The sequence below is a fragment of the Leishmania infantum genome, chromosome 31, assembly GCF_000002875.2.
Source record: "Leishmania infantum JPCM5 genome chromosome 31".
In the NCBI taxonomy this organism is placed as follows: domain Eukaryota; phylum Euglenozoa; class Kinetoplastea; order Trypanosomatida; family Trypanosomatidae; genus Leishmania; species Leishmania infantum.
Window position 1 is genome coordinate 572,553 of NC_009415.2, and position 68,513 is coordinate 641,065.

At 58.5% G+C, this 68,513-nt stretch overlaps 10 protein-coding genes across 10 annotated transcripts in view; all 10 read right to left on the reverse strand.

Moving 5' to 3' along the window:
• Positions 1 to 315: 315 nt before the first annotated feature.
• LINJ_31_1360 (conserved hypothetical protein) lies at positions 316 to 1,923 on the reverse strand (the record flags this gene model as incomplete). Its single annotated transcript, XM_001467392.1, has 1 exon — positions 316 to 1,923. The coding sequence occupies one exon, from the start codon at positions 1,921 to 1,923 to the stop codon at positions 316 to 318; it is 1,608 nt and encodes a 535-aa protein (XP_001467429.1).
• A 5,453-nt stretch (positions 1,924 to 7,376) lies between these two features.
• LINJ_31_1370 (hypothetical protein, unknown function) lies at positions 7,377 to 8,930 on the reverse strand (the record flags this gene model as incomplete). Its single annotated transcript, XM_001467393.1, has 1 exon — positions 7,377 to 8,930. The coding sequence occupies one exon, from the start codon at positions 8,928 to 8,930 to the stop codon at positions 7,377 to 7,379; it is 1,554 nt and encodes a 517-aa protein (XP_001467430.1).
• Positions 8,931 to 15,903: 6,973 nt separating this feature from the next.
• Positions 15,904 to 16,920, reverse strand: LINJ_31_1380 (conserved hypothetical protein; the record flags this gene model as incomplete). Its single annotated transcript, XM_001467394.1, has 1 exon — positions 15,904 to 16,920. One exon carries the CDS (start codon positions 16,918 to 16,920, stop codon positions 15,904 to 15,906), a length of 1,017 nt encoding a protein of 338 aa, XP_001467431.1.
• Positions 16,921 to 17,943: 1,023 nt separating this feature from the next.
• On the reverse strand, positions 17,944 to 22,386 carry LINJ_31_1390 (conserved hypothetical protein; the record flags this gene model as incomplete). The annotated part of the gene is made up of 1 exon (XM_001467395.1): positions 17,944 to 22,386. The coding sequence occupies one exon, from the start codon at positions 22,384 to 22,386 to the stop codon at positions 17,944 to 17,946; it is 4,443 nt and encodes a 1,480-aa protein (XP_001467432.1).
• Positions 22,387 to 23,586: 1,200 nt separating this feature from the next.
• LINJ_31_1400 (hypothetical protein, unknown function) lies at positions 23,587 to 26,208 on the reverse strand (the record flags this gene model as incomplete). Its single annotated transcript, XM_001467396.1, has 1 exon — positions 23,587 to 26,208. The coding sequence occupies one exon, from the start codon at positions 26,206 to 26,208 to the stop codon at positions 23,587 to 23,589; it is 2,622 nt and encodes an 873-aa protein (XP_001467433.1).
• Positions 26,209 to 27,979: 1,771 nt separating this feature from the next.
• On the reverse strand, positions 27,980 to 30,301 carry LINJ_31_1410 (hypothetical protein, unknown function; the record flags this gene model as incomplete). The annotated part of the gene is made up of 1 exon (XM_001467397.1): positions 27,980 to 30,301. The coding sequence occupies one exon, from the start codon at positions 30,299 to 30,301 to the stop codon at positions 27,980 to 27,982; it is 2,322 nt and encodes a 773-aa protein (XP_001467434.1).
• A 5,797-nt stretch (positions 30,302 to 36,098) lies between these two features.
• LINJ_31_1420 (conserved hypothetical protein) lies at positions 36,099 to 36,479 on the reverse strand (the record flags this gene model as incomplete). The annotated part of the gene is made up of 1 exon (XM_001467398.1): positions 36,099 to 36,479. One exon carries the CDS (start codon positions 36,477 to 36,479, stop codon positions 36,099 to 36,101), a length of 381 nt encoding a protein of 126 aa, XP_001467435.1.
• Positions 36,480 to 39,613: 3,134 nt separating this feature from the next.
• On the reverse strand, positions 39,614 to 43,519 carry LINJ_31_1430 (conserved hypothetical protein; the record flags this gene model as incomplete). The annotated part of the gene is made up of 1 exon (XM_001467399.1): positions 39,614 to 43,519. One exon carries the CDS (start codon positions 43,517 to 43,519, stop codon positions 39,614 to 39,616), a length of 3,906 nt encoding a protein of 1,301 aa, XP_001467436.1.
• A 9,163-nt stretch (positions 43,520 to 52,682) lies between these two features.
• Positions 52,683 to 59,867, reverse strand: LINJ_31_1440 (conserved hypothetical protein; the record flags this gene model as incomplete). Its single annotated transcript, XM_001467400.1, has 1 exon — positions 52,683 to 59,867. The coding sequence occupies one exon, from the start codon at positions 59,865 to 59,867 to the stop codon at positions 52,683 to 52,685; it is 7,185 nt and encodes a 2,394-aa protein (XP_001467437.1).
• Positions 59,868 to 65,366: 5,499 nt separating this feature from the next.
• Positions 65,367 to 68,513, reverse strand: part of LINJ_31_1450 (conserved hypothetical protein) — a gene marked incomplete at both ends in the record, with an annotated part of 3,474 nt that continues 327 nt past the window's right edge. Inside the window, one exon of the mRNA XM_001467401.1 lies at positions 65,367 to 68,513. This exon is cut by the window's right edge and continues 327 nt beyond it. Coding sequence (XP_001467438.1) covers positions 65,367 to 68,513 — 3,147 coding nt within the window.

The window sequence follows — 68,513 nt, forward strand, 5'->3', positions numbered from 1 at the left end:
AACAATTCAATGCACATGCACACCCACACATGCACACACACACGCGTCGAGTATCCGAATTGAGCGGAAAATGCAAGCCGGTTTGCGCGAGAGAGCCACATTCGCGGAGGTGCGCTGTACTTCGCATGACAAAAACGACCATAGAGTCGAGGAGAAGAACTTTAGCTGGATAGCGCGCGAGTTATGTGAGATAAGCAAGTGAGTGCGAGCGTGAGGGACACAGCGTTCCGCACCAAGCACGTACTGTCAAATTCTTCTCCCGCTGCGCAACGTATGGTTCGCGAGGATAAGGCTCACAGACGCACACCGGACACTTCATTCGAAGCTGGCGTACATATCGTAGGCCAGCTCTATGAGCGGCTCGTCGTCCTTGTGATCACCATCGTCCTCGGAGGCGAAGTTGATGGCGCATCCCTCCAAGCGTCGCGCGTTCACGGAGCTGTCACCGGCACAGATAGAAGGCGGCGCCGCCTGCGACCAAGACGCCATGCTCTCTGTCTTTTGATTGGGCACTGCAGCTGCCGTTTGCTGTGTTGACGATGCCGACGACGCCATCTCTACATTGGGCGGCAGCACCTGCGGCAGTAACTCTACACTGACCGCCTGGAGCGTCTGCTGGCCGTCTTTGTAACCGATACGGAAGCGCACACGGCCGCCAACGGGCAGCGTGCGGAAGCCCTCCATCTGCATGGACGACTGGTGCACGAAAATGTCACCGAGGTGCACCGGCGTGCGGTGCTCCTTAGGGGTCTCCGCTTCTCTCGTTGTGGGGACCGCAGTGGTGGTGGCGTTCAGAGAGGCGATAGGCGTGCCTGTCACACTATCGCTGTTGGAGCCATCATTAGCCATTGTAACGTGAGCCGTCGCCGTCAGGAAGCCGAAACCGCGGTTGGGGTTGTAGCGCTTCACGAAGCCCTCATACAGCTCACCCAGCTGGTACTGCAAACCATTCAACGTCTTCGGCGGCCGTGGCGGCTGCGGCAGCGGCATAGCAGGCACCGAAAACGCTGTGGAGCCGGAGAGCGACTCGGAGAAGGCCTGCACCATGGCCCCGCCGAAGGGGGACACCTGCGGCGCCATCAGGTAAGTAGGAACTGAAGTGGCCGAGACCGAGGAGGACTGCGACGGCATCGGCGGCGGTGGCGGCATAGCGTACGAATGCGTGCTTGTACTCGCACTCGTATCGCTGATAGTCATCATATCCTCTTTCCGGATAGGCGTCAGGGCACCCGTAGTGTGGCTCAGCCAGAAGCATGTCTGCGGCTGCTGTGGCGGTGCAGCCACGGCGGTTATGGCGCTAGTTGGAAGCGACACAGACATCTGGAAGCCTGGCAACCCAGGTGAAGTGCTCGTGTGAGACATGGAGCCGTTCGTGGTGGCTGCCGTGCCGGTGGCAGCGCCGCTGCCCACAGTCGAGCTCGTGACGCTCGTGGTCGAAGCGCCAAAGGTGGTCGTACCCTCACTCGTCGAGCACAGGCCGCTGGTCAACCGCGACAGCGTGGGGGAGGGCTGGGCCACCATGGACGGGAGCTGCTGCTTGTCGGTCACAAACGCCGGAAGACCCATGGCCGGCTGAAGCAGTACAGGGGATCCGCCGGCGCCCCCATTCGCGCCGCTCGCACAAGAAGCAAAGCATACGGTGCTGTGGGTTTCCGCGGTGCGCTGGGCAGTGTTGTCGGCGGGAGCGGACGACCAGCGCTGCCCTAATGTGCGAAAGTATGAGACCTGCTGCAGGCTCGCTTCGTTCTTCGCCGGTACGCAGTATATCACCGTCCGCCCGTCATTCAACGAGAGAGGGCAGTCACGCATCATCTGGCTGCCTGAGCTGTGCAGCAGCTGTGGCGGCAGAGGCTGAGGGCCAGCAATCATGCGGTTCGAGGCCGGGACGCTTGTCACCGGGTTACTGTAGACGGCGTGAAACATGCTTGTGGTGCAGCTCGTTGCTATCCACGCTTTAACGTTGTAGTAGAGACTGAGTAGACGGCAGCGGTGTGCTGGAGGCAGCCGAGCTTAAGCAATGCAAGTCTGTTTTCGTAGTTGATGTTGCCATGAAGTACGCCGCGAAAAGATGGTAAGTCACAGAGGCGTGAGGCTGGATAGATAACGCCAAGGACGCTGGAGGTGCGTGAAATAGTAGATCGAAGCTTTCTGCGAGCCCATCAGTAGTGTGGCGGCGGGCGGCAGATGAGCGGGCGGGGGGGGGGGCGAGGACAGAAAAAAAAAGAGGATGCGCAAGTGGACAGAGGCAGAAAACGAGGCAACGAGGCAAAGAGGCAAGACGTGCAGCTTCCCGCTTCCACGCGCCCATTCTCTGCCATGGAGCATGAGACAGACGCCGCTATAGCTGCCCGGCCCCACAGGTCCAATCGCGTGGTGCATAGAGGTCGCAGGCGCATGCTACGGCAATGTGCCAGCTCCGTGATCGGTGCACGACCTCTGCCTCATATGCTCTGCCCACCCCTCACTTCGCAGGTCATCTCACAGCAACTCCCACGATGCCAGTCGCCACGTGGTGCGTCCCTCGGGGGTGGCTCAGGCTCCCCAGCAGTAGGCAGCGAAGGCCGGGGGTGGGGTACGCTCGAGTCAAGTCAACGCATTGCCCATCATGTCAACATTACGAGCGTGCTCGCTATCGCAGGTCTCTCTGACGCCATCCAGGATCCGATTGTCGGCATCAGTGGCGATGTATCGCTCTGAATTCGCCACGTCACAGGCACCTGGCCCTGCCACCACCAGAGGTGGCTCGGCATTTGGCAGGGGGGATGGAGAGGGCGCTGCTTGGCCTCCTCCCACACACAGAGTGGGGTGTGCACTGAACCCTGAGATACCGCGCACTACGAGGTGCGGCGTGCACCCACCCCTCCTCCTCTGTCGTCAGTGTGAAGACAGCGCATATAAAAGGAAAAACAAATCAAAGAAGTTAGCACATATTCTCGTCACCAGCGATAGACAGAAACCACGGCGGCACAAGAGGGAGAGCCAAGAGTTTGAGTGGTAATAAGAAAACAGTGAAAAAGACTCACCACACAGAATGCAAGTGCACGAGCGCCCGCAAACACAAAGAGGTGTAGACAGGCACGGCAATGCACAGCGAGGGCTCAAACATCAAGCGCGATCATGGAGGGACACAAAAAAAAAATAGAACTGGTGCAAGATATAAACAAAATAGGAAGTGAGAGGCTTTTAAACGGCAAATTCATGTCAGACTCATGGGCAACGAAGATAAAGGGGACAAGTGGAGAGGTGAGGATGGCGGGATCCCGTGCAACTAAAAGATGCTCGTCGAACACGATGGAGGGTTCGAAAAGTGCTCAAAGACGAAGAGTCGCTTGTGGCTGAAAGGCGAAAAAAAAAAATGGGCGTGTCCGCGTTCGCGCTCCTCCTCCTCCCCCCCCCCCAAAAAAAAAATTACACAATCATCTGCGATACGGTTGTCTTTTCTGTTTGCGGTGGTGGCGCCTTTCCTTCTCGTTGGCTGCGATGCTTGAGATAGAGCGCTGGGACGAGTGCGTGCGTTCGTGCGTGCCCTATCCCTTGCCGCAACGCTCTCCGATGCAGGAGCCGCTCCTCTCTTTCCATGTGCCTCGTGTCGCGCTTCGATCCAGTGAAGTATGGATGCCGGTCTCTCCGCATCTTTTGTTTTTTTATTATTTTCCCTTTTGCGTTTCTTTCCTTCCACAGCGACATCGTACACGGTTGTGTGGTGCCGGACAATTTACAGCCCCATTGCGATCATGGCAGTGAAAAGAAGAAACGAGACATAACAGAGGGGCGGCACACAGAGGAAATCAGAGAGGGAGCGAGAGCGATCGATCCGCGCTGGGCACGAGCAGGTGCAAAGGGCACGCGCCCATCATGAATCACGCATACAAAAAGCGCGCATTCCTATACCCAGATGTACACCGCCGAAAACAAAAAAAAAGCATGGGGAGAGGTAAGGGCAACACGGACAACAACAACAGCAACGCAAACAGGGAGAGCGAGAGAGGGACTGGAAGGACGTGTGCGGGTTGGCCGCGCTACCTCTTTTTTCCTTTATTTTTTTTTCGATGGCTGGTACCGCTCACCACATTCGTCCTCTCCTTTTCGTGACGAGGCCACACAAATTACAGCTACCCGCTGCACAGCAGAAAGAAAGAGAGAAAACGCGAGGGGAGGAAGCAAGCAATAAAGAGCTCGAAGAAAGTCCAGAGAGTAGCTTGTGCATGCACGAGGAGTGAGGAGGGTGGTGGGGCGGGGGCGGAGAGGCTCAGAAGCCACGCAGATGCCGTGATGGTGCATTTTCGTTCTCAGTATACGATGGAAAAAAAAAACGCGCCATCCGAAACAAGAAAAATCAGCAAAGTCCAGCGCAGGTTTGGCCTGAAGAGCCGCAGCGCAGGAGATAAGCATGGGCACAGAACAAAAAAAAAAGAGGAGAAAGAAAACATATAAATAACATAGCAACGATAATACAACGAAAAGCTGAAGCGCGCGCGAGAACGAGAGCGGATGGGTGGGCGCCCAGTGTATGACTGACTGGGTCCCACAAGAAGGGTAAAAGAAAGTAAAAGAGAGAAAAAAAATCGTCCGAGATGGCGACCAAACACGTATTCACGTAATGCTAACGAAGAAAGCATCGTACAAATATAAAAGAGCCTGAAAAATGCATGCGCATGCACACACACACACACGCACGCACGCCTGCATGCTCGCAAGACAGAAGGAAAAGACCTGAGGAAGAGGGGTGGAGTACTAAAATGAAGAATACAGCCACCAGAGGAGAGTGCACTCAGGACAGAAAGCGACAACTCTTAGAGAGCACGATGGAAAACGCGAGGCGATGGAGAAGAAGAGAGAGACACGTATAGAAGCACGTGCACGCGCATCCGAAAAGTTTGCGCACAAGACACGGTGCATGCGCTGGAAAATGAGGAAGGGGTCTACAAGCCCGCCTACACGTACATATACGCTGACACTGCGCCGCACAAAGAACGAAAGAGGAAGAGAGAAACCAGCACGCGCATGCACATCAGCATGTCTGTGGGCAGTTGGAGCGCGCGCGCTGGAGGTACACATCGTCGGCAAACGAGTGCGAGCAGAACAGAAGGAAGGGAAGGCCAGAAACAAAATGGAAGACGGGGTATAAGAGAGAGAGTGAAGAGCACGCGTTGTGGTGACAAGGAAGAAAGGGGGAAAAACATCGACAACAGTGAGCAAACAACAACGCGAGGGGGAGTGTGTGTGTGTGTGGAGGGAGGGAAGGAAGAAGAGCCGCCCTGAGAAGAAACACAAACACAAAACAGATGTAACGAAACGGGAAAAAATTATGTACTCGTTAGAAGCGTGTCGCACATTCTTGAGAGGTCTGGAGCCAAGCACGAAAAAAAAAATGGAGAGAGAGAGGGGATGGAAGGAAGGGAAAGCAACCCGAGATGATAAAAAAAAAGGAGGTGTGGGAAGAAAAACGAGAAAGAAATAAAACGCCTCGAAAAAAAAATTGAAAACATAAACGAAAACATCGAGCGAAACCCAAATTCGAGAAGAGATAGAGGGCGAGAGAGAAGGGGTCGGGGGTGGGTGGGCCACATACACAAATTCGAAGGAAGACATGTACATCAGCATACGTGCAGAATAAGAGCCGTAAGCCAAAGAAACATACCAAAAAAATACGAGAAAAAAAGAGCAACAGCATGACGTGTCAGTGGGAGACACGGTGGGTGGGTCGGGTGGGGGGGGGGGTAAAGAGCGCAACCCTAAGATAAGTGAAGAAAACAGAAGCGCCCGAGGAACGGCTACAGAGCCAAGAGAAAAGAAAATACGCACACACGCATACGTGCGCGACATAGAGGGATGGAGAGAGAAGTTATTCTTTATGCGGCAAAGGACGTCAGCAAGACGTCAGAAAACAAGGGAGGGGTGGGGGAATAAAACAAAAACAGCAACAACAACGACGCGGAGGACACTCATATGCGGGATGTTGTGAAAACATTCAGATGCCGAACCAAGAAACAAAGAAGACAACGGCAAATCCCAAGGGTTTCTACATCAAGTGACGACGGCAGTGAAGACGGCGGCACCTACTCTCACCTCTACCGTACAAGGAAGCTGCCCGGCAGGAGAGAGAGGGAAGCTGAGCGATCTGGAAATGGCAAATGGTCCGAGAGAGGCGGGAGAGAACAGAGGATTCCGGTGTCACCACGTCGTTCCTGCTGCCCCAACTTCGTCCGTTTGTCTTCATCCCCGACATTGCCTCCTCTGTTGCTCACGCACCTAATACACAAGCCAAGAAAAAGGAAAGAGAAGAGAATCAGAAAGGCGGAAGCACGCGCGTTTCATATGAGTGAGGGTGTGTCGGCACAGAGCCGCGAGGCGGGAAGTGGAAGGGAAGCAGAAGAAAGGCTACATGCAATTTGCAACAGAAACAGCAAAGACAACCAAAAAAAAAAAGAAAACGACGCAGCACACGAAAAGGCGGTGAAAACAAGGCGGAGTGCATGCATACATGCATCACACACACACGCGGGCATACATGCGTACATACAGCTCGTACAAGAGAGAGAGAAACGTAGACAGGAGAGAAGTGCCGGCAAAAAAAGGTGAAAATTTTCCTGCAGCTCAGCCTTAAAGCCACGAAAAGCACGATACTGCAACTGAATTTGTTTCTCGTTTTTTTTTTCATCTTCAGTAACACGCAGATAGGGAGTGGAGGATGAGGAGGGGAACTCTTTCTTATCGTTTTCGCGCACGCGTGTGCTTGTGTGTGTGTGTGTGTGCAACAGGGGTAGGAAAACGCAAAAAGGGGCTTTGAATTCAATCACACATGCACCCAAACGGTGGTGGCTGTGTTTTTGCCACATGGAGGTAGTCATCTTATATATACGCGCGGCACAAGGTGCTGCAAACGCATAATGGAGATGAGGACAGAAATGTAATGAGTACTACTGAATCACAAAAAAGAAAACGACGTCACCAACGCACACACACACACGTCCCTGCATATCAAGCGCGAAAGTGGTTCTGCTGCAGATATGCGGTGCTACAAAGGGCTCGTCGAGCGTTGTTGCTGTTTTGCTGCTATACTTGTGCTCGAAATCGAATTCGCGTCAACGACTACAAGACCGCAACCACGATGATGGCGCTCGCTTACATGTCATTGCCCACTGTGTAGCTTGCCATGCCCGTGGCGCCGGGGAGAAGTACTGTCGTATACTGCATACCGGCAGTGGCCGCTTCGAGCCACGGCGGCGCAGAAACGTCGGCCTTCTCCACCGGAATGTGAATCCTCAGCGGCGGAAAGAATCATGCACCATTGGAGGGTTCCGTTCGAACCCTCGCTAGTATTGCTGCTCGACTTCCTTTCACCAGCGGTGCCGTCTCCCGGCGCCAACATGCGCTTACAAGGCAAAAAAAGAGCTCAGAGAGACGCTGGAAACGCTTCCGGAAGCAGCGTACTCGGTAGCTGTCGCTGAGTTCCGAGGGGCAAGTTGTGCCGGCAGGGTGCCCTTCGGCGGCAACACAAGAACGTCAATGGCCTGATAGCCCCACCCCTTCTTCGTCGCGATTGCCCTGCTCAGCAGGTTTGGGTTCTCTTCCACAGGTACGCCCAAGTTGTTCAGCATCGCTGCAGCCTCCTTGTCGTCCGAGGCCTTCTCCATCAGCTCCGCCGGGACAAACACCTCGACCTTGAACTGTACCCGCGACCCGGCCGGCAGGTTCACAAAGCCCCCGTTCGCCTCCATGTTCACATCGCCCGGCGAACGTTGCAGGCAGTTGTAATGGACAAAGACATCGCCCATCGTGACGGGTTGGCGGACGTGCGGAACACCCTTAATGTAAACGACGTCGTCCCCGTTGATTTCAGCACTCAGTGCCGCAGCGGCGTGCACATCACTTGCGAGAAGGAGAGGAGCGTCCTCGCTCGCCTTACCCTCCTTGTTGGCGCCGCTGCCTGTGTTGTCCCGAGGTCTCGCGTCTGGGGTGTGGCCCTGCTTCTCAGACGTGCTGATGGATCCTGGCGCCTTCGTCTCCTTCAGTTGCCTTGGTTTCAGTAGCGGGATAAGTTTGTACGTGGCGGACACGAAGCCGTAACCGCGGATCGGGTTGAAGCGCTTCACACGACCTTCGTAGTGCACGCCGGCCTCGTAGCCCCTGCCAGCGTCGCCCTTGCGCACCACAGGTGTCGGGTGAGAGTCGAAGATGGGCCTGGCCGCACCGCTCGCTGGTGGCTTCACAATGCTGCTGTACTGCGGAGGAGGAGGCAAGTTCGCCGACGGTGCCGATGCCGACGCGTGTACAAGAGCCGCACCCGTTGAAATAAAGCTGCCCGCGGCGCTAAAGGATGGCGGTGCTCCAGGGAAGCACTGAGGCGCCATCTTCGACGTAGTCGAAGCGAAGGAGAACGAGCCAAGCGTGTCCTCGCTTATAGTGGCCAAGGCGGGAAGCTGCGACACCTCAGATATGCCCCCAGTTTGATAGACCGCCACGCGCGCCGCACTCACGTTAAGAAGGCCACCGCCGCCGGGCAGCATTGAGTAAGTTGAACTGCCCATCGACGCGCCAGAGGCGGTGTACGCAAGCGTGGCCCCAGAAGCCATCATGACGGGGGCGCCGGTCGCGGGTGCAAAGGTCTGCATCATGTAGTTAAGAGGCATCGCTACACCAGGACGACCCATGATGTACATTTGGTTTGGGTCCATCATGGAAGGCATGACAGAGGCTGCCGCCGCTGCACCCTCACCTCCTTGCGCGATGAGCAGCTGCTGGGGAGGCGTGCCCAGAAGCGTATTTGTATCGAGCGACTGCGAGGCGGGAGTCGCCAGTGAAAGCTGCATCATCGTAGGCGTGGCACCCAAAACTGGAGCTCTAGCGGCTGTAGGTGGTGTTGCTGTTTGTGCCGCCGAGGCAGACGCTATGGACGGAGCGCCGTTCGAGGCAGCCGGAGAAGCCATGGAAAGCCAGTACATGGTCAGTGCGAGGGAGATGATGGACAATGGTTGCCTGAGCACGCAAGGGTGACGTATCGCCTGTTGTTGCCCGTCGTGAATGTGAGGTGAGCCTGATGCGCTGTCGCTTCCGTATCGTCCAACTGTCCAATCCACTGGCGAGGTATCTGCGCCTGTGCGTCCGTGAAGACACGCTCAAAGAAGTTCAAGTGAAACACGAAGAAGGTGCAAAGACTGGACGCGTAAAAACAAGAACAGGAAAAAAAGAAGCCCGCGAAAACACCGAGTCTGCGGAGCAGGCAGCACCACTGGAGAATCGAAGGAAAAAAAGTACAGGTAGCGGTGGGAGAGGGGTCTCGAGCGTTTGGCTAATCGAACTTCAGAAAAAGGAAACAGACAAGAGCGTCAGATTCGGTGCGCACTCTCCCTCTTGCCTCCTTGAGTTTCCTCGATTCCAGCGTAAAGTGAACAAGCGAGGGTTGTTCCGTTGCACAACTCCGGTTGGCCCTACGCGTGTGGTGAAACGCAGTGCAGGTTCTGAAGATCAGAAGCGAAGAGTAGCGATTCTTGTCCTGGCAGCGCAGAGGAAAAAAAAGCGTAAAAAGAGAGAGCGGCGCGCACGCACAGAGAGGCGTCCTACTCAACAAGCAAAACCACAAGAGGGGCGACGAAACTTATTTGCAGTTTGTATATATATATATATATGTGTGTGTGTGTGTATCCGAGGTCGACCAAGGCAGCGCTAGAAGAAGACGGGCAAGACGAAATACGGCGCAATGTGGCGAAAAATAAGACGAGAAGGAAGAGAAGGAGCGAAGAAAGAGAGAGAAGAGAGAAGACACAACCCACAACATGAAGGACGCGCAAACCGAAAGAAGGCCGAAGAGGAAAGCGACCGCGCGAATATGTCAGCCTTCGCAACGCTCGCCTTCCGTTGATGTTGCGCGGGTTTTTGTTGACTTTCTCCTCTGTTCTCCGCGGCGCTTGAGAGAAATTTCTGCGTGCGTCTGAAGAGGGGGAAGGGGGAGGAGGGGGGAAGAGGAAGAGGAGGAGACGAGGAAAAGCAGTGCTAGCTTCAAGTGCTCTTCGGCGAAACGACCAACGGAACGAAACCCAAATACATAAGCAAACACAGAGAGAGGCAGACAGTGAAAAGGTAAAACCGGGGGGAGGGTCCATCGAACGGGCGGGCACAACACAACACACACCAAAACAAAAAAAAAGAAAAAGCAAACTTTTTCTGCGTTACACGGACAAAGGGAATGGGGGTGGGAAACAGAGGAGGAGGGAGTGGAGGTAGATGTGATGGTGATGGTGGTGGCGCAGCAGAGGGGGGAAGAGGCGAGGAATAACAATAACAAGGATACACGGAGAATAGAACAGCACACACTCGCACAAACAGACAGACAGAGCCTTCTCACCTTCACTCTGGCTTTTTATTGGGTGTGTTCCTTCGGGACAGAGGTGGAGGCGGGGGTGTATTTGCTTAGCGCTCCAGATGAGCTGCTGTTGTTTCTTTTTTCTCTTAGCTTCCGGTTACAGTCGTTGCCCTTCTTCCTCCGAGCCAACAAGGCTCTTCCTGACGCACTCACGAGCCACTGAAAGGAAGGGCGGAGTAGTATGCAGAAGACGAAGAGAGGGTGGGCTGGAGAGGCACAGAGGCTGGTCGGAGGTGGGGAAAGGGTGAAGGACTCCCTCTGTTTTACCCAAGGGGGACAAGATAAGAAAACACCCACAGTCGAGGCCAGAGAAACAGAGCTGGGAAACAAGAAAGCACAGCTTCAGAGAAAGTAAGCCGAACGAATACGACGAGGAAGAAAAAGTATATATATGAGGAACTATATACACAGCACAGATGATGGAGGAAAAGAGATGAGGTGGGGGAGTAAAGAAGGCAGAGGAGGAGCTGCACCAAGATGGAGAAAAAAAAAAGAAAAAGAAAACTGTAGAAGAGCTGGTCGAAGCCCACGGGAACAAGACGGAGAGACTTTAGGGGTGAAAAGGGCGGAGATAGAGAGTGGTGTGTGTGTGTGCGTGCGTGCGTAAGAAAAGGGAGGAGACAAAGAGGTAAGCGATCCTACGCAACAACAACAGATATATAAAAAAAAAAACTAGGGCGAGAAAGAGTGGGCGCAGGCGTACAGGTAGTGTCGAGACGAACACGCGAGAGGCACAGCGCAGAAGCACCCACAGAAAAAAAAAACGAAAAGAAAGCACACCGCAAGCAGCCAAACGAATTTTACAGGAAAAAAAAAGAAAAATGAAAGTAGCAACCGATATAAACCAACAAAAAGATAACAGACAGAGCGGAAAGGGAGCGAGGAAGCAAGAGAGTGGGAAGGACACAAAGACGGACGATGTCAGCCGAGCGAACGCGAACGAAAAACGAGGGAGGGAGAGGAGTAACACACACAACAAAAACAACAAAGGAACGTAAGGAGACAGGGAATGAGCGCGGTTCTCAATATTCACAAAAGCCCACAACGAAAAACGAAAGGCTGATGTTAAGCGATGCTCACAACAAGACGAGACACTTGCGGATATTGATTTCCCTTCTCTTGCTTGCTTGCTGCGCCTCCCACACGCACAACTGCAGACAGTGACAGGATTGTCCGCTCAGCCGTGTTCGTATCGTTCTGTGTTGAAGCTTTCGTTCGGGGTTTTGCTTGCACGCAAAATTTGTCCCCACCACTACTAGAGGAAAATATAGCCAATCCAAACAGCCGTAAAGTCAAGCACGAAAAAAAAAAGAAGGGGAGAAAAAAAAATATGAAACACGAAGACGCAGCACAACACAGAGGAGAGCTAGACCCCAAACTGGATCGAAACAAAGGCGACGAAGTAGACAACGCGGGGCACTGAGGTGCGGACGGAAATACGCGAGCAGGCAAGCGGGAAGGGAGGGAGTGGAGCGTGGGGGGGGGGGCCACAGGCAGCCGAAGAAACGTAGGCGCGCACGCTCAGCAATGCACGGCAGCTGTCAGCGACAGGATAGTCAACCGCCGTGATGGGATTCGGAGGAGCGAGCGCGGGTTTGGCGTCACAAATCGAGCAGGAAAGGGCGGAGCTGAAGAGGCCGTGTGCACAAAGTGAGCGGGACGGGGAGGCGAGTGGTGCTCGTACTCGGGCGTGCTTGGAGGGAGAGGAGAGAGGGGGTGGTGTCCCAGTGCGTGTGCACGACCACAGGCACGAGAACACCACGCGACAGAGACCAGAGTCGCGATCCCTCCAGAGCAATAACAAAACACTTGTGGAAGGCCCGATCCGCTATCTGCAGAGCCATACAAAAAAAAAAAGAAACAGGCCGTCGTCAAGCTGAAGAATGAAAAAGAGAGAGGCACATAAAGGATGTGGTGGCGACAGAAAGCCTAACGGCAACACCGAAAGGACAGTCACCAAATCGCAAACAAGTGAAACGAGAGCCAGACAACAACAGAGCCCGTCTCTCTCTTTTTTTTTTACTGCCGCGGCAGCGGCGCCTGGAACTGATACGAAGAAAAGCAGAAGTAGGGGGATGGAAAGGGGCTCGAATCACAGAAAGCGTCACGTTTCGACAGAGAAAGAAAGGGTGAAACGGTTTTCGTTATCCTTCTATCTTCTGGCAGGCTGTAAAAAAAAAAGAGAGCAACAATGACAATCAGAGCCTAAAACTGTCAAAGAACAACAACGAAACGCAGGAGAGAGACGCATTCACGCGAGCACACGAAAAAGAATAAGTAAAGGAAAGAGGGAATGAGAAGTTCAACGTGAAAACGTCACTCTCCGGATAAGAAAAGAAAAAAAAAACAAGATAAAAACGCCAGAAAAAATGCGAGGGGAGGAAAAGGGTTCGCCGTGGTGCAAAACGCCCAACAGAAAAGGAAAGAAGAAGAAGCGTCCACCAACCCCCTTTTTCAAAAGCGTTTTTTTTTGTTTCCTGCTAAAAAATGAGGACTTTGTTCCGTGAGTGTATCGTTGGGTTTTTTTTGGCTGCCTTTTACGTTCCTTCGCTTCCCTCTCGTACGGTGGAATTTGGCCAGACCCGTTTTTTGCTTGTTGTGTGTGTGCGTGTCTGTGTACGCGCGCTCACAGAGGGTTTATGTATGCGTAATGGCCGATCGAACGTTTTGCTTGTCTTTTGGCGTGTGCCCGGCGATGGAAGGGGAGAGAGAGAGGGGGAAAGCGGGGAGGAGGGGGAGGTGCAGCGGGACGACTCTGCTGCTCTACGGAGAAAGTCGTGCGCTGCGTAACGATGATGAAAGAGACACGGTATACGAAAGTCAAACACGAAAGGAGCCACGGTGGCGATCCTAGTGGAACGAAATTAAAAATAAATTTTAATATAAAAGAAGACGTGAGAGTCTGCAGCGAAGGCACTCGGCAGATACACGGGGACGGGCAGGGGAGGCAGAGAGCCGACTCCACAACGATTGGGAATAAGAAGAACTCACGCGCACGAACAAGAAAACAAAAAAGAAAAAAGAGTTGGAAAATTCCGTGGCGTAGTTTGCGCCTCCCTCGTTCTCTGCCTTTTGCGTATGCCCCTCTTCCGTTTTCAGTGCTTGACTCTGCGACGCTTTCCTGGCGTAGGGATGCCCCTTTGGAACGCGTTTGGGTGGGAATGGGTGCAGGTGGCAGAGTAGGATGTGCTGAACGCGGGTGTCCACTGTCGTTTGACTTCGCTTCACGTACTGCTGCTCAGCTGCCGTCTCGCCTGCCTGTAAATATGCGCGCTGCGTCTCGGTTTCCTGCTCTATCGTCCTCTTCCAAGGGTGAGTTTCGTGTGATGTGGAAAACGGGAAGCGGGACGACAGGGAGGGGCAGGCGTGTTTGCCACGGCGTACTCCTGTCGTTTCTGTGCGACGGCTCGGTCAATATTTGGCTTCCGCCTGCAGGGTGGAGCCTTGGTAGGCGGCGAGCAATCGATTGACGGCCCGGAGACACACACAAAAAGACGATGAGGGAGGAGAGATCGAGAGAGAGAGAAAGTTGGGGAGGGGGAGGAAGGAAGAAGCGAGAGAAACGCACGCAAGAGGACACTCAGAGATATTGACAGAGAGAGAGCGACAGGCACACAAGAAAATGGCGGAAGAGTGAGACAAAGGCAGAAAAGATCAGAGAGCTGTGCGGATTTCTTAGCGAGGCGCGACGCGGACTCAGACGCAAAGACAAGGACGCAAGACACCTACGAGAATGCGTGAACGGAGGAAATCCAGAGAAAGGGGTGGGGGATGACGAAAACAAAAAAGAGAAACAAGCAAAAAAAAAGCAAGGAAAGGAGAATCCAGCGAGGCGAAAAGGGCACGGAGCCGTGACTTCAGAGAGAAAGAAACGAGGCGTAGAGCAGGCGCGTGGCGAGAGGGGCAGCCAAGCAAACAATCCTGATCCTCTCTGCGATGCTGGTGAGAGGAGACGGAGGTAGAAGGACGAGAAGCGGACGGTTCTTCGGTGAAAAGATTACAATATCCAAAAGACAAAAAAAGAAAACGAGAACGAATCGCACAATAAAAAGAGAGAAGACGGACGTGCTGTGAACTACACAGAACAAAGATGTGGGGAGGGTGTGGGTGTGTTGGGAAGAGGGAAGGGAGGGGCCCACGAAATGCACGGAGAGATAGAGTCCGCGATGGCAGGACTGCGGGGGTGGGGAGGCGACACAGAGTAAACGAAAAAGGGAGGTCGCGCAGGAGCGGGCGTCTTTCTTTGCGTTCTTCAACGTTGTCGCTGTTGTTTGGCTGTCGTTGTTTTTCTTTTTTGTCCGCCTTCGCTCTCTTCCTCTGCACAATAACACCCCCAACACGAAGACAGACGGGCCGCGCTGGACAAGGGGCGTCGGCCCACCACGTTTGCAGACCAGCTGCACCTTCCCTTTGTTTTCTTCGCCTTTTTTTTCTCGGGGAGAGGGGGAGGAGGAGGGGGGTCAAGCAGGGGCAGGAGGGGGCAGGAGGGGGCGAAGACGACGTGGAGAAACAAGGCAAAATACACACCGAGAGAGGCGGTGTGTAAAAGGCGGAATAGTGGAGCAGAGCCCTTAATGTGCGCGGTCGACTCTCTTGTGGCTGTGGTGGTTGTCGCAGTTACGAAATGAGTACGGATGTGCCCCTGAGCAGCACACACGCGGAAAAACAGGAACTTGGAAGAACGTGCCGGCTAAGCTGCAGTCGTGCGCGTCATCAATGTCGCTGAACGCTCCCACCTTTGCCTTTTTTTTCTTCGTTGGTCCCCCTGCGGCAGTGTTGAAGAGAGTGGGGCAGGGGAGGCGTGAAGAACGCTCGACTGGAGAAAAAGAAAGGGGTGAGGAGAAACGGAAACGGAAAAGAGGGAGGCCCGCAACTATGAGAGGAGACAAATCGAATCAGGCGCCAGGTCGTTGTGCGTATGTTTGTGTGTGTGTGTGTGTGTGTGTGTGACTGTTGGTGGTGATGTATGTTCACTCTTATTGATCTGCGGAGTACGAACACAAAACCAAAACGGAGATTAGTGCATTTGTTTGTGGTGCGAGAACGGAAGAAGAGTTCGCGTACGCTTTCACGTGCGCACGTATAAGAAAGGAGAGGAAGCAGCGCGTCCGTAAAGGCAAGAAGAGGCGTGAAGGAGTGCTAGCAGCGGCTGTTAAGAGTGGTGTGAACAGGTACGGTGAGTTGGTGCCTGCGCAACTCGTGCTGGGAAGACCCAGTGACCAAACGATCCATAAGTGGCAAAAAACAGCGCGGGGCACGCTAAACTGCAACCGCTGCAAGCACAACATCCAGTTTAGCGAGACGAGGCAAACGTGCTTCTGTGCAGCTGAATAGGTCGCATAGACTCTCCTTGAGGGCTTTTTGAGGATGCACATCAGAAAGCAGTGTTGGAATTCAAAGAAACGGGACATCGACAGAACTCTGTCCATGGACCTCTAGCAGAGTAAAAAGCAGTAGAAGCGCTTGCACAATCTCTGATGATAAACTTCTCCAACGTTCTCTCTCCCCCACGCCACCCCACCCCTCTCCTTCGGTATCTGTCACGAGAAGCCGTCAAAAAGGTCGCACGCGCACCTCTGGCACTGCCGGAGCACGCCTCCACCAGCTCCACTTGCGGCGTCATTCAACGCGTCATGGTACGCCTTTTGCTCTCGCTGCTGCGCTGCGTCGGCTCCCTCAATCTCTTGGCAGAGCAGCAAGACCTGGCGTTTCAGATCCACGCGAAGGGCCTCGAGCCTCGCTTGCTCCGCAGCCTGCTGAGTCTCAGCGGCTTTGTGGGCAGCCGCCTGCTCAGACCGCCGCCTCCTCGCCTCAGAGCGCCTATCTGCTTCACTGAGAAGAGGCACACTCCCAGTGCACTCGTCGCCCTCAGCGTTTAGCTCTTCCCCATTGCCGTCGCTAGCTAGTCCTGACGCTGCAGCAGCTTCATGGTCGCGCTTGGCTCCCAGAGGTTGGTCATTGCCTGCGGTGGAGTCTCCGTTTGGATCGGTGGTCGTATCAAACCGGCCGGCAGCTTTCAGTGCTGCTAACTCTGCCTTTAGCTCCTCCAGATGCCGTGTGGACGCCCTCAAAGCCTCTGCTTGGGAGACACGCCCCTGCTGGAGTTGCGCAAGCTGGCATCGAAGATTTTCCAGGCTGTTCTGCGGCTGCAAAAACTGCGCAATGAATGCGTGTACCTGTGCCGCTCGAAGCCCGTACTGTCGACGGAGCGCCTTGACGTCCGCTTTCAGCGTATCCACCCGCTCGGTGAGCTTCACGCGGGGCTCTTTCAGATGCTGGATGTGGGCCGCCGTCGCGGCAATGGCCTCGCGTTGATGCCGCGTGTGATGCAGCATTTTTAGCTTTTCCGCTTGAAGTGCTTCCCGTCGCTGACGAGTGGCGCTGTTGGGGGCGCTGTCCGCTTTTAGGCAGTCCACCTCTAGCGTCAAATCGCTTAGCAGCTGCGCCGTTGCGCGGAGGCGCCCCTCATCTCGCTGGAGCGACTGCTGGGCTTGATCTAGCGCGTCGTGGAAGCTGCGCAGAGCATCTCCAGCGGCTGCGTCCAAGTTTCCGAGCATCCTGTGGCACTTGCCCCGTGCCAGAGCAGTCTCATAGACTGAGCGAAGCTGTGAGGACGTACAAATGTGGCTTGGCGTGCGTTGATATGACGGCGGTCAGCAGACATGGAAAAGAAGACGGAAAGAGAGAGACCGCCTAGGTGAAAACACAGGAGCTCTCGAGGAAAAGCCGCGATGAAGTGTCCTGTGGATACAGGCGAGTGCATCAATTCGAAGCGCAAGAGCAAAAGGGGCGCGGGTATAGAAGCCATAAACGCGAATAAGCGCACGGCATCAGAAGAAGCGCCGGCATAGGGCAGGCCCTGTGATCAGAGAATAGGCATTGAGCGACAGAAAGCCGGCACGCCGTCCATTTACACCGGCGCTGCCCCCTGTACAGCAGCCACCTCACGTCATATGTGAAATGGGGCACGTGGCGTCTTGGCGCACGTGCATCCTCGGGTGCGTGCTGCGTTCGGATACCGATTTGCCAAGCTCCCGATGCTGGTGCGTCCAGCTCCGACTCTCGGAGTACTGTGATCGGCTGCGCTAGTATTTACCCACATGAATCCCTGTGCAGAGCACAAGATAGGCAGGTACACACTCTTGCAAGAGCGAGAGAAGAGCCAACAACAACAACCAAAAAAAAAACAAAGGGCAGAGCGAAAATGGCAAGCATGCACAAACGCAAGAAAAAAAAAACAGAAAGGTGTGGGGGGCTGGGCTGCACTCCACGCAGATGATCCGCCACGGACGAAGATCAGAAGCGCTTCGCTGTTTGTCGGCTTTTGTGTTGGTGCCGTTTGGATGCAATAAAAGTGAAATAAAATGACGATGGCGGTGATGTCTAAGATGGGGTTCGAATAACGAAACAACGTAAAGGTACAGACAAAAAGAAAAAAAAGGGGTGTGAGATGGAAGCGTCGCAAGGTCGTCGTCTGTTCGGCTGTGCGGCAAGTGCCACGTGAAGCAGGGGGCACGGCGACGCACGTCCTTCATGGAATCACGGGCGCGTGCAGTACCAAAACTACACCGTCAGTGGCTTCAAGAATCGATTCCGAGCAGTTCTAAAGCGCCACCAGAGGTATTTACCTCGACACACGGGTAAAGAGAGGGCGACAGAGACACCTCCGTAAACGCAACACCGCACTCGACGCCGTTCCATGAATAGCTGATCGACCGCTCATCTGTGCGGAGGGTGCAGGCGATTTCGTCACCGGCCCGCGCGACGCACTCTGGCCTCGGCAGAGCGCGTGTGTGCACGGGTGAGGAGGTCGTACGCGCATCCGTGAGAGGAGCCTCTACGCCGTGTGTAAAGGTTACAGAGGCGCCCCGGTCACGCCTTGGCCCCGCCCCGCCGCCGCAGCGTCGCCCTGCCGCCGCCGCCGCTGCCGCTAACCAGCCCTCATACGTCGCATCACAAATATCCTGAGCAGGGCAGAAGAGGCCACCGTTGCGCAGGCTGAGGTAGTAGCAGCCCCTGTAGCGCAGTGCGTTTCGCTTGGCGCCGAAACTCTCCATCGGGATGTAGCGGTCCGCAAACCCGATGAGGATGTCGCCGCCGCCGCCACTTTCGCAATCGCTGAGAACGCGAACGATGAAGCGGAAGATGTGCTTGAGGTGGTAGTGCCCCTTCGCCAACATATGGGAAGCGTAAATTGTGTGGCTCACCGAGCCGATGGCGGCGCAGCACACATCCAGATCCGAAGCCTCGTTCGCTGCGGCGGAAAACACGGGGCGCTGCACGCGGTGCCCACGTTTGCTCAGCAAAAGCCGCCCAGCACTGCTGCTGAATTGCAGTTCCACCGTAGCACACAGTCCCGCCCCATTGCCGCTGCTGCCGGCACCTCGAGTGGAGTAGTACACCGAGGTAGCAGGGAGCTCAGAGAGCGCTGAGATGACGCTCGCGCTGCTGTCGCTGCGGTAGGGCTGGACTGCAGAGGTAGACGTCGACAGCACCATAGACCGAGGAGAGAGCCCTCGATACGTCGACTGAGCATCGCCTCTACTGCGCGCGCCCGGTGACAGCTGAAGTGCTTCAGATGGCAACGATCGGCTCCGCTGCTGCGGCTCCGCGTGCTGGTGTGAGTTCGCCGTGGCATGTCCGCGGACGTTGATGGAATCAACTCCAGCAGAGCGAGGCGGGCTCTCCGGGCAGGTGAGTATGGTGGGGTCAAAGTAGCGAGCGTCTAGCGCGTGCGTGGCCTGGGGCGAGCGCGCGCGCCCCGGCGCGCCACAGGTGCCGGGACTTTGTTGCAGGGCTACAGGCATCCACGGCGGTTGCGGAGGGTCTCGTGGTCGATCATGCGTGCTTCCCACTGGCAGGTTCGTCGATGACGCACCAGCGACAGCACAAGCTCCCCCTAGCTCCACCGAATGCCAGGATTTTTGCTCAAGGTGATCGATGGCGGATATCTTGGAGTAGAGGGACAGAACGTCCAACTCAAGCTGCTCGCGAGCTTGCCGCTCCTGATCCAGTGCCGCAATCGCCCACGCGGTGGAAGTCGCCCCTGTTACAGGGGCCGGTCTGTTTGCGGAGAGGAGAGCGTCGGAAAGATTGCGGGACACGCTGGCGGTGCGCTTCGCTTCCAAGGGAGACACTGCTCGAATCACCGTTTCCGTGTCTCTCGTTGTGGTGTGCTGCTCTATATATGTGCCCGGCTGTCGGCGCATCAACCTGCGTGCCTCAGCGATCGCGTTCTTCTCAGTGTCGGGCTTCGCCGCCACCTTACGCTCCTCGCAGATGCGCTCGTACTCTTCTGCCAGCACCGCAAGCTCCCGCAAGGCTTCGTCCAGCTTTTTGGTGAGCTGCTTTGTTTTTTTCTTGTAGTGATCAGCCTGCTGCCTCGATGCGTCGGCAGCGGCGGCCTTTGCGGCCGCCTCCTCCTGCGCAGCTCGCTTCTCCTTTTCCAGGTCAGAACAGCGCTGCTGCTCGCCACCAAGTTGACTGCGAAGAGCCTTGGATGCTTCCTGATGCCCTTGCGCGGAATCTGCGGCGGCGCGCAGCTCGGCCTTCACTGAGCGCAGCTCTGTCCGAACTTTCTCCAGCGCCCCAGTCAGCTCCATTTTCTGGGCCGCCAGCGCGGTCGCCGCCTTTTCTTCAGCTTCGGAAGCGCGGGACTTCAGATCTCGAATCTGCCGCACGCATGCATCTCGGTCATCCTCAGCTTCTTGGAGTGCGGACTGTAGCGTGGTCGCCTCCTCGGTCCGCTCCCGTGCGCGCTGCCGCAGCTCACTACACTCGGCTGTCACACTCGCCAGCTGCTCTTTCATGGAAGCTATCGTATCCTTGAAAATGGCAGTGGCCGCTGTCGTAGATGCAGGAGAGCCCGCCGCCTGCAACGCGATCCCCTTGGCGGCCTCTGCTGTTTCAGCGCGGCGCCGGACAGCAGCCAACTCTATCTCGAGCCGCTTGATGCGGCGCTCAGCATGTTCGTACATGCGCTTGTGCTCCCCCACCTGGGTTTGTGCCGCTGTTAACTCCTCCCGCAGGTGCGCCATCGCTTCCTTCTCAGGGGTGGCAAGCGTCACGGCCTGGCGGGGCGACCGCACTGAAAGCAACTGCTCCTCGCTCACTCCCTTGCCCGGTGCTGCACCCGTTCGCAGAGTGGCTGCAGCGGCATCCTTGCGCGCGGGCTTCCTTTCAGCTTTCTCGCGTGCCTTGAGCGTTTTGTTCTCTTCCAGGAGCGCACCCAACCTTTCGCGCTGATCACGCACCGTCGTCTCCTGCGTAGAAAGTTGCTGCCGAAGATGCAGCACCTCCTTCTTCAGTGACGCGATCGTCTCCGCTGCTTCTGCGGCTGCGGCTGCAGAAGCGTCGCGCTGCTGCTCGGCTGTCTTCGCAAGACCAGCAGCAGCGGCAGCAGCAGAAACCTTCTCTTCCAACTGCCGAATCGTGTCCTTCATGAGCTTCTTCTCACTCTCTAAGCTCGACACCTTCGCCTGCAGCATGGCATCGAAGGAAGCCGAGGACGGCGCCGCAGACCTTGGAGTCATGACGGGGGTGGTGGTAACGCTCGTTGCGCGCGACGATGCAGTGGCTAGCTTCTCCTTCTGCTTTTCTAGCTCTCGCTGCAACTTATCCTGTACCTGCTCCGCCAAGCGCAGCGCTGCCTGGGCCTGCCGCAGCTCCCTCTGCAGTTCTTGCCTCTGGGCCAGGGTGTCCTTCTTGTGCGCCGCAAAAGCCGACTTCTCGCTCTCCAACTTGCCCTGCAAATCTTCGGTTTTCTTCTGCGCCTTCGCGGCGGCCTGCGTAGCCTTTTCCACGTCACGTGTGAGCCGAGTGAGGTCCCGCTCCTTGTCCTTGAGCACCTGTCGGAGCTCACGCAGCTCCGCTAGGGCAGCGGCCTCCGCCGATTTGGCATCAGCCGTGCTACCAGCAGAAGCGCCAGCATTCAAGCTGCCTGTAGAGGTGCGTGTCGTAGACAGACCAGAGGCCGCTGCAAGGCGACCTCTAAGAGCTGCCACTGTGGCAGAGGCGCCACCAGAGTCGGTGCGGCGTGGCGCAGTCGATGCTCCCTGGGTGCCATACGTCTCTGTCTCCTTGCTGCCTGCTGTTGCTGCCGTGTGGGCGATGTCCACCTTCCTTTTGGGTGCGGCTGGGCTGCCCTCCTCGTTATCATCGTTGCTGCTTAGGGTGCGCGTCGATGCGGTGGTGAGCGGCGACACAGACATTGTAGGCCGAAGAGCAATGTAGCGCCTCCGAGGGGTAGCAAGAGCACCGCTCCCGTCGCACGGGTTGATGCTCGATGGCACTTCTGGCGTCGTGGTGACAGTCCCCTCGGCCGCAGCATCCTTCCCACCGTTTGTGGGAGGAAACGTCGCCCCTGCACTTGGCTTCGCTGCTGCAGGTTTCGCGGTCTCTCCGATCACCATGCAAACAGATAAGGTGGCGGGCGTCCCGCTGTCGCTCTCGCCGCCACCCTTGGCCCCAGAGGACGCAGCCGCAGCGGCAGCTCCATTGACGGCTCTGCGAGGTGACACCGCTGGCCTCCTCCGCGCGTGCGTCTGATCAGGGCTTTCCAGCGGTTTCGCGGAAGAAGAAGAAGACTTGGCGCGTGTGCACGCCTTCTCTGTATCAGGCAAGGCGGAGGGCTCATCGGAGACGATATGCAGGCGTGCTCGTGCCTCCGTATCTTTCTCCAGCCGTCGCTGCAACAAAAGTGTCCTCCCGGATGGGCTCGGCGTAGACGTCAGGTCGGGGGGATCAACAGTTCGCGAGGCGGCACTGCCGGCGGCGACAGGAGCGTCACCTGAAGAAGCTGGTACTTCACCGAGTGCGCCTGATGCCGGCGTTTTCGTCGATGCCAAGGCGGTGTTCACTTCTGACGGAGAGAGAGGGCTCATAGGAGCCACTGCCGTGGCGGGGGAAGTGTCGAGCCCTTTCCTTAGTGAGCGTGATGCCGCTTGAGAGGAGGAAGTGTGCACCGGTGGCGGGGTGGGCGGCGCCACGGCGTCTTCTGAACGCCGTGCACTGGAAGACGACATTCGTCGCGCGAGTGTCAGTGAAATCGTACGAGACAGTGCAAAGACGCGAAAAAAAAGTCGATACCAACTCCGCTGTCCGCTAGAGCGGTATACGCGTGCAGTGTGCCTCAGAGGCTCTGCTCTAGGGGAGCTGTGCACAACGAGAGAGAGAGTGAAGTTCCCGCCCCACGTGCGCAAGAGAAGTGGTATGCCGCTCTACTGATATCTGTGTATATCTGTGTGTCGATTCACCAGCGCCAGGAAGATGTCGCGGAGACAGGAAAGACGAAACAAGAAGAAAACGAAAAACAGAAGAGAGCGCACGAGCGACGGCATCAGGAATTCACCGCGGCAGACACAATGACACATCGAGGAAGACGCGGAACACGATAGGTGCTCTACACTGAACACTAGAGCACCGCACACGTACACCAGCTGTGCGCGTTGGGCAGCCCAATTGGCGTTGGCCATTTGACGACTGCGACTCGCGCCATGGATGCGGCGCTTGGGAGTCGCAGTAAAAACGCGGCGACAGTCTTACCTCTGCTGGACTCGCTTTTCTTGCACGATGTGTCGGTGGAGGCAACGCCCACGCCTGTTAGCACTCGAAAGGCTGAGGAGGTGTGCACGAATGCAATATAGAAAAAAAAAAGGTGGCGAGAAGCGCACAAGCAACCAGCAACTCGATAAAGCACGACGAACGGGTCGCCGATCAACAGCACGGGAGTCCAGTGCGAAATGCTGGTACGCCATCACTACTGCGTTGAACACGTACCTCAGCGTCGTAGCCTCCATTTCCATCCGTGAGCGCTGCAGCGGCAGTCAGCGTGGGTTGGACGCTTAGCCAAATTTTCGCATGCCTCTGTCTTCAGCGACGCTCGAGCGGCATGCCTCCGGCGGTGGTGTGCTCTCATGAACCTCGCTCTCCGGCCCGTGCTACGGAAGCGCAGATGACACGTAGTCAACGTTGCAGAGCAGGTGGCAGGGCAGGTCGGCCACTGGATTGAGGAGGAAAGAGAAGAGCGCGGCACCAGTGGCGATGCGGACGCCAAGACGGACACCTTACGCGGCGCATTCAGAGCAGCACCGAACGGCGTGCCTGTAGGAGAGGGCGGGCTGTGCAGAACGCCGTCTTCATCCTATCCTGGCGCTGCTCCGTTAAATGTGTGCGTATGCTTCGAACTTTCTAAAGTCGCTTAGCGACGTGCCAAATCGCGCCACTTACTTCGCGCTCAAGTCAGGCTTAGTGTGTGATGCGGCTGCTGTAACGCCAGAGGACCCGCGCCTTTTTGGAGCAGCCTCGGTCCGACGTGGACGAGCAGGAGGTGACTCGGTAGTGCACGTATATCTAGCTGAGAGGTGCAGCAGAACGGAAGGAGCAACACGTTCGCCTTGCACAATCGCCTCCGTATCCGCATCGCCCTCCCAGCACGGCTCAGACTGCAACACCTCTCGGTCGCCCTCGCTCACAGAAGCTGAGGTGCGTGGCTGGATGCGCTGTACAGCATCCGAGCCGTCAAAGAGACGCTTTCCCGCTGGCGTGCACTCTTGCTTCGAACGCTGCAAAACACACGCTGCGGCACCCCCACGCGCTGTTCTTTCGGTCGGCAGATGCGGGGCGGCCGCAGATGTGTTACTAAAGCACGATAAGAATTCATCATCGCCGCCGACGGAGGACCGAGAGCGCTGGGAGCTCCGCCTCGGCCTCTCCAGCGGTATCTGGGGGAAGTGGTCTTGAGGCAGCGCGGCCGACGTGGCGTGCTGCGCCACATCACGGTGGTTTTGCACGTGCTGCAGCCACCGATCTGCCACGGAAGAGGACCGTGAGCGGGCAGCGCCTGTGCGGTCACTGTCAACAAGAGAAGCCCCTACAGATGGAGACGGCGCCTCGCGCCCAGCGGCCTTCCCCTCTCCCCGGACGGCGGCCCCATTCGACTCCTTCCCCTCTGCACCGTCGCGGAAGGAGGAGTAGAAGGGTGAGGAGGTGCGCCGAAGGTGGCAGCACTCCAGCGCCGCCATACAACTCACCAGCACACGATCGAGCGCCTCGAGCTCCTCTGTCTGCTTGAATTGCTGCACCTGGTGCTCCTGCGGGCTCGGTGACGCGGTGGGTGAGTTGCGCCGAACCGCGGGCTCCCCTTGCTGCCTGGCGCAGCGAATAATGGACTCCAGCTGCTGCACAATCGACTCTAACAGATCCAGCAGAGATGCTGTGGGCTCCCTATGTCCAGTGAAAACCGACATCAGTGAGCCACCCATGAAACTGAGCGGCGCAGTCGCCACGTCGTGGCCGCCCGCCTGCAGTTTCTCTCGCTCATCATCCGACATTTGCAGGAAGGAGTCGGTCGGCGGAACGGGAAAGTAGGGCTTCGATCGGCGGCGGCGATGATGGCCGGCCGGAGCACGTCTGCTCTTCGGCTGATCAGCGGTGGCCTGTTGCATCGACTGCAGCTGTTCTACAGTGGAGTTGGCCACGCGCAGTCTTTCCGTCAGCTCCTTCTGCACATTCTCGAGCTCCGCGATGCGGCGCAGCAGAGCGTCGTAACTGCTCGCGGTGCTGCTCGGCTGGCTGCCTTCGCGGTGGTCAAAGAAAGGCGCGCTCATCCGACGGCGCTCCTCTCGAAGCTGCGACACCTCTTCGCGCGCGCGGCCCAGCAGGCGCGTCGCGTCGGTGCTCTCGCGCTCTCGAACGTTGATGGCGTGCTCCAGCTGGGTATTCGCCTGTTTCAGTGCGGTGATTTGCTGCGACAGGTCGAGCACCGTGGTCAAGTGCTTCTCATGTTCGCGGTGAGACTGTGACTTGAGGCGATCGAGCTCCTCCTGCACAGATCGTGCCTCGGCCGCGTACTGACGAACGAGAGCCGCGCTCTGCTCTTGTTCGATCTCTTTCGCGGTGGCGCTCTCCGACGAGCGCCGCTGAGCCACCTCTGTGACACGCTCCAGCTGCAGCTGCAGGCTGCGGATCTCGACGTGGCATTCACTGAGGGCTTTTTCGTTGCGCGCGCGCAGCTGCGCCACCTCGCTGCTGTCGCACTCTAGCCGAGTCTTCAACTCCGCCAGCTCCTCTCCCATTGTCACACAACGTTGCTTGAGCTCCTCGTTGCGCCCTCGCAGAAGCTGCGCCTCGTCTTCGGCACGCTGCCGCCTCTGCTCCAAGAGCACCGTCGCCTCTTGCACCGCTGCCGCGAACTCTTCTTCCAGCTGCCGGCAGCGCGCCCGCAGCTCATGCACGGTGCGCAGCACGCCCTCCTGGTCGTTCTCGCGGTCAAACAGGTCGAGGGTAGTTAGCCCGATTTTCTCCTGTAGCTGGTGCACAAACTGTCGCTGCGCCTCCAGCTCTGCCTGTCGCTGATCTGCCAAGGCCTTTACCTCTTCGAGGTTCTTCGAAGCGAGTTCGGAGGACAGCCGCTCCGCGTCCTGGGCAGCCGCGAGCTGGCGCTCGAGAAGGTGAACTTGCGCTTCCAGCTCCTGAACATGGATGGCGCGCTCGTGCAGCTGCACATCCTTCGCCTCCAGGACACTCGTCGCCTCCTGCAGCGCTTCTTGGGCTTTGCTGATATCCTCCTCCGCCTTATCGAGCCGTTTCAGCGTCACCTCCGTCGCTTTCTCGGCCTCGGCACGCTTGCGCTGCTCAGCGTAGAGGCTCTCCTGTGCCTGGCGCACAAACTCCTTGCGCACCCGCGCGCGTGCCCGCTCTTCCCTCTCCTTCAGCTTGTCATAGAAGACGTCGCTGATGTACGCGTTGCTCGGCGAGATGCCAAGACTTTGGCGCCCCTTAAAGTCGCCACTCTGCTCTGCGCTCGGTAGCCCACCACCCGTGCGTGGAGTGTGGGAGGGGCTCATAGTGGCCTGCGCCAGGAGGTCCTCGCGGTCCTGCTCCGCCTTCAATCGCTCGGCTCTCTCCTGCTCGAGCTGCCGTTTCAGCAACTCCAGCTCGCGCTTGTGCCTCTCCTCCGCGGTGTTTGCGGCACGCCGCGTCCCTATCAGCTCCTTTTCAAGCTGTTGGTAGAGATGACGCAGCTCTTCCTCCGTTGCGGTGCTCTGCTGCAGCTCGTGCGACCAGCGGTCCGCGTATGCCTCGGTGGCGGACGCCTGCTCCTGGGCTATTCGCGGCACTGCTTCAGCGATAGCCAGCGTCAGCTCGCTGGCCTCTGAGGAAGCAGGGATCGCAGCAGCATCACTCGCGTCACGCGGTTTACTGCAACAGTGTACCTCGCCTCGTCTACGGCTCACGGCCCCTAACGAAGTCTGCGACCACCGCGCAGAGTCCTCTCCGTCCTTCAGCTTAATGGGATGCCAAACCCGCTCCTCGGCGTCGCTGCGACCTCGCACGGACAGCTCGCCATGCGAGGGAGCCGCACTCCCAGGCAGACCAGAGCGGAAGGACCGCTCTTCGACCGAGGCCAGCGGTCGCGCCTCGGACGTCGTTGAGGTGTTTTGCTCGGACGAGCTCCGCCTGCCGTCTCGTTTGCGGTCGCGCGAGAGCTGAATGACGACCGGGAGACTACTCGTTGACGCCTCCGCATCAGTTGTGGAAGCCCCGTCGGCAGCCGGCGAATGACTCTGGAGGCTGCGGTCGGAGGCGTCTGCCCTCCGTGAGTTCCGCCACCGAGTATAGGAGGAAGAAGAGTTAGCTGCCGATGTGGAGCGCCAATTTTTCGGAGCTCCGTTGCCGCCAGGTGTGTTGTCGGCAGCGCTAGGCGGCGTCACTAAATCTGCAGGATGCGACATGGCGGCAGCTCAATCTGCGCTTGGATGTGTATGCCGTCGACCACTTTTGTTGGTGACGCACTAAAGAAGTGGAAAGAAAACAGAGTCTAAGTGGCCGCGCTGATGGCAGCCGAAAAGCGCTGGCGAGGCAAGCGGCGGCACACCAGCGCGCACGGGTACTTCGCGCGAGGGAGTCCCTAGGATCTGGCCGGTCACTGCAGCCAAGCAGAGAACGGAGGGAGTGCGGCAGCTCACAAGTAGCGCACTTGTGAAGGTGTGGGGGACCTCAATGCGTGCGCCCGATCTTTCAAACGAGCAATAAGAACAAAAAGTTAGTAATAACAACTCTTTTTTGTTGCCGAGCCGCTTCTGGTAATCGACGCTTCAAGAAGGCTGCGCACTGGAATGTGCCCATCAAGAGACATCTAAAGAGGAAGGGGCGAGGAGACGCAGTGGAAGAGCGAGAGCGACACCGGTAGGTGAGGGCCCATGCAAGGAGTGCACGAGAGCGCTCAGAGAGCAAGAGAGACAGAGAGGAATGCGCGTACGTAAAGACGCAGCACCTCCGTCTCGTGCTGCCGCTCGACCCCTCGCTGTGGAGTTCGTGCAAGCCAAGCAGCAGAGGGAGCCAGGAGGAGGCGAGGGATAACGGCGCCTGTTTTCTTGGGTGGTGACGATATGGCGTTCTCCGCAAAGACGAGACGGAAACACGGAGGAGGGGCACGCGCAGGGCCGACACACACTCAAAAGCAGCGAGCGAATCTCAGCCGACCGAAACGGAAAACAAACACAGCCCACCGTCGTCTTACATCTTTTTGTGATGCGTCGCGCCCTCGGCTCAGAACCTCCGAGCTGACCCAATCGTGCCGCAGCCTCGCGGCACCCGAGCACACCTGCAGATAGTTCATTCTCTGGCAATGCCCAGGGAGGCGAGCCATTCGCGGGTCGAGAGAATCATCATCGTAGCGTTGCCTTGAGCCTCTGCTGTGTAGACACTCAGGATTGGCCACTGGCCCCATGCAGCATCCATCGTGACCAGTCCTGCAGTCAGTACCAAGAACACCACTGCGGTGCGGATAAGCGCCCGTAGAAGGCTTCCCACGAGGACACGCGGCGCGTAGTAGAGCACGGCGAGAGTCACTCTCAGGAAAGCACTGTTACCAGCGGCACAGAGAATAGATGTGTGCAGCGAGTGGCTCGGCAGTTGGACCAGCAACGGACGACAGTAGAGCGACACCTGCACGGGAGAAGCAGACGGAGGCGGCAACGCCTTGTCCAAAGAGCCTGCAGTCGCCGGTGGTGCCTTGCGGCCATTCACACACGTCGACCTCTGATTCGAACATACCGGGAGTGTACTCGACTGGTCACATGAAAGCCACACCCTTTCTGTCTCCGAGTAGTTGAACATGTGCGTGACAGAGATGCTGAGGGCCATGGTCGGTGCACGCACTGGCGGCGCATCGGACTTCGCGGCCGTGCTATGTCTTTCTATGCGTTCTGAAGCGGCGGAGTGGTGTACTGCGTCGGCCTCTTCTTCCGTCTTCTCTCGTCTACGGACCAACTCCGAGGGACGCTGCCGCGTTGGGAGAGGGGCCACCTCCGCGGATAAGCTTTCCCGCACCCTTGATGCTGCCATGTTAGAAGGCGACCGCACACGGCCCCCCTGCTCGCAGGCAGACTTTGTGGCATCGGCCGTGGTTGCAGAGGCTCTCCGGTTCGCCCGCAAGTTCTCCGCGGACTGGCGGCGACCAGAGAAAAACCGCGGCTTTGGCTCTCCTGTAGTGACAAGTGCGCTGCCCCCCGTCGCCAAAGGCACGGCGTGGACGGCGATAGCCGCCATTGTCGGCTCCGTCGGTGCAGGCAGCTCTGCACCCTCCGCGTCGCGGCGGCAGGGTTCGTCGTCACTGTTCCGTACATTCGCGTCCTCGTCCAGCACCAGCACCGGTGGCATGAATGTGTGATCGAAGCCCGTTGCCGAAGCGTGGTCACCGCACCGGTGGGCACGCATGTCGTCCGTCGCTCCAACTGTGGGGCGCTGTGGCGAGAGCGGCGACGACGTCGTCGATGAGGGCCGGTGATCGAGAGCCCCCTGCATGGACTCTTTCGGGCTGATTGTCGTCCCATGCGCTGGCGGGACCTCGGAGGCCTGTGTGGCGGAAATGAAGTCACTGTAGGTGCCCAAATTGCGGTTATAGGCCGCTCTACTGCCGGCTGCAGAATGAGCAACCGACACTGCTGGCACGTATCGAGCGTCAGCGGAAGGCACTGGATTAGCGTCGCCCATGCTGTAGCCGAACGACTGCGACGCCGCAGTCATGTCAGGGCCGCCCCGTCTTGCGATACCAAGGGTATCTGTGGTGGTAAGTTTTGGCGAGGCTCGCTCAAGCAAGCCGGCCTCCTTCGTGGCTGCCGCCGATACAGCGGCACCATCACCGCGCAGTGGTGATGCACGGAGCGTATCCGCAGGCGACTCGCCAACGGCGTGGTCGTACCCCACACTGTAGGCAGCGCGAGCCACCGGCGTCGCACGCCGGAACGTATTTGACGCCGCCGGTGCAGCCGCGGTAGCGGATGAAGACATCGCGGCAGCAAACATCGCAGCGCCAATACTCTGCTGCCCCGGCACATTGGGTTCAGCCTGTTTCCCAGTGTGAAAGCCAAATCTGTCAACGGGCTGTGCACCAGCAGTTGGTGCAGCCTTTCTCGCCTCAACGTCTAAGTGCCGCGCACAAGCGTCTTTAGGGAACATCCCTGATGCAGCCGCGCCGTTTCCCGCTAGGCTGTAATCGCCCAGCTCCTCGTCGTCGTTGTCATCCGCCTCTCTACAGTACTTCTCGGCGTGTGCGGGCTCAAAGTCATCACCTCCCTCACCAGCGTCCTCGGCATCCTCGTTGTCATCGGATTCCTCGTACACGCGCGCCGCGTAACCGCCCCGCGGCCCAGCACCGGTGTCGAAGCCGCCTAAGGCGAAGGTGAGAGGCAGCCGAGGTGGTGGACTCACATCGGTGCCAGCGCCTCTCTCGGCGTGGCCCTTTCCGTATGCGTCAGCACCTCCGTGCGGGTTCCAGCGTGCACTGCCGTCGTCGTGGCTCTCACTCCGGGTGTCGGGCCGAGAACCATTTTGGCTGTTGTCGGTTGAAAGGTCCACAGCGTGGCTGTCGAAGAGGACCCTCGACACGGGACCGCCCGTGTAGCGGCTCCGGTTCTTCTGTGTTTTCGAGCGCATCTGTGAGGTCTTTGAAGGCGAAGGTGAATCAGGGGAAAAGCTGGTGGTGGTCGGAGATCGCGATACGGCAGCGGCACTGCCACCAAAACTGAAGCCGGGGCCTGTCGCGCAAACTACCGAACCACGTGCGCGCAGGATGATGCGTGCCCTTGTGCCTCTTTTGTTTTTCGCTTGCTTCACCACCCACAGAACGCTGCGATCGGCGAACGCGCGTGTGTATGTGCGTATATATATATATATATGTGTGTGTGTGTAAAGATGCACAAGCCACCACTCGCAGAGATCCACGTGGGCACAACGAGGAAGACGAATCAAGAAAACAACAAAGGCCAAGGCGCGCACAAAAAAAAAAGAAAGCAAAGAAAGGCGTCTTGTTCTGTTTCCAGGTATGCGGAGAGTCTGTATGGCAGCGATGTCTACGCGTGGTTGCTGCCTATGCCGTGTCGCCGTCGCTTCCCGCGTGCACGTGGTGTTGATGAGACGTAGAAAGGGAAAAGATCGCTCCACACCATAATAAATCGGCCGTCCGTTGTGTGGCCTGGTGGTGCTTCCTCAAGGAGAGACAGCTGCTCTCACTGTGTGGTCCTGCTGAATGGGCTTGGGGTGGGAGATGGGGTTAGGAGGTGAAGCTTAGAGAAGATCCAACGGAAACCACAAAACACAAAAGCGGAGTGAAGAACAACTAGAAAAGAGAGAGAAGCTCTTGAGATGTCGCGCAGGCAACCATGAAGACTCTGCGCTACACCGTCACCGTCTGAGGTGAGGCGGTGCGATGGTTTACCGTTTTTGTGGTTAGTTCGAACTCCTATTACATACGATAGGGAGGAATAGCGTGCGTGGCGGGGAGTTGGTGAGCGAGTCGGCAAAGAGGCGTGGATGGCCCGCAACGGCGTGACTCCACGTTTTTCATTGCGGTGGAAGACGCCACAGATTGACCAGCAGAAGAAGGTGAACGATCAGCAGGCCGAGTCAGTACAAGAGGCGATGAGAGACAAGCAGCGACGGGCTGCCAGAAGTCTACCCAGTAGGCCTTGCCAAGGGGTCAAGCTGCATTAGCTGCTTCGCAGCACTGCAGCACGTGAGGTCCTCTGTGTTCGGCATTGGAACGCGCGCACACGCACGTGGCGACATCACCCAAGCAGGCATGACAGAGTCAGAGGACAGCGACGTCTCGTGCACGAGAGAGAGAGAAGCGTTCATCAATGGAAGGTATATATATATATATGTCTATATACGTTTTTGTCTCTGTGAGAACGCTCCAAAGAAGTGCGCCGCAAGTGAAAGCGTCGACACCTTGAGCGGCACACGCACAAACACGCACACGCACACGCACACGCACACACACACACACGCACAGAGAGAGAGAGAAAGGGCTGATGGCATCGCCTTGCTACTTTATTCGCCATCTCCCTGCGCCAAAGGCAAGACTTCCGTCGGGTACTCACAGTGCTCTGTACTGCCGAGGGACGCGCGGGCAGCGGCGTCCTCCGCCAGCAGTGCAGAGAAGGTGCTCGCCAACGCACTACCCGTTAAACGAAGCGCTGAGCATGTGCAGCTTCTAGCTGCGGAAGATACCACACGCAGCAAGGGTGGGGGGTCTTCGACCTAAGGTGAAGCAGCTTGCGGAGGCGCGGCGAGAGCCACTGACGGTGATACGGATAAATCACAGATGCGCCCTCCCTCTGCAGCAGGAGGGAGTGGACAGCGGCGCCGCTTCCATCGTCAGGAAGGAGGTGGCTTCCATCGAGGGCACGCACCGCAGTAGAGGCCAACTCTGACGATGCACATTGCCCAGGAAGTGCATCTGCCAGCGCGGGGCCGCGTGAGAGCTGCGGTAACGGAAGGCACTCGAATGGCAGTGGTGCGTTGGGCGAGGCGACAGACTCCCCAGCGACCAAAGCATGCGTCCGATCTACCGTTATCTGCGTCGGCGGGTTCCCTCTCTGACGAGTAACTTGAGAAACTACGAGCAGAGGCCACGCGCTGGTGTTCTTTACACCGGGATATGCTGCGTTGCTGCGTGCCCCGGTACAGACAAAAGCAGTCGGCAAAACTGGAAGCGCTTCGGGAGAACAACTCCCGCGCTGCGCGACAGAGAGCGGTCGCGGAAACGACAACGGTGACGAGGCTGTCGAGGTAGGAGTCTGCCGCCCACCATCTGTCGGTATCGCCTGGGTAGACTGAGGCGCGAGTAATGTGCTAGGGTTGTTCTCACTGCGAGCGGTGGCACGGTCATGACTAACCGACTCTGAAAGGGTCGTTACCATCACCACTTCGGAAGTTGGTTTCGCCGCGTCACTTCTCTCTCTCGAGAGTAGCCGTCATCCATGTGGATTTTCTCGCATCCCGGTTAGCCGTATCCTCAGAAAGGTCGCCAAGGTGCATTGTACCCTGCATGAAATCGACTGGAGAGATCACAGACGGCAAGCGGAAGAAACAGAAGCCGTCGCACATCCCCACAGGGCTTCGAGGAGGCTGGTTAGTGCTGCGCGGCCACGGCGGTGCAGCATTCACGCGTTTGGATAACTCATTCGCTTCATCAAAATCAGGTGCTGGGCAGAGACTGTGCAACGGAGGAGGTCTTCGCGCTGCTGCACAGAAACGCCTCACTGGGGCTCCCGCTTGAGCACATACACGTGCGCCCACATCACCTCGACTGAGCGCCAGCAGACACTAATGATGCCCTTGAAAGAAAAAAGGGGCCGCTGCGCTTGTGTTGTGTGCAAAAGACTTGTCAGAAGTGGTCTCATGCGGCGCGCAGATGTCCCGCTGCACAGGCTAGACTGCGCTCGTTTCAGACCCCCGTGCACCGCCGTCTGTTTGGTGTCGACAGACAGTCGGCCGGCGACACTCCATTGTCGGCTATTGTTGTCAGGGATGTTACCAGCTTCAGGGAGCTAAGCAAGTGTGTGGACTTCTCACCAGTCATGGCACCCAGCAGGCCGAGCATGCTTCTATGAGCGCCTCCCTCGGACGGCGCCGGTGGATTAGCGGCGCGCGCCTGCCAGCTCACCGCCAGACGTGCGTGTGCGGCTCTCGTGCTGCCGTGCTTATTTCGGTCGATCCTGCAGCATGGAACGATCCACTTCGAAAAGCGATCCGGTAGAGAGCGCGTGCCGCGTACACGTGAAAGGAGCACGGCAGAAGCCTCAATTCACATCCTGCCCCGATGCAACGTCCAGCGCGAGTACGCAGCGAAGTGAGTGCGAGAACGGCGGTACGGCAGAGTCGCCGCCTCTAGCCTGCAATACGCAAATGGATGATTGCGATGACAGCGGTGCTGGCAGTGGCTCAGAAGGCTTGTGGCCCCGTTGATCTGCATGACCTAATCCGACAGCTGCTCCATCACCTGTCTGCCATGCAGCGCGACGACTAAGGGCGCCGAGAGGTGCACTGCTAGGCACCCCATCAGAAGAGGAGGAACGAAAAGAGAGCAGGTCACGCCTGCGCGGTGACGGAGAGATGCAGCAAGGTCAGCAAGTGTGTCTATGCACAGACGCATCGTTGCTCGCCGCCGGTGAGCGTGCCCGCGTGCGCATACGCGCCCCACTCCGCCACATCCAAAGATCAGCACAAGCGAAGAAGACGGAGAAGGGGGACGTGAAAGTTCCACAAGTGATGAGCAGAAAGTGATGCATGCATTCCGCGGAGCAGCGCCCACTTCAAAGCCGTGGGAGCTCGTAGCCTGCACTCGGTCGTCTCCTACGTCGAACACGGCCGATCAAGTGTTTTCTGGCGCGTTCGAAGACTCGCGTGTAAAGCGGCTTCCGGCAAAAACGAAGTCGCCTTCCGTACAAGGCACCGGGCAGCACCACCCAGCAGCAATGCATCCCACGAAGGGGAGGCACCGCAAGAGCCACCCCTCTATCCCCTCCCTCCGACACGACGCTCGGCACGACTTCACCCAGATAGAGAGCACAAAACCCATGTGCCCGGACGCCATTGAGAGCTGTTAAAGATGCGGTGCCGTTGAAACACACGTCATCCACCAGAACGGCACAGCGATACATACGCAAGCACGTCCTTCTTTGAAGAAGCAAATAAAAGGCACAAACGTCAACGCGACAAGCCGGGAAATCAACGGAGAAAAGAAGCGGCTGCGCCGGACACGCTGCAAATACACAACGCTGAAAGCACGAGAAGACACGAACGAGGACGACGCCCACAACAGACACATGCGCGTACACACACACGCACAGAGACACACCACCTCGTCCACAGGAGCCTGAAGACACGAAAAGGCCCGGAAGCACAACACTGTATTTGCGCGTCTGGTAAACGCAAGCAAGCCGCAGGCCCACAGAGAGCACGCCATCTTCACAAGAACTCAGCCCGCGCTCCGCCCGCAGGCACATTCATGCAGAAGACCAGCATCGCATCGCGTCACGTCAATGAGCACCACAATGAAACTTCCTCCGCATCCGCGTGCCCATTTCACCACGAGCACGCCAGCAGACATACGCGCACAGCCACACCTCTCTCCTGCCCCTGCCGCGCCACGGCTGCATCCGGGCCCTCTAGCGCGAGCCGTCATGCCGTCGAGGCGGGCCGTGCGTCTCACGGGCTCCTCCTGTCCCTCCTCGGCCCTCTTCCTCGCACACCCGCTGCGCCACCGGCGCAACACCGGCTCGGCCGGACCGCGCGCCTCCATCCACGCCGTCCACGTCCACGGTCCTGCTCCAGGGCGGAGGCGGTGGCGTCGGTCGCGCGGGCAGCAGGGGGTCGGCTATGCGCACGGACGCCGGACCAGCCCGAGGAGGAAGCTGGCCAGCTGCACGCCACGGCCCTCGCAGGCCACGCGCGCTCTGCCTGTGCGCCACGCTTCGCCCTCAGTCGCCTCGTGCCGCGGCACTCCACATCGGCGCCCACAGGACTCGGTCGCGCCATGCACCGTGCCAGCTCCGCTTCACAGTGCCTGTGCACAGCAGCAGCGCCTCTGCACCTTGGCGCACGCCTCACAACGCCGCTGCCCGGGGGAGGGGGGTCGCTGCCCGCATCGTCCATCTCCATCGATGCCACCTCGGGCGTCGATGAATCGCCTGCCCGCATGTGCCGCGGCAGGCGAGATGTTCGTCGGAGTCCATGGCCGCAGGGGCACGACGCCCGCTCCGGACTCTGCACGCCTTTCACACGAGTCGGTGTTTCCGTAGTTGTCGAGCCGCCGACACCATGCCTAGTGAGCGGGCACAAACGTCAGCATCACCGCACGTCTCTTTGGCACAGCGCCAGCCCAGGTCTGTCCGCCAACGGCAAGAGTCCGCAGCCGTACCCGAGGGCAGGCTGCAGGTTGCCTGGCCTCCCCCCTCTCCTCCCCCCACGGCGTGTGAGGCGCGGGGACCTCGATGCCACACATGAAGGTGGCCGGCGGGCAATAGAGCCGCCAGTAAACAAAATAAAAACAAGAAAGACCCCCAAACGAGGAAGCAACATCGAGAGCAGCAGCATCGAAGCGAGGGGAGGACGGGGCAGGCGGGACGTCAAACAAACCGAAGTCGGACGGCACAGAGGAGCCCACCCACCCACACCCTCCTACTCCAAAGAAAATGAAATAAAAAGGGGGAAGTGGGGCAGGCCGCGGGGTCAACGGGCAGCAAGACGCCTTGTACGAGAACGGCAAAAGCGGCGGAGGAGGCAAGCAGCTCACAGAAGACGCGCACACGACAGCACACAAGGCGGTTATGGCACATCACAAAGAAGCATAGGCGAGGCCGACTTCGTGCGGGCACGCAGCGTGAAGGGCGCGTGCCTCTGCACCGGTGAAGATTGTCGCGGGCGACCTGCTTTTACGGCACTATGTCTAGCGCTTTCCCGGCGGGTTGTCGTCGTCGAGCTTCGTGCCGACAGCCAAGTGAGTCACCTTAACGCCCGACGAGTTGACAGTGGGTGGGCGGTCAATGTAAACGCATTGTTTTGGCGGGGCCTGCGGTCCGGTGTGACCCTCGCGAATACTAGCCGGGATAGACATCACAGTCCGGCATCGCGGGCACATGGCAAGGCTGGTGTTCTGCGGCAGGATGAGGATGCAGCGGCAGCACACGCACGTCACACTGAACTGCTGAACTGGCGTCACGGCTGCGCACATCGGGCACCGCACCGAGGGGGCACCGATGGGGTAGGCAAGCGTAACATGGCACTGCTGGCAGGTGATCTGCCCTGTCGACTGAGGGGAGTGCGGCATCGTACACAACCAGCGAAGGGAAATAAAACCGAAAGCGCCCGATCCTCTCGCGTATCAGAGGCACTCTCCTTCGGCAGCGCTCCGCGTGTTACCAGACGCGCGCTGCGGGCAACCGCACGGAATCAGGAGGACAGATGAAGTGAGGCAAACCTAAAAGATGGAAAAATAAAAATAAAAGCAAGCCAGCGACTGAGGGAGATCGTGGGCACCGCCTCCGCAGGTATGTGTCAGATCACGCAGAGCGAGCAGCAAGAACAGCTATCATGATGATACGATTGAGAAAGCAAACCAGCAATAAAGAAAGGGGGTGCAAGGCGAGGATATTAAAAGACGGAAGACGCGCAGCCCTGCTGTAAAGCATACACAGAGAAGCGCACCAAGACATCGGCGTCCGCTCCACCATCCAGCACGCTACACCGCAAAACGGGAAAAGGCGCACGAACCGCAGGTTTCTCTCTGCAGACTGAGGCACCGACGCAGCCTCATCAACGAGTCCACCTGAGGCTCACGAATAGCACCCCTTCAAAGAGGCCACACCGCACAGATCTCGCCTTAGTGGACAGGCAACGCTTGCCTGCCCGCCTCCTTCAAGGCCGCTAGGGCACTGCCGATAGCCCTTCCCTTTTCGAGTTCAACACAAAACAGATTACGTAAGCGTTTCAGGGGAAGAAACGAGGAGAACAATACACAGCTTAAGGGACACGCTCGAATACGGGAATCCCATTTATGGACGTCCCAGCGGCACAATTCAAAGGACACACTAGGGTACATCAACCAGCACTTGTTTGTGTGACACCGCCCCACTCCGCGAGAGCCGCGCACTGAGACAAACCTCCTCCGAAATCCCTGAGACTGCGCGTAGCTTATTATGACAGCCAGCTTAACCAAAGCGTTTTTGCCCACGTGCCCATTTGACCACGAGCACGCCAGCAGACATACGCGCACAGCCACACCTCTCTCCTGCCCCTGCCGCGCCACGGTTGCATCCGGGCCCTCTAGCGCGAGCCGTCATGCCGTCGAGGCGGGCCGTGCGTCTCACGGGCTCCTCCTGTCCCTCCTCGGCCCTCTTCCTCGCACACCCGCTGCGCCACCGGCGCAACACCGGCTCGGCCGGACCGCGCGCCTCCATCCACGCCGTCCACGTCCACGGTCCTGCTCCAGGGCGGAGGCGGTGGCGTCGGTCGCGCGGGCAGCAGGGGGTCGGCTATGCGCACGGACGCCGGGCCAGCCCGAGGAGGAAGCTGGCCAGCTGCACGCCACGGCCCTCGCAGGCCACGCGCGCTCTGCCTGTGCGCCACGCTTCGCCCTCAGTCGCCTCGTGCCGCGGCACTCCACATCGGCGCCCACAGGACTCGGTCGCGCCATGCACCGTGCCAGCTCCGCTTCACAGTGCCTGTGCACAGCAGCAGCGCCTCTGCACCTTGGCGCACGCCTCACAACGCCGCTGCCCGGGGAAGGGGGGTCGCTGCCCGCATCGTCCATCTCCATCGATGCCACCTCGGGCGTCGATGAATCGCCTGCCCGCATGTGCCGCGGCAGGCGAGATGTTCGTCGGAGTCCATGGCCGCAGGGGCACGACGCCCGCTCCGGACTCTGCACGCCTTTCACACGAGTCGGTGTTTCCGTAGTTGTCGAGCCGCCGACATGCATGTGCCTACGCACAAAAAGATGGCCTAGCTTGCCGCGCAGAAGGTGCTCTCCGGGCGCCCACAAACGCCTCACGGGAAGGAGGACGGGGAGGACAGACGTAGCGGTAAAACTAAAAAGAAACGAACACGTGCTTTAGCGAACACTCCACCTCACTGCCCATGGATGTGTGTGTGTGTGTGTGTGTGTACTTGTATGCGGTGGTGACGGTAAGGACCGCTTCCACCGCCGGTGCGAACAGGGAAAAAAAAAGAAACGAGAGCACAGAGACGCACACGCAGCAACGCACATAAACATAATAAGAACGACATAAAACGAAAAACGCTTTCATGGAAGATAGGCATGCGGAGAGCAGAGCGAAATCCGTGACGGATGCCTGCCGCTCCCTTCGATGCGAATGGCTCGCACGTCCATCGATCTCGCGCACAGCAGCTCGTGCGCCTCACCACCCTGGTACCTACACCTTCGCCTCGTCCACTTGCTTTGTCCATTCTGCCTTAGAGCATGAGTAAAATGCCACTCTAACCTCCCGCCTCTGCCACAGGCCTAATCAGATGATGCGAAGCAGCAGTAGACACGTTCTACAGCTATACCGGCTCGGCGATGGGAGCACAGCCTTCGCCACACCCTCTACCCACCCGCCTCGCAACAGCCCCCATCAAGCAGGTCGCGACCTGGTGCGCCTCTCGGTGGCGGCTCAGGCTCCCCTGCACCAGTGGGCGATGTCAGGGCTGGGGATGGGATGCGTTCGAGTCAGGCTGACACTCTCCCCCTCACATGGATGGTGCGTGCGTGTGCACTGTCGCAGGTCTCTCCCCCGCAACGCCAGCCAGGACCTGACCGCTGGCATATGTAGCAATGCATCGCCCTGACTTCCCCAAGCCGTGTGCGCCTTGACCCTGTCACCACCAGAAGCGGCTCGGTATTGGCAGAGCGATAGGGAGGAGATGCTTGGCTCCCTACACACAAAAAGCGGGGGGAGATGGGTGTACTGGACCTGGAGATGCCGCTCACTGAGGTATGTGCCTCCCTCCATCATGAGGTACGTGAATCTGCAGCACAAAAAAAAAACGAAATGAGACACATGCGCGCGCCTCTGGGCGTCACACAGACACCTAAGCACACTAGAGAGACGGCCTACGGCGACACTGCTTTCGATGCCGTCAGGAGGAGAGGCGAATGCGAGGAGTCCGAACTCTTACCCTTCGATGAGGCAACAACAGCCACAGACGCAAAGAGGTCTACTGACGTGGGTGAGAACACTCAGCGCAGCTACTCGGTATGTTGCCACCAGAGCCACAGCATCTTCGATCCCATCTTGGCTGTTCACTGGAAGCAGTCTGTGCACATATTCACGTCTGCCACAGCGAAGAACAAACAAGCAAGGGAAGGACACAGATGGCCTATAGTGCTCACTTAAAGCAGCAAGGGAGGGGCATGACGATGCAGCACGATACGCTTTCAGCACCTGCACTCACACCAGTGAATCACTCGTCGTCTTCGCCGCCGAAGAAGAGGGGCGCGGACGCGTACCGCTCCAGCAGATCGTCCACCTCAAAGCCGGCGCCCATTAGCTCCGCATCTCTTGTCCTTAGCGACGTCGTGGCTGCGGACTTGCCGGCTGCGGGCGCGGCATTTCCAAAGACTGCCGTAAAGGCCAGGCGGGAGCTGTTCTCGACAGACTCCCCTGAATCGCTTCGCGGGAGGGCTGCATTCAACGACGCCGCCAAAGAAGACTGCATCTTGGGCCCAACGGTCAACGGTGCAACCGGTGTGCACGCGGTGCTCGACGGTGGGGAGTGGGTCATCGGGATCACCAGGGTGCCCCAGACATCGTCGAACATGCTGCTCATACCGCCGGCACAGCTGTCTGGAGCCTTGACAGACGAGGCGGCGGAGGCGCCAAAGGCGTACGAAAGCGATTCCGTGTGCCGGGAGACATGCGACACGGACGAGTGACGATGATGCCCCTCCTCTTCGTTTGAGGGGTCATCATCATGGCTGGTATGGAGTCCATCTTCGCACTCCTCGTCTTCCTCGCCGCGGCCCTGGTTCTTCAGGCGCCAGCGATGACCCTCGCGCTCCTCCAGTGCGAACACCTCGCCCAGCACCTTTTCGATGCGCCGCTGCTGGCCCACGAAGCGCGGCGTGACACCAATGAAGAAGCGCACCCCGTCATGCTCGTAGCGGCGGATGACGTACCGATCTACGCGGACCGGGTTGCCTTGCGGGTCGCGCACCCACGCGCGGTCCTCCTCGGTGGAGTCGCGGGTGAGAATGGCAACCACCTTGATCCAGGCCAGCACCACCTCCTCGATGTTCATGGTCCCCTCGCGACGGTCGATGTCGATGAACAGCTGCGCAGCAGCTGACACGGCCGCCTCGGCGTTCGTGGGGCGCCGCTTTTTGCCGCTGTTCTGCGCGACTGCCACGGCGGCAGCGGCCTTCTTTGCCCGCTGCATGGCGGCCTGCATCAGCTGCTTCTCGGCCTTTGGGTGGGGCGGCATGTTCGTCTCCGTAATGTTCGTGAAAGAGTCATCCAGGCCACCGGAGCCACGCACCCAGAAAGCCTCCGGCGGGGCCATCTCCTTCTCCTGCAAGAGCGGATTGCTCACGTGATTGCTGGTGAAGTTGACGTGTCCGCCCGCGCCAGCGGCAGCGACGCCGCTATCCGCCGTGCTGGAGCTGACAGACGGGCTCGTGAAGCCGCCGATCGACTCCATGGCAGCAGGCTTGGCGGCGGCGGCGATGGATAGAGAGGCGGCTTGCCGCTCCGTTGTGCCGGTGATGGCGCCGCTCTTGCTTTCGGTCTCCTCACGGGCACACGGCAGCGGCAGCGGACCCGCCCCCTTGGACTTGAGCATCGCCTGGAGTTCCGCCTGCGTGCAGCACCGCAGCACATCCCCCTGCCACAAGTCCATGGTAGGGATGTCTTCAGCCACAATGATGACGTCGTTCACGTGTCGCGGTGGTGGCACCGTCGTGTTCGCGTGCAGCAGTCCTCGGTAGTTCCACGACCGCTGCTCTGGCACCGAGTTGCTGTCCACCGTGGTGTTGAGCTGCTGCGCCATGATGAGCGCCGCGCGACGGGCGTAGGCCGCGCTCGCCCAGATGCAGATGTGGCCATCCTCGACCCAGATGCGGAAGCGCTGCTTGCGTCGGTGCAGCAAGGCACTCTTGCGCGCCTCATGTGCAGGGGTCGTAGTAGCGGATGCCGAAGCTGGTGCTCCAGGCGCCGGCGGAGGGGGCGGCGGCGGCGGCGGCGGAGGGGGCGGCGGTGGCGGCAAGGTGGTGCTGTTTGACGCCGACGCAGACCCCACCTGCCCAGGCAACGGTGGCGGCGGCGCTGTCAAAGGAAAGGTTGGGGCACGGCCCATGCCAGACGCGGCGTACGGAGACGCTGATTTCGAGCTCGACTGCGGGCTGGACATGGCGGAGTGGCGGTGCGCGGCGGCAATCATGGCGGCGGCGGCCATAGCAGGCGGGTACCCCGTCGTGTTCAAGGCCGGGTGCCGCAGTGGCGTGGACTGCACATTGAAGCCGGACATCATGATAATCGGATACTTGCCGCAGCTAGGTGTTTTCATTCCAACGTGGCGCCGCAGCGGCGCAGTGGTGCTGCTCGCCTGCTCAACAGACATGAACACTTGCTGCGGCGTTGTCGCACACGGGATGTCAGGTTCGAAGAGGTAGCCCTCTTCCTCCAGGCGCTGCAGCTGCGGGTGGTGAGGCTCGGCAAGGTCCTCGGGATTGAAGCCGCTCATGCCAGTGTGCACCGGCTTCTGACCCGCCTTTGCCGTCCCCGCCTCCAGCAGGCTGCGCAGGCGAACGCGGAACTCGCGCACAAACTGCAGCATGGGAATATTCGACAGCGGGAAGCGTATCAGCACCGGGAGCATCGGAATCGCCTGGGGGTGGATGCGCGCCTCGATGCACTGGCGCACGTACATGTATGTAGCTAGCATCACCATATTACCGAGAATTTGATCGCCGACGTCCTTGTCCACGAACATTGTCCCCTTCAGTAGGTGTTGCTCAATCTCAAACTCTTCGTCAATGTCGTCGCTGCCGTTGCAATTGCCCTCCTTGCGCGGAAAGCTGCGCTGCGGTTTGCCGGAGCCAGTGCCGTCCTCGGAGCCACGGCTTCCCGCCGCCCGGCGCATCCCGATGGTAGAGGGGAAGAAGCCGAACATGCCCATAATTCTCACGTAGGAGTCGCCAAACTGCACGTAGAGCGGGTCGTTAACGGGCTGCGGCTTCCCGGGGTCGTAGCGTGAAGCAATCACGCAAGGAAGTGGGCGCACGTCATATGCCACCGGCGACGTGACGTGCTTGTAGTGTCTCGCCGAGTACTCGTTTAGCACCTTGGCACTGCCAGCCGCACCCATCGCCGGTGTGATCGGATTTCCCTTCACGTCGGCGGCTGCCGTTGTGCTAAAGCTGGTATGCAACGGCTTTCCCTTCATGTAGCGCTTCGCCGCCACGTAGCCAGAGACGAACTCGTCAAACGACAAGTCGTCCATCGCAGCGCTCGCCGCGGAGGGCACGCCAGAGGCATTGAGTCCTCCATGAAGCGCGTGCGCGTCGTTCATGCCAGCAGAAGGAGACAGCGGCGCCGACGGCGATAGAGAGAGCGGGGGCGGGAGCGGAGGCGGAGGCGGCATGGAGCCGGCTGCGCCCGCGCCGCCTGTTGCCGCTTGGCTAGCGGAGTGCCTTCCCTGCTGCTGCTGCTGATACGCACGCTGACGCCCCGTCTGCTGCTCCTGCAGCTGCTTCCAGTATGCCTGCCGCAGCTCCTCATCAGTTGCAAAGACGCCCGGCTCGTTATCGCGAATGAGGATCTGGTACAGTCCTTCGCGGGTGTCGGAGTAGCTGCGGAAGTCCATCGGGCCCACCCTGGGCGGAAGACCCTGCGCATTCAGGCAATCCTGAGGCGACTGGGCCGACGGAATGGCGCCTGACAGCCCATTTGTGCTTCCCGCGTCGGCGCCGCTGTCGCCGGTGGCTGAGCAGCCAGACAAGAGCGGGGAGGAGGCTGTGGGCGACACCGCGGTCGCTGTCGCTGCCGCCACACTCGCCTTTTCTCCGCAGAGTTCGCGCTTCTCCAGATACTCCTTGTAGAACTTTTCAAACTCCTCCTCCTCGTTGATGGCCGTCGTGGTGCAGAAATAGTCGCTGTCGCGGGGCGTCTGGGCACTGCGCAGGGCACGAAAGTAGTACTTGGCGGTGCGTCGGTACCGCGAGTTGTACAGATGCTGGAATAGAGGGCAGTCGGGGCTGGGGAAGAAAGATGTCGTCAAGGGGATGAGGATGATCTCATTCCGCCGATTGCGTCCGTGGCGGTGGCTGTAGAGGCCACGCTCGTGTGTCTCGTGGCTCGGAAGAGCTCCCATTCCTTACGGTCGTGTTCGAAGATCGGGGCTTGAGCGGTGGTGGAGGCAGGGCGTTTTGCTGGCAAAGGTGAAGAGCAGGAGAGATACAGGAAGAGAGCTGCTCGGCCTACCCACGGACGGCAGTCCGACAGACAGGACAAGGACGAAAACGAAGTCTCTCCGTTCAATGCGCTCCAGAAGAGAAAAGAAAGACACACACGGGCAGAGAACCGCTTGCCGCTTCGGGTGCGATCCTCGCAGATGCAACTTGAGCCGACGCCTCCGTAAAGTAATGAGCAAAACAGGGAAGAAAGAAAGAGGAAGGAAGTGAGGGAAAGCGAAGGGTCGGAGCGGCGTGCGACGGAGCTGATATACACGCGCGTGCACGCGCACACAAGAAAAATAAGAGGAAAGGAGGGAACAAACAAGTCCCGCGGCACAGGAGAAGCAGAGCGAGGCGCGGCTTGAGAAGGACAGAAGAAGAAGTGGAAAATCACTAAAGGCGTTTGCAGCTTCGAAGCAAAAACAACAAGTAAAACCAAAAAAGGAGGTGGGGTCCCAAACAGAAGCGTCAGAAAAATGGAAACACACACACACACAAACGCGAGCGCGAAAAAAAAAAACTCAGGAGGCACGCGTACACACGCACGCACGGCAAGACAATCGTTGCGGCCAATGGCAACGCCGTGGGTTGGTTATAAGGGCAGTAAACCGAGTAAAACCGACGAAATAAAGAAGTACTGGCCCGAAGAGGCAGCAGCGCACACGTGGAGAGAGGTGAAGACGTAAATCACAGTCGTGGGCGCGGTCTTCGGCGGCAGAACGTACAACGACACTGAAGGCAGGGGGGGGACGTGCTCACAGATCGGTTGAATCTTCTTTTTTTGTAGAAACGACATGTAACTCTATCGTCTCGCGCCGCTGTGCAGAGCCTGCTTATGGTGGCACAGGAACAGGGCGGTGAGAACGGGACGAGAATAGGGAAAGAAGTCAGAAAGCACTCACAGGCCGATATGTGTGCCACCGAGAAGCGCTGCGAAGTGATTTGGTACGGAGGGCGTTGCAAGAAAATACCCTCGAGACGAAACGCCAAATAAGAAGAATCGCAGCGGAGTCGGTGCTACCTACCACCACGCGCAGAGACTCTGCCAAGGCACAACCGACACGCAGCGAGAAAAAAAAAGCAAAAAAAGAAAATCCTCCGCGGCGTAAAGGACGATGCAAACGGCAACGGATGCGAATACACCTTATATATGTGTGTGTATTTGTGTGTGTGAACTAGGCGTGGCCGGTCCCTTGAGGAGAGGACGCAAACACTCGAGGGAAGGCCAAGATAGAAGAAGATGGAGAGTTCGGGTTGGAAGAATCGGAGACGTGGAGCGCCGAGAACAAAGAGCCTCGTGTGAAGGGGCGTGCGCACCTCTTCCAAGGCTTTTCGTTTTCACAGCTCCAGCTCTCTCTCCCCCCGTCGCTCCTCAAGTCTTGACCGCGCACGCGCCCTGTCGCTGATGCAGACAAGCGTAGCGGATCTTTCCTCTGCGCCAATCGTGACAACTACAGCAGCTCTCCACCGTTTTTCGTTGGGGAGGGGGTTCTGTTCTATCAGGCGTGTCTTTCTCTGCCCCTCTTTCTCGCAGGCATGTACGTCCTCTTGTCAATGATGTAAAGAGGATTGAGTGACGGCGCTGGTAAAAAAGAAAAAAGAAGCGATCGAGATCGCAAGTTGGGCTCCGCCTTACCGCAACACTGATGTATAACAGGAAACACGGGAGCTTATTCTTTTTCGTCTTAATTTTTTTGGTGAGGGTGTGTGTGGGAGGGTGGGAGGGAGGGGGAGCACAGACTGTATTAGCGGCAGGTGGAAAGTAACGAAACGAAAGGAACACAAAGAAAAGAAACACCGATCCGATGCGAGCAAGAGGCAGACAAAGACGTGGCGCAACCACAAATACGGAAAGCACAGCACGGCAGAAGTGAGGCAGTGTACCGAAAGCAGAACGGAAACGGTCCCCAGTATCAGCACTGCGCTACTTTATGTTTTTTTTTGTCCTTTCGTGTGTCGCCGTGTGTTCGTGCACGCTCGCGCATACCCCAGTGTACACAAAGACAATCTGGAAACGACGGCGAAAGAAGATAGAAACGCACTTGACAGAAAAACGTAGAGAGAAGAGAGGGGCGAGTAATACATAAATAAAAGCGGCAGAAACAGAACAGTGGAGCAGTAGCCAAGAACACCGAAATCAGATCACGCGACAGAGCATCTACACCGACACAAAAGAGGAAGAACACAGAGCAAAGCAAGAGAGACAGAAAGAGGAGGTGGTGAACCAAATTGCGCGGCTGCTTCTACGTCGACTTGCTTCACTGTTGTCGCCGTCGGCCGGAGCTGCAGGTCCCGCCACCGTCACACCCTCACGGAAGAGCCTTCGTTGCTCTGTCACGAGAGTACACGTCTGTGAAAAAAAAAAAGAAAAATGCGATGATATTAATGAAGCTTTCTCAGTTGCTTTTCTTACGCCTAACCCCGAGGCACACGGCAACGGCCGGCTGCTGGCAGCTGCGTAGCGAGCAGGATAGCCTTGTAAGCGGCACCTTGTACCGGAACGATATGCTTCTGGGCTTCGAAAGAGCGAGGTTGACCTACACGAACGTTGACAGAGAAGCAACACCAGCAAGGAGAGGGATTGAGGAGGCGTGCAGAGAGAAAGCTCCGGCGTGCTCAAAGGGGGGAGAGCCGACACGGAGAGTCGATTGGCACACACACACACACACACGAGCGAAAAAACACAAACGCAGGTGAAGTGAGAGAGCGCCCCCTTCAAAAAAGAACAAAGACAGGCGAGAAATCACAGCGCGCAAGCGGCAGATAACGAAAAATGAAGAACACGGAAACGGGCGCAAAGAAGAGAGAAACACACCGGTACACGGAGGAGAGACCCTACGAGAGAGAAAGAGATGTCATGCAGCTAGGAGGGGGATGTCTTGTTCCTTGTCGTGTATGTGTATGTGTGTGTGTGTGGGGGGGGGGGGGGGCAGGTGGGTGCGTGTGCGTTTTCCCCGCTGCGGACTCGTCGCAAGACACGAAAACAATCCGTCGCTGATCAAGATAAACTTTCCCGATCGCAAACGTCTTGTGGTGTCGCGAGTGCTGCGCAGAAGTCGTCCCACTCTTTCTCTCCCTCCTCGTAAATCGTTCTGTATCGGGGTGCGTCCTTCTTCCGTTTTTTTCTCCCCTTTCTGCGCGCGTTGCAGCACCTTGTGTGTGTATTGTGTTGTATGTATCGTCACGCCTTGAGTGGCGAAGGCGTGACGAGTGAGTGCTCGGCCTTATTTTCTTTTTTTTCGTCGTTCCTTCCCTCGCTTTCGCCGAGGATAACGGCAGCACGAACAAGGGGGGAGGAGAGAGAGAGACAGACGGAAACGAGAAATGGGAGAGGCGCTTTAGAGAAAAGAAAAAACGAAAACGCACACGTACCAGTGATAAGCCTTCCCCTTGCAGCCGTGTTCGTTCCTTCTCTTCGTATCGGCTGCTCCCCCCCCACGTCACCTGTCCTTGCTGTCGCTCTCCCTCTCTCTGCGTCGGCTTAAACCTTAACGAAGAATAGTAGTAGCACAGCCGTTTCTGCTATCCCTCTGTCCGTGCCTCGAGGTGTGAGAGGGTGCAGCAGGTGCGCACCGTTAGGGTTGAAGAAGGCTGGTGCAAGAGCGGAGGAGAGGGAGACGGTACGTGGGAAAAAGATGAGAGGAAAGGAGAGAACGCCGTCCAGGGGTTGCCTTGCTTTCCCTCGCCCTTTTCGTGATACACAGAGCAGAAAGGGACGACGAGAAAGATAGAAAACGCGAAAGCGACACCGTGCGTGGAACTCGAAGAAATCAACAGAGGCGAAAGAACGGAAACAACAACCCAGCAGAAAAGAAAACTCTGCCGACAGCCCGCGCGAGGGAGAGGGGGATGCACGTGTTGGCGAATGCACGCTGTTTCGACTTGATGAGAGCTAAACAGAAAACAAGATGGAGAAAACGACATAAAATAAGAAGCGAACAGCCACGACGTCTGTCTGTCTGTATGTAGACGTGTACTTCTCCGTTAGGTCGGATACGGTGTTTTATAGACGGTTAAGCGGGGGCCTCAGCGGTTTTATCAGCTCTGCCGTTTTTTTCCTTTTCCAGGTCGTCTCTCGCTATCTGACGTAGGCGTGTCTTCTCTCTTTACTGTAGAGTTGCACCACGCGTGCAGAAGGGCGGAGAGAGCAAGCGAAGTTTTGTCTCTGTGGGTGCCTGTGGAGGGCCACGGTGTGCCCTCAGCTGAGCGCGGCACAGAGAAACGAAAAGGTATTACAGCACTGAACGGCACCGTTCGTCCGTTCACGTCAATGCCGGTGGAGCACACACGTGCACGAGAAAAAAAAAGGCAAAGAAGAAAACAAGAGAGAACACAGACGCTTAAACCGATCAGAGGAAGAACAGGAAAACCCAGGAAAGGCGACGTTCTGAAGAGACGATGATGCGGGGGTGTCCAGTGAGCAACAACGCGATGCCGAAAGTGAGACTCGTAGACGCGGTCCACGCCGTTGCAGCAGCTCAGCCGAAGGGCACGGTAATAACAGAAGAGAGCTCAGCGCGGAAGCGGCCAATGAAGAAAAATGTGCCTGTTGTGTTTTTCTTCTGCCACTCCCTGTTGAGGTGGTTGTTTGGTTGTTTGGTAGGTTGGCGGCGGGGGTCGGGGCTTTCGATGTCTCTGTGTCCGGTTGAAGGCGATCCCGAGGCCTGTGCCTGTGCGTGTGCCCCCGCAAGATTTCCTTCCTGTCTTGAAACGAACGGAGTGGCAATGGTGTAAGGAAACGAAGAGAAAACCGAGTAAAACAAGAAAGGAAAAACAGCGAGAAGAACATACAGATGCACGGGTGTAGTGCGTGTGCTCCGGAAATCGGTACCCTGTCAACGATCGATGGCAACCCGACAAGAAAACAAGGAGAAAAAAGAGCGCTTCAGATGCTATCCAGCGGAGCAGGTGCGTGCGTGCGTGTCAGAGGGTGCAGTGTCGAGGGACGAGGAGGGGGCGCAAGCACGCGCAAGCGTGGCGTTTGCAGCATAACCGCAAGGCAGTGCAATGTGCGAGCCCGAATGCAGAAAGGCGAGACACTCGAGAGAAGAGAGCGGGAGAAACAGAGGGGTGCAGAGACGAGGGGTACAGAAGCCCGACACCGCGGAGGCATGCCCACATATGATGTCGTGAGGAGCTCTTAGCCGCACAATACTCTTCAATCGAGTTTGTAGGAGGGAAGCAACTCTGTCAAAGAGCTGAGAGCCGTGCCGTTGCGGGCCACCGCTGAGAAGAGTGCCTGCTGATCAGCAGCCGCTCCATCATGTCCACGAATGCCGTCGAGGAAGAGTATTGGGTGGGCATTTTTTTTTCTTCGGGGAAGGGAGGGCTCCCTCCTGTGTCACTTGAGCAAAAAGAGGAGCCGGGTCCGAGAAACGGCACAGGCGCTACACATCTTTCGCGGTTATGCTTCTTTTCTATCGGCAAATTGCGGGTCTACTCGAAACAGATACGGGCCCACAAGCCCATTCACGAAGGCTTAAAGCATAATCACCAATGCATGCCGCAACAAAAAAATCGTGCAGAGGGGTACCTTGTACACGTGCGCGCCCGTGCACTGACGCATCATATCACGGTAGACGTCGTTCTCAATATGGTGTTCCATCAGGTACGAGTAACTCCTGCAAAGGCAGATGCAGCCTTCTCAAACAGCGTCGGGGCGGCAGCAACAACTATATTACTCGGAAAGTCATTCGACAGTAAACACAAAAAAAATCTGCAAGCTTGGAAGGGTCAACGATGGCTTTCCGCTTCTGGCCCCTTTGTGAATCCATCCTCAACACCAGTGGCACGTCGACACACAAGGATGCACCCCCCCCCGAGCGCATACACCTCTCTTTCTTGCGCTCATTCGCGCTGCGTGCGCTGCTGTCCACGATGTTTTCTTATCCATGTGTGCCTCCGTCCAGGTGACCAAAAAGAAGACCGTCGTCAGGAACGACAGCACGGGCAGCAGCAGAGCAGGAAGAGGGAGGGCAGAGGCGCGGGCGCTGCCGGACACACAGGGGTGCCTTCCAGCCCACCGCAGGGCGCCAGACAAGGAGCGCTTCGTCCGAGACGAAGATGTAAGCATTCCACAAGACGGCAGCGTGCGACAGCACATAGACAGTGACAAGGACAAAAAATAAAGATAGAGAGAGCAAGCCGGCTGCCATCTCCCCTGCAGATGAGCAACAAGACGGGGCGGAAAGAAGAGACGATGGGCGGGAGAGAAGGAGAGAAGGAAGAAAGGGACGAACGGAACAACAACGGCAAAAAAAGAACAAAAATGAGAATACCAAACAAAATGAAGGGACACCGGCGCCACAAAATGCAACAGCACGCCCACATGCGCGTGCTCCCTCGCGCCGGGACGCCGCTACACGCAGCAGAGAGAGGGAGGAAGAAAGCCAATTTACAACACTCGAGCATCCGGAGAAAGGCGCACCCGACTGCAGAGGCGCGCGCACGCGTGCGAAAAAGAAAGAGAGAAGAATGGGAAAGACACAGGAGAACGTGTTCTGTTGTGAAGAAGCCGAGATGGGCATGCACTTTTCTTTTTTTCTTTGCTCAGCATTTCTGTGCACATGTGGTCCGCAGGCAAGGCATGCGGAAATAAAAGACAGCGACGGAGAAAGTATCACTACAGGTCATTGAAGAAGACGGAGAAGAAGGAGTTGAGAAGACGACACGCAAGAGCCATACATCCGCGCCATGCATAGGGAGGGGAAGGGGCGTACGCTTGCACGTGCATTCGGCGCCAGCGCACCGACACAATACAACGAACAACAAATGGAAAGCAAGAGAAGCCCGCCAGAAATGAAGCAAGCAAGGAAAAAAAGCACTGGCAGCTGCACACGTATCAGCGGAATAACGCTATCCTGAGACGTCTGGGTCATGGTGCCCGTCGCCTTGGTCCACCGAGAAAAGTCCGAGATTTTGTGCACCTGACAGCAAGGGAGAGGGCCAAACAGAAAAAACGAAGGTCAAGCTAAGCAAGAGCGAGCACACGCTTGGCAATGAACGCAAGGAGCTGAACACGCGCCCACCCGTTCAATGCGCGCGCGCCTGAGAGCGCGTGATGAGAGGCTCCCGCACTCTTCGGTCCGACCGGCACGGGGACTGCACACAGAGAGCGGAGAAATACCACACGCGCGCATGCATTGACGACTAAAACAGAAGAGAGAAGCCACCAGATGAAACGCGCAAAGGGCTGCCAGCAGCAGAGAAAAGATACCAACACAGACTCACAAGAACGAATTGAGATGATTCCCCGCTACCGTGTAGCTTCGCTGTGCACCCGTCATCCTTTCTGCAGTCAACATAATCCACCGCGCACGCCCTACCAGGCGAACAGAGTTGCACAGCCACCCCCCTCCACGCACACACAGTGTGCAACAGACAGGAAAGGATGAGGGGCGATGATCACATGACGCTAACGCGCGACAGGCACGCGCAACGCGAGCCCCACCCGACCCCACGCACACTCTCACAAAAGCGTAGACATCCGAAGAAGCTGTCCACAAACGAGGAAAGGGTCCCCAAGTCCGAACTGTGGAGGAAAACAAAGAGAGAATAAGCCCCCTATCAATACAATATGCCATGAAGCACATGCAAACGGCCTTTTACACCCCCAAGGTGTTCACCTTATGACGAGCACGCCAGCAGACATACGCGCACAGCCACACCTCTCTCCTGCCCCTGCCGCGCCACGGCTGCATCCGGGCCCTCTAGCGCGAGCCGTCATGCCGTCGAGGCGGGCCGTGCGTCTCACGGGCTCCTCCTGTCCCTCCTCGGCCCTCTTCCTCGCACACCCGCTGCGCCACCGGCGCAACACCGGCTCGGCCGGACCGCGCGCCTCCATCCACGCCGTCCACGTCCACGGTCCTGCTCCAGGGCGGAGGCGGTGGCGTCGGTCGCGCGGGCAGCAGGGGGTCGGCTATGCGCACGGACGCCGGGCCAGCCCGAGGAGGAAGCTGGCCAGCTGCACGCCACGGCCCTCGCAGGCCACGCGCGCTCTGCCTGTGCGCCACGCTTCGCCCTCAGTCGCCTCGTGCCGCGGCACTCCACATCGGCGCCCACAGGACTCGGTCGCGCCATGCACCGTGCCAGCTCCGCTTCACAGTGCCTGTGCACAGCAGCAGCGCCTCTGCACCTTGGCGCACGCCTCACAACGCCGCTGCCCGGGGGAGGGGGGTCGCTGCCCGCATCGTCCATCTCCATCGATGCCACCTCGGGCGTCGATGAATCGCCTGCCCGCATGTGCCGCGGCAGGCGAGATGTTCGTCGGAGTCCATGGCCGCAGGGGCACGACGCCCGCTCCGGACTCTGCACGCCTTTCACACGAGTCGGTGTTTCCGTAGTTGTCGAGCCGCCGACACCATGCCTAGTGAGCGGGCACAAACGTCAGCATCACCGCACGTCTCTTTGGCACAGCGCCAGCCCAGGTCTGTCCGCCAACGGCAAGAGTCCGCAGCCGTACCCGAGGGCAGGCTGCAGGTTGCCTGGCCTCCCCCCTCTCCTCCCCCCACGGCGTGTGAGGCGCGGGGCCCTCGATGCCACACATGAAAGTGGCCGGCATTATCACCACGGCTTGCGATGAGAACACGCACAAAGGAAAGCAGAAGGGAGCGATGCGTTCGCGGCACTTCAACTCGTGCAGGCCACCCAACCCATGAACACGACTGCACCACCACCTCCCTCTCGCCCAGCAAGCAGCTGAATGGCGCCTGCAGAGAAGAGCACGCACATGCGTGTGGAAAAGGCGCACAGGAAGAGGTGCGGAGAGCATCGCAGACGGCCTTACGGTCGGCGAGTGGTGGGGAGGAGGCCTAGAGGGAGAACGGAGAACAGAGAAAGGAAAGGAGGACAGCGGCGGCGGCGAGCAATACTCAGCAGTGCAACGTTCTCCCAGTTCAGTTGCACTCACAAGAAAAGCAGATAAGCAGCCGAAGGGAAAAAAAGCCTGCAAGAGCATCCCACGTGCCCACAGAGGGCTGGCGGCTCGCGCATCTGAGGATGGCTTATATCGCTCGCAGGTGAGCGCGCGACTCAGCGAGACATGTGGTGCAAGACAAAGACGCTCTCACCGCACCTCTTGACTTAATGCCGTTGAAAAGCTGCCGATGTTGGGCTGTAAGCGTGTTGCTGATGAGGCTGTGAGGAATGCGGAAGCGCACTCGTTGGAGTACTGTCCTCGTACGCGCCACCATTACACGCCTTACCGCCACCCACGTTGCGCTGCTGCAGTTGTTGGTAGTGCATGTTACGAGTTGGCAGAGGCACCCCTCCGTAGGCACTGCCTCCACGCCCGGCACCCTTATCCGGCCTCCCTTCCAGTTGCAGCGCACAGCCTGGGGAACTCTGATACTGATAGTCGGGGCTACCGCCGTACAGCTCCTCTGCGGAGTTGCCGGTCTCCTCGTACTCGCCCATGGAGAAGAAGAAGCCCTGCGTCGTGCCATCAGCGGCGGCATTGTGGTAAATGTCGGAGTAGTGTGTCGGCGCCGGTGCACCCTCGGCACCTTCATAGAAGGACGCGTATGACTCATGTCGCCCCTCTTGTTGTTGATCCGCGCGGGACGAGTCGTCCACATCGCCTGTAGCGCGTTGCGACGGGTAGAGACTTGGTCGCTGAGAGGTTGCAGGGCTGCTCCTGAACCCTGCCGGGTCGCCTGCACACCGCGAGTAGTACGTACCATGCGTCGTACTGTTGGCGTTGTGTGCAAGGCTCAGTGGAAAGGCAGAAACGCTGGCGTTGAAGTCGCTGGCGCTGCCGTAGCGGTTGTCGAGTGCGTCTGCAAAGGAGTCATGTTGCCCGTTGCTGCCAGCCTTACAGCCGCCAGCGCCACCCTGTGAGTGAATCGACAACCCCGCAGCGGTTGCTAGCGGTGTGACACACAGGGCGCCAGCAGTTGTGTACGGATTGTGTGAGATGCGCTGACTCGTCCGCTGCGTGGGCAATGAAGAACCCATCATGCTGCTCTGCCGCTGAAGCTGAGGAACCGCAAAGGCAGCAGCTGTGCTACGTCCAGAAGCCACTTGCTGCCCTGTGGTCGAGGTCCGCACTTGAGACAGCCTATAGGACCGGAGCTCCGGTGCAGCTCGGCTGTCGTTGGCTGAGACACCGCCGGTCTTGCGGTGTACGGAGTTCGCTTCGTCTCGCATGCTTTCAAGACCACCAGAAGGTGACACCCCCATAGCACCGTAGCCCATCGACGAGGGCGAGAAGGCGTCTGGGGCGCCGCCGTCACCAGCAACGTTGGATGAGTTTCCGAAGGCACCGCTGCTGGTCCTATAGCCGGACGCTGCTGCTCCACCGGTAGCCCCGTTGTACGATGATTGGCGAGCCATCGACGGCTTGCGCTGCATGACGCGCACGGTGATGCTGTCCGCCTCAATTACATCCGTGGTGATGGTGTCGCGGAACGAGCCAGGGCCGGATGCCAGCTGAGGCGAACGCGGCGGAGGTGCCTGAGCTTGTTGTAGCGGCTGCTGTTGTTGCTGAGGCTGCTGGTACACTTGTTGTGCGCCGACACGCATCTGCTGCGTGGTGGATGAAAAATCTGGATTGCAGACCGGCACCGCACGCGCTCGAGTCGGCTGGCTAGACGTGCTGCAATCGTTCACAATATCGGCTCCACTGTCGGCGCCTTCGGCGGTGCGGTCTTTCGGCGTCATCACCGGGCATGTGTTGCCTCCGCTGGAGCTGAGAGGCGAGGGGTCGATAACTTCAGGAGCAAAAGCCGCTACTGGCGGCGCACGATGACCCGCAGTCGCGTGAGTGCCGCGTAGCGTCTGGATAATCAACGTCTGAGGCGTTGGCTTTGCTGCCGATACGGTCACAGCTGTGGCTGCGAGGATTGTGGTGGGGCTCCGGCGAGGTGGATAGTCGTCTGTTGTGCGCCGCTCGGCCGCGTGGCCCGCCCGGTCGCCTTCCCCGTGTAAGGAGAGATTCATCGGCTGCTGCGGCGGAGGAGGAGGAGCTGGCGCAGACGGCGGTGGAAGCATCGATGAGTGAGGCTGCTGCCGGGAGTGTTGCTGGTGCTGATGGTCGCCGCTCGCCACATGCATCATAAATGGCTCCGAGGACGAAGTTGTAGCTTCCTCCTGATCTCGCCCGCACCCGGCAACTGTAATCGGCGGGTTCGGTACTTCTTCGCCAGGGGGCACGACGCCAGACACGTTTGGCGGTAGTCCGTAGGCCAGAAGCGTGTTGTCAGTGCGCCGCGACCCACTCGCATCGCCGCTGGCCGGTTCGCAAACATTGAATGGCGAATGCACCTGAGACCTGTACCGCTGCTGCTGCTGTTGCTGCTGCGGCGTGTGGGGCGGCTGCTCTACAGATGGGTTGTAGATACCCCCGTAGAAGCTACTCGTCACCTGTGCCGGTACCACCATTGTGGCGGCAGAGTGCGCTCTGTCCGAGGACTCGTAAAACGTGCCGTCAGGGTAATCGACGAAGAACCCTGCATCACCGCTGGGCATTCCTTCGCTGAAACTCGCACCATCAGCATGGCGGCTATGGTAGCCTCTGGGCTGGTACTCCGGCTGCTGGTTGCTGCTGCTGCTGGTGGCAGCGGCGTTGCTATGCAGAAGATCAGTCTCGTTGAGGTAGAGCCCATTCATTGTATTTGGCGTCGCAGGCCTCGCCCCGCCCGCCCCTTCGGCCGCGCTGGACGAGGAATTACCGTAGTAGCCGGATGGCGTCGCTTCCTGTTCACTGCCACCCACCATAGAAGAGTGGGCAGTGCATGCATAATGTGCCTCCGGCCCTCTGTGCTGCTGCTGCCGCTGCTGCAGTGGCTGTGGCACCGTCTGTTGTTGCTGCATTGTGTGGTGAAGAGAAGCGCCGCCGACGTGCTGCTTTTTCTGTGAAAGTTGCTGCGGTGAATACTGCTGGGGCACGTGCTGAGAGAACTGCTGATGTTGAGGCAGTACTGAAAGGCACGGATGCAGCTGCTGAGATGCCATCGAGGGGTCATAATGCTTTCTAGGCATGCTACCACTGCCACCGGCGCTGCCACCCATGATAGGATACATCGCTTGATTTGCATAGTATGCGGGTCCGCCAGTGGCAGCGCCGGCACCGTACTGGCCGCCTCCGCCTCCTCCGCTACCACAATGTGGCATAACGTCCGACGGCGGTGATTCCTCACCGTACTGCATCACGGAACTTTGCGGCGGCACCACCGACTGCTGCTGCGGAGGCTCGAAAGCGGCACGGGCACTCGACACGACAGCCAAGCCTGGACTGCGTCTGCCACACATGCCAAAGGTCATCTCGCCGCGATTGTGGATCGCTGCATGGTACGCTGAGGCGGTCATGACTGCCGCGGGTGGCGGGTGCGACGGCAGCGGAGAGGAGCCCGGGATTCGCACAGTGACGCCATGAAAGTAGACGTAGCCGTCGTGTGAAAAGCGCCACTGCCGGAAGCGGCGCGTGCGCAAAATGTCCGGGTAGTTCTGCAGAAGGTCCGGCTCCACCAGCTCCTCGTCGGCCGGATGCAGAGGACGTAGCGCATGTCCCGTGACGAGCCATCCACCGCCCGGCTGCTGGCGGCACGTGTGCGCGAAGCGCAGCAGGACCTGCAGCACGGGCTCGGGGAAGCGCACCCACTTAGTATCTGTGCCGCAGGTCTCGCGAGCGCGGCCACCGACGCGGCGCATCCACGACAAGATCATGTCCTCCGTGGTCAAGTTGTCATCGACATACCAGTAGCCGTACTGTGAGGTTCCCGAGGTCGCGTTGCCTCCGACGCGTGACCGGGTGTGTGGGGTGCCACTGCCTGAAGCGGCCATGGGAGAGTTGCGCCCGCCAGAGTTCGGCGACCCACCACGGTGTGGTGAAAAACGAATCCTGTCGCCGGTGTGCAAAATGCGCTCCGGCTCACGCACAAAGATGGAGACAACCCCTTGCGATCCCGGCACGTTTGCCGACAGTGTCGACATGCTTCGCATGTCAGCCACCTCGGCAGCCGCATCGCTGCGATCCACACTGGCTCCAGCATACCCGCGCCCCGCCGCCGCCAGGGCCCGCTTCCACCGCAGCGAGCCGAGCGCCGACATCGGGCTCCAGTTCAACACGCTGTCCGGCTCAACGTTGCCTTGAGCATCCACCGACTCAATCATCAAGCGCAGCGTGCTCTCCGGTGAGGCGCCGCAGGCTGTCGACTGCCAACGCTGCTGCTGCTCCTGGTGCATCATCTCCACCAATTCGCGAAATGGCATGCCGTCCAATTCAGAAGAGACCGTGTACACATCCACCTGAAACAACGCGCACGCGGGTGTCGAAGACAATGCAGACTGACTGTGGCGCTGCTGATGGGGCTGTGACGGTGCAGATGTGCCGGAACTGCAACCTTGATGCGCAGCCCCTCCGTTGCAAGCACCATTGGCTGCTGCCGCCGCTCCCTCTGACATGACGACACCACGCAGCGGGAGCAGACGTCCGCGACGTTGCTCAATCGAGTTACGCGGAAGGACACCGATCAACTCATCAGGCGTGTCCTCGAGCGCCGTCGCGTGTGTCGCCCACGAAGCGCCGTCCAGCTTTATCGGCCACAACGGCTCCATCGAGAATCCAGTCGCGCAGGAGGAGGAGTACCGCACTGCATTGTTGTACATGTTCGCAAGGGCATCTGGAGAGTGCGCCTCAGCGCTTGTCACGGCGCCGCCTCTCACCTTGGCGTCTCCGTCCTCCACCTCCTCGCCTGAGCCGCTCGCATCTGCTGCTGCGGCTGCCATCGTGCGCGCTCGCAGCCTCGCTGGTGGTCGCAGCTCGCCACGGTAAGTCAGCGGAGGCGGTGCGGCAGCCGTCAAGGTAACACAGAGCGCCTCGACGGAGTCGTGTAGAGGCGCAAAGCTCAGCTGGTCCAGCGCGCGGGCGACTGCGGCCCGGCTGAGCCGGAACACGACCAGGCCGTGCGACGCGTAACAGCAGAATCCGTCCCGCTCCAGTCGCTCCCTCTCACACAGCTGATGCGGACGCTCGGCGATTGCCTCGGGGTCGAGCGACAGCGGCAGGACTGCAGGCTTTCCGCATCGCTTAGCGATGGTGACGCCTTCGTGTTGCTGCTTGGCATCCGTCTTCGCGACAGCAGACGGCGGCGCGCCAGTGCTGTCCATCAGGGAGGCCTCATTTTCTCCCTGAAGTCTCGGCGGCGCAGTAGTGTCCTCATCGCCGTTGCGGCATTTCAGCGGAGGGCTACGATGAGCACTTTGGTCCCCTCCCTGAGCAGCCCCGGTGCCTGCGCCGTTGCTAGCGCCGATCTTCTTTGACATGGCCGCCATGTTTCGCTGGCGCTGCGCGGCCTGGAAGCCCTCCAGCGACGGCGGAGTCGGATATATGCCTTGCAGCTCCGTCAGCATGCGCCGGATTTGCCGGCACAGCTGCAGCTGCGGAATGTTCGAGAAGCGAATAAGAAAGCAGTTGGCGAGGTCGCCAAAAGCCGACATCGCCGACGCACCTCCAGAGAGGGCGCCTATGAAGTCTTGCCAAGCCGGGTCCGCTCTCTGGCGCTCCGTCGACGCCTCGCCCGTCTGCTGTGATGGCTCGTCGGGCACCTCGTCATCCGCGGAGGTCTGTTCGCACGCAGCGTGGCCTCCCGTGCTCGTCACCGCCGCCTTGTCTGACGTGTCGCCCAAGATGCACCTTCGCATCCCGTGAGCAAAGAGACGGCACAAGGCGAAGTACGTGTGGCACTGCTCCTTGTCGCCCACCTGCTTCTCAAAGAAGGCAGTGTTCACCAGCGTCGACGATGGAACACCGTGCGGTGCGGCGCGACGCAGCACTTTCTCCACATTCGCCTCTCGTGCTGGCGAATTCTGCGTTGCGGCAGTGCCTGCCGCCCTATCAGGGTCAGAGGAGGTGTGCACTGTCGGGGCAAAAAGAGTGTGTCGTAGAATCTCCTCAACAGTCCAGCAGCCGTACATGCCCACCACCCGCACCTCGGCAAGGCCAAGCGGCGCTTGCGGTGCACTCACCTGCACCCATGGCACTGTCAACTCGTCATCGCCGACCTTACCCTGAGGGGTTTGGTCGACTAATTGTGACTCCTCCACAGCCGCGCGCACACTAGCACCACACACCAACGTCGAGCACGACTCCCTCTGCTGCGGTTGATGCGCTTCGCTTGTTCCACAGGCGTTGGCCGGGCCTCGCCGGCGACTAGAGCCTCCAGCGGCGCCGGCACTTGCCTTGTGATGGCGCTCGTTGTTCGCGACAAAGTATGTGTACCGGTACTCGTGCGCAGGCATGCAGCGTCGAACGAGGACAACGGCGCACGGCACAGGACGCAAGCGCTGACGATCTCTTTCCGCTTTACTGCTTTCCTCTGCTGCAGGCTCCTTACCGGCATTATCGGTGCGCTTACGCATCGCCTCACCAGACGTTGCCGCGCCGCAGACGGCGGCGCGCAGCTCCTGATTAGTATCATATATCACGGATTCCTTTGTTGTGAGGACGACGAGGCTGTAAAACTCCTCGCGCGTGGCGAATGGTACTCGAGTGCGCTGAGATCCTGCGGATGAAGCGGCGCAGTGCCCCATATCGACGCCACCGCCGTTCAAGGCACGCATGGCCGCCTGCAGCTGCCCCTGCGCCTGTGCAAGGTTCTCCTTTGCTACCGGCTGCCCCGCTGACAAGCAGGCCGCTTGAATGTCAGCCATGTTGCGCGTTGCCAGCTCAGTAAAGGACTCATACACTGCCGTCGGGTCTGTCAGAGCCCCAGGCGACCACGTGTGATCGAGCTGGAAGTGGTACCGCGGGTTCTGCTGCTTTCGTGCATGCCACAGCTGGCGGAAGAGCACACAATCTGGGGAGGGGAAGAACTCCGTGGTGAGAGGAAGCACGCGGTGTTCGTAATAGTACACATACGGCACCCTGCCCTGCCTGAGCGCCTCTGCTGCGGGGGTCTCCAGCGCTAGGGTACCGGCGTCGCGGCCTCGGCACTGCATTTCAGTGCTTTTGGCAGAGCCTCGACGGCTTCCTCGGCTCGCAGCCACCGCCGCGGTCGCCTCTGCCGGGTCCTCGATAAATACGGCGTTCGGGTCAGCCTCCATAATCTTGTGCGCAAGTTCAGCGGTTGGCACACCATTCAGCAGCGCCGTTGGTCTCGGCGCGTCTCCGGCAGAGCCCAACGCCATGCCAGAGCCAAATACACGTTCCGTGCGGTTCGTCTTGTACATGTAGTTTTCCGCTGCGCGGCTGATGAAGGGCAGTGCGCGCGGTTGCGAGGCGGCTGCCGGAGTCTCGTAGAGAGACTCACGGGAGGGCACGAGACCCATGATTGCCGCTGAAGGCTTGTCTGTGTGGAGGCTTACTAAGCGAGTTTGCGGTATGGACGAAAAGCGCAACAGGATGGGGAAAGAGAAGCTTGCACTGAAAGCGGGTGCCGAACGTGCTCCTATTCTTGTTGCGCGCCGCGTGCGTCGAAAGCCCCCTACCCCCTCCGTCCTCCGCAACCGCGAGACACCAAGGAAGCGGCAGTTCAATTCGTCTCGATCTCAGGAAGGCAGAAAAATGGCCGCAAAATGGCTTATAAAAGGACTATGCACCCACGACGGCAGCACCGCTAAAAAAAAAAAACGTAAATGCAGCAGGCGCGTTTCCCAACAGCCAAGGCAAATACCCAGAGAACAGCACAGCGTGCTGAGCAGGAAAAAGCAAGCGAAAAAAAAAAGAAAGCGAGGACTGAAATCGATCTTTCTTCCGTCGACACACATCAGTGAGAACAGCCTCGAGCACGCCGGCGCGGGACGCGAAAAGCACGCGCTGCTATGCAAACACAATGAATACACTCGAAAAAGAAACACGGACGGCAAATTGTTTGGTTATTTTTTTCCGTTTCGATGAGGCCTCCCTCTGTGGTTTTTCAGCTGCTGCTCGACACGGTGGAAATCAACCAACACACAAGCAAAGGCAAAACAAACTAAACAAATACGAAGAGCGCCCCGCTCCCACACACCGTCAGTTACCACCGGGATGGCCCCAAAAATACAGCGCACGCCCCCGATTCTTTCTTGGGTGGTGGAGAAAGCAGCGGCAACGCAAAACTATTCAAAAAATAATACTGTATATGTATATAGAGAAAGAGATGTGTGTTTGTATACTAAAAGCAACGCGTACAAGGAGAAGGGAAGCGGAGGGCGAGGGGGAGGAGGACGACGAGGGGGTGGGAAAAATGGGCGGTGAGGGGTGAGGGGGCAGTGAGGGGGGAGGGGTGAGAAATAATAAGGACTAGAAAAAGCAGCGAAAGAGAAGGGTGCAAGAGGCGAGAGCTGATGACGGGGGAGAAAGAAGGAGAGGGGAGGGAGGGGGGGCAAGAGCACCGTGTCCGTCGCCTTTAGCGGTGTTTGCCTGTCGTCACGTCTCTACAAGATGTAGGACTGGGACGGCGTTGGATGCGCTCCTTCAATGTTGTTGTTGCTTGCTCCCTTGATACGCGATATCGACGTATTAGCAGGTGCGCGCTCCCTCTCTCCCTTTCTTTGTGCGTCCTTGTCCGGTCGCAGTTACGCACCTCTTACAGTGAGTCAAGAGGGCAAAGAAACCTGCGAAGAAAATGCTTTACAGAAGAGAAAAACGCAGATCCTCTCTAGTCCGCGAGTGATGGTAAAGGAGGAGTGGTGGTGGTGGGTGGGAAGGTTGATGCGTTTGAAAGCAGAGTACCTTCTCGTATACGACACGCGAGGCACAAGTGGGCAGAAAACGGAGCACGCGCAGCCTGTCGGTTTTTCTTTTGTTTTTCCTCTTCTTTTTCGTCTCCTTGGGGGAAGGGGGAGGGAGGGAGGGAGAGTATGTGTGCGTGTATGCGGCGATGGCAACGTGCAACTCGGATAGAATGAAATCAAGGGAGACAATATCGAAAAAAAAAGCGAAAAAGAACGAATGGGTGCGCACACGCCGCAGCAGCCTCTCGTGATCGAGTAGTGAACGCTGATGTGCACTTCAGTCGGCGAGCGGATTCGCTCTTACGTCTGGGAGGTGGGGAGAAGAGGGTGTGTCCGCTTGGCGTGATATGCGGTTCGTGCATCGTGGAGGTGATGCATTTCGATTTTACAGAGAATAGAAAGAGGTGAGGCAAGCGTGTGTCGGTCTGCGAGACGTCATTCCTGACGCGCGAAAAGCAGGAATCCATCCACGCGTTTTTTGTTGTTTTCGTTGGGGGAGGGGGTTGTTGCGGGAAAACGGCGGCCATCACGATGATGGGGAGCGTCTTCCTCTGGCAACACCGCAGTAAGCCGCATCACGTGCGCACGCTCATTCGCCATCTCCAGAGAACGCCATACGAGCCGCGGTATCGGCGGGGAGGAAGCAGCAGTTCACCACACGAGAAGCGCACGCCGTCGTTAGGTATTTTTTCGTTTTTCGTTCGGAGGGAAATTCATAGGGAAAACGAGTAACCCACGCAAGTCATGCATGAAGAAGCATGCCTGCGAAAATGCGGAGGGCAAATGGCTGCCAAGACGCCGCCTGGCACATGTGCGCGCGTCACAGAAAACGGAGTGTACGCATGCGCCGGTTCGTAAACGGTAAGAGAAAAGACAGCTCAAGCAGACACCATGAACGAGCCGGAAAAAAAAAGTTCTATGTGGCCGCAGCTTCCATCCTCTGAAGCTGGCCTGCCGCAAGTGTGCGTTCACCGCTCGCTCAGCACACCTCCTTCACAGCCCGACTCAACGGCGTTGAAGAAATAGAACCACCACCCCTACGAACCTCCTAGGCCACCATCATCATCACTACGGGTCCTAGCGAACACGAGTTCCACGGGGCGCGTGCTTGGATAGAAAGCAAAGATGAGCTGAAAGGCTCTCCCTACCATCGACGCTTGCGAAAGTGGCGACAGCGCCTCTTAGCACGCAGTAACGACTGCTGCGCCTTCATGCGCTTTCCTCTTGCTGCTCGACCAGCGAGACGGAATCAAAACGCAAAACCAATACAGAATGATCAGCCCGATGAATCAACATCAGTGAGGTGGAAAAAAAAAAACAAATATAGCATTGCATGCGAGCCCCACTTCATCTCGAGCGGGCCCAAAGAGATAACAAGAGCGGCGAAGCAAGGCGCCTGAAACCCAAGCGAAGAACTCACCAAGACGGCTCCGACTGCATCATGTACACTAGCACTACCTGAGCCATCACATACGCGGTGCTGTGATGCGCGACGCCAAGTCACCAAAAAAAAAAAAGCTGCAAGCAGAAGAATGAGAGTAAACACTAAAAAAAAAAAGGAAAGAAAGCAAAATCGCATCCAAGCGAACTCGCCCCGACACACACCACAAATGATGCATCTTTTCAGTGACACAATGTGCCAGTGTCCATCCAGCCACATGATAGCTGTTGTGAATTCTGTAGCTTGCGGCTGTCCCCACGGTAGCAAAGTCGAGTCTTGGCTCCCCAAATCAAGCGGCCTCACTCGAAAGCGCCAGCAGCGAAGAAGTTCGTTCCTTCCAGCAGCGCGACCAACCGGCCACACCGCGTGAGTCAAGCCCCGCTCCACCCGCCCTGCCACAGGCCCAGTCGCCTGGTGCAGCGCAGCCGTAGACACGCTGCAGCAGCAGCGTGCCGACTTAGATATCGCGGCGCCACCGCTGCCTCATGCTCTACCCGCCCGCCTTACAGCAGCCCCCACCGTGCCGGCTCCCACACAGCGCGTCCCTCGGCGCGGCTCAGGCTCCCTGTCCGTGCGCAGTGTGAACGCCGGGTGCGATACATCCCAGTCGCGTTGGCGCATTGGCCCTCATGTGCCTGGTGCAAGCGTGCTCACGCTGCCACGTCGGCCCGGCGCAGCGCCATCCACGACACGACCGCTGGCATGCGCAGCCGTACGTCGGCATGACCTCCCCACGCCGTAGGCATTCGGCCCCGCCACCACCAGAGGTGGCTCGGCATTCGCAGGGTACAGGGGATGCTCGGCTTCCTCACACAGAGTCGGCGCCGGACCCTGAGATAGCACGCGCTGAGGCGTCCCCCGCTATAAAGTGGTTAGAACGATGTGAAGAAAACGATAAGCGCAGAGGATGATTTTCCCGGACGTACACGCCCACGTGATGCACTTCTCGGCTAGCAAGAGCTCCATACCGCCACGACCGGCGCGCAGAGAGATGGGAAGGGAGCGACGACGACGGTGGGGAGACGGACAGAAAACAGATGAGCAGGCGAGAAGCAGCCGGCCCACAACCACAGAGAGGACACAACGGAGGCGAAGGGCCGAGAGCTAACATCGACGTTTGGAACGGTGCGCTTCACGCGTCAGCAGAAGTAGAGCCTGGTCAAGACACACTGACAGCATTGAGACAAAAAAGATAACAATAACAGAAAAAGAAGCGAAAGGCGCAGATCGATGCCACAGCGGTAGAGAAAATAAGCTGCTCGGTGAGTCCCCCAGTTCAAGGCAATATGCCTACGCATATATATATATCCTGTGTGCACATGTATGTCTGATAGCCTTTGTCGCGGTGATCTCATACTTCGTGGCTCTCGTGTTCCATGCATTCCGCCAGTTCGCAGCACGAGCACAGCTAAAACAATATTATATATATATATATAGCCAGATCTGTGAAGCACCCCTGCAACCCTGACGCTCTGCAATATGGAGAGAAAAAGCAATCACATCGGCCACTGCAAGTGCACTGAGGTGCTTCAGGCTGCTTAGCACGCACGCCTTGCCTTGACACGCGGGTGCAGCGCCAGACAGCGCGTCAGCAGCTCGCCGCCATATGGCCACAGCTGGAGGGTTGAGGGTGGAGGACAAGACAGGCAGACAGACAGAGAGCAGCCGGCATGCACATCAAAAGACGAAAAGTGTGAGATGATATCGAAAACGCGTTCACTTCAAATGCAAACAAAATGCCAACAACAACATCAGACCGACCGACCGACCGAGGCGAGGGAGGGGAAAGAGTAGGTTGAGCGTGCCCTCCAAACAAACAAAAAGGCATGCAAAGGAAGACGGGGGCGGACTGACGGCGAGGGGAGGGGAAAGGAGGGGGGAGGCAAGGTGAACACAGAGCATGCGAGCGAAAGAGAGAGAGAAATGTATGCATCGGTGTGTGTGTGTGTGTGTGTGTAGGTGCTCTCATGAACAAGGGAGAAGAAGCGGAAGAAGAGAGGGAGCGTACGCGCGCACGGAGAGAGATGGAGACATCACCCGCAGGAGCGAAAGCCAAAAGACTCGAGCCCTCCCCCCATCCAGAGACGCGTGCACGCCAATTAAAAGAGGCGAGAGAGGCTGCACAATTCTCACGGAGGAGGAAAGAGCGAAAAAAAAGCGGAGAATCACATTGACGGAAACCCGCTCCCGGATGTGCGCCCGTCAGAGCCGATGTGCCTGCGACCGAGCACACACACACACACATGAAAAAGAGAGAGGGATAAAAACACACGAAGAAGCAACACGCCGATAGACACGCCGAAGCAAAACAGGAAAAAATAGACGCCCAAACGACGGAGCCGAGCGCATACATTTTTGGGGGGCTCAAGCGCGATGCGGCAACGGATGAGCGGGAAAACGCAGAGGTAACTTTTCGCCCACGGACAGCAACGGCACAGACCGGAACAGAGAGGTGACGCAGGCGCGCAGAAGCTTGGAACACAGAACAGTACGCACACGGTATTCCTCCGGTTGCACTCGCGTATAGCTGTATTCACGGAGCCACATCGAACGCTCCTTCGTAAGCCTGAGACCACGTGTGCACATATCGGCACGATCTTGTCCGGATGCTTCTCTGTTGCCCTTCGTGACTTGCACTATTCCTTCAGTAATGGTGTGCTCGCGACGGCACTCTACCTTTCATGCAGGCTTCGCCAGTCCCATCGCAGTTTTGTCTTGCCATCCGCGTCTTTCACCTCTTGCAGATGCGCAGCCACTCTCAGCACCGGGGGCTGCGGCATCATTGGAAACTCACCCGGATTGCTGGTTACCAGCGCGGCCTGAGTGCCCGCCTTTCCGTTGTCGGCCAGCACGCGAGACGGCCCGAGAACGCTGCGGCCGTCGCCCTTCCGTTCCCCAGCAGGCTGCTGTTGCTGCTGCGTTGGTGGCGGCTGCAGCGTCCTCCTACCAGCCGTCGGCGCTGTTGCCTTTATCGCGGACTCAGCAGGGGAGATGCCGATCTCTCCCAATCCCTCATAGACAGCGTAGTCAGCAAGCCCGTCCGAGTAGCCGCCTGGGCCAAATCCGTGAAGAGAGGGGATGTCGCTTCCAGCAATGCCGTCATCGTCCGGGTCGAGTCCAGTCTGCAATTGAGGGAACAAGCGCGCATCACTCTTCGGCGGAAGGCCGCGAGATACACCATCAGACAGGCGGCGCTGCAGCGCCTGTGCAGGCTGAAACTGCTGGCGCGAGTGCTCATATGGCGTGTTCACGTACCTCTTCAATTGCTGCAGCTCATGTGGGGGAGGTACACCATCGCCAGAGACCGGGTGACTCCCAAATGCGGCGCTGCTCTCGTGAGCGCTGCCGACATAGTTCAGCGTGCCGTTGCCGCCGCTGCTCATAGGCAGAGCAGCGGCTGCTTCATCGCTGGCATTGAAGATTTTGCTAGTCATGCCTGCGCCGCCGCCGCCGCTGTGAATGGAAGCGTTTGTCGCATTCCGAATGGAGCCTGCAGTATCGGGCATGGCGCGTGAATGGCAGCTTCCACTCACCGGAGGAATGGCGCTTGAAACGGGGATGCCGTTCTCGTAGGCCTCGCCTGTCCCCAGAGAGAGGAGCATGCGACGCTGCCGGACGGTGCGCCGGCCACTGGCAAGATGAAGGTTACTTATCGTCGAGTGTGACGAGCCCGCGGTGTGGTACGTCTCGCCGCTCCGGGAGCTGCGATCGCTGTAGGAACGACTATTCTCATTGTGCTGCGACACGGCAGAGCTTATATCCGTCTCGGACATCGGGTCCACTGCGCTCGTGATCACATCGCCACCAGTGGAAGCCCAGGCCGCTGTAGGCGCGTTCCTCTCCCGGTTCGAGTTCTTGTTGCGGAGGTTCGAGGCGTCGCGATCCACCGCGTTGCCTCGCCCTCGCTGAACAGCTCGAGCAAAGTTGGGCACAAGTCCAATCGTGTAGAAGCGGCCTTGATGCTCGAACTCCCAGAGATAGAACGCGCGTGTAGCGGCCTCGGGGGACGCGGACGGGTTGGCGCCGGCGTCAGCGGCATCCTTACCGTTGGCAGCGTGCCCTCCATTGCTGCCACAAGGCGAGGCGCGCGAGAGGGCTTTGACGTTTGACGCCGTGAGTGGAGAGGAGCGCACCCTGCCGTCACTGCCGCCCTGCGTCCTGGATGGCGCTGCGGGTGCTACGGTGGAGAGTGGCGACGGACTCGACGGTCTTGCAGCTGGGTCCTCAGTCTGGGGAGGTGGCATCACCTTGAGCCTCGTCGCCGTGTAGTAGTCCAGCGGGTACGAGTTCACCCAGTGACTGTTTGAGGTATCCGCTACACGGGCTTGGACATACAAGTTCTTCGACCACGACAAGATAACGTCCGAGGCCACCGCCGTCAGCCGCGGGCCTGGCTCTTCGAGCGGTCGAACGCAAACGCTGTAGTCCCGCGCGTCCTCAGGGTCCGGGTCGTAAAAATCCGTCGCGAGCATCTCCTGCCCTGACAAATCCTGTGCCACAGCCCAGTCCGCGTCCACAAAGGCACCCGTGCCGACCTGCACAACCCGCTCGAGCACCGTCGCGTGGGGATACACCACCTTTCCGACCGTCAGCTGATTGGTTCCCACAACGCAGACCAGCTTCACCGTTGCAGCGCCGGGCCCTGCCGAACCAAACGTTCCGCCGTTGGAGCTCTCCTTGGCACCACCGCAAGACCCGCTGCACAATGCACTCCCGCCACCGTGGCCAGGGAGCCCCTCACTGTCCGCCCTGCTCTGCAGCAAAACCTGCACTTCCGCACTTGCAGAGCTTGGCAGCGGGGCAGCGTGGATAGCTGCGGAAGGGAAAGCCGCGTTCGCGTCAACCACCATGGCAGATCCGGCATCACCGACGAAGCCGGCAAACAGAAACACCGGCGGCGTCGGCGAAGGGTGAAAGTCGAGCTTCAGGAAGCACTCCGCCATAAAGGCGCACAGCTCCGATGCAACAGCGTTGTTCATCTCAATCGCTAAATGATGCGCCGCAATGCGTATTCGCCGCAACGCTCGCGCCAGCCGCCGCGTCCACTGCAGTTCCGCGCACCGCAGACGCACCTCGCGCAGGAAGCACAGGGAAGGCACGTCCATCAAGAAGCACGAGAAGCGCGTGCTCGGCAGGGGCGGGTTGCCCGGAAGTCCCGCACGGCGACACTGATCCACGTAAAGAAATGCTGCTTGGAACAAAGCACGACCGAGATGCTGCTCGCCAGCCGATTTCGAGATGAAAGCAACCAGCTCGTACTCGGCGGGCTCATCTCGCGTGCCAGTGCACTCGCCTTCTCCCTCGTCCCCGGCGCTCTCGGCCGGTGGCCGGAGGAAGGACTCTGCCGAAGCCTTCGTCTTCTGCCGTCTCACCGGCACCAGTCCGACAAACCCAATTACCATGAAGGAACAGTGCGGCGCAAACACCACACTTCCGTGCGGGGCGCCGCAGCGGTTGGCGTTCGCGGCCGAAAACGCGTCCGCCCCCTCTCTCGGGGGTGGGGCTATGGAGCTGGTAGGGTACTCAAAGCAGATGGCGCACGGCGTCGGTCGAATTTGCAGACCCTGAGTAGACTTTTTCTGCCGCCGCGTCGGCGCTGCGCCCTTTTGCATCGAGCCGAAGGCTCGGAGCTGGCATGCAAGCTTCTGCTGGTCGTACGCCCGCTGCATATCCTCGTTGGTCTCGTACATGTCCCCCTCGTAGCAGCTGACTGTAGCCGCGTAGAAAGACTCCACTGTAGGGTAGTATAGGTCGCGTGGGAGCGCGTTCAGTGTCCCCCATGATTCCTTCCGGCAGTAAAACTGTGTACCTGGCTCTCG